The following is a 72,089-nucleotide window of genomic DNA, read 5'->3' on the forward strand; positions in this document are numbered from 1 at the left end:
GGAGGAGAAGCGGAAAGCCCAGGAGGCAGCCAACCTGGCCTCCAAGGAGCAAATTCGAAAGGCCCTTAAGGGGTCACAGGGCCCAATGAGACGGGGCACAGTAGTCGATTTCCGGCAGAAAGGAGGCTGGGGCTTCATCAGAGAGCCCGGACTGGGTAAAGACGTCTTTGTAGCCCGACGGGATATTGAAGAACACCTGCCTAAAGGCCACCCCGGGCGAGATGCCTAGCCGGGTGACGCTGTAGAATACACACGGCTGATGGGAGGCCGGGGCTGGTATGCTCTACATGTCCATATCCTGCAGGAGGAGGAAGAGATGGCCTCCGAAGAACCGGAGTGGCGCCGCACTATGTCAGCGTGCAGCGTCTCCCCTGCAGGCAGCAGCCGCAGCACCACCGCAAAGCAGGTCCAGGCCGCAGAACTGAGCAGCGGTCCTGCAACAGCCACGCAGGAGACACAGACGCGGATCTCCATGGCTTGTGTGATGCAGGGTGCAAGACCAAAACAATACACAAAGGACCACAGCAACAGCCCCCTGCAGACGAGCAGCCCTCTGCAGCAATGCCGTATTGTGCCTGCAAGCAGCCCCACTCCAATCCAGGTTGCAGAGCAGGGCAGAAGGTCAGGGACCAGCGCCCAGGGGACCCAGACGATAATCTCGTCGGCATACCTGCTGCCAGGAGCAATGCCGGAGTGGGACCCCCGCATCTACCCTCGTGAGTAAAGAAGAAGAGATGCTGAACTGTAAATAGCCCCTGTCTGCCCCTTATGCTTTGTGAAGATGTCCCTTTTGTGCTGCCCTTATGTTCTTTTTGAAGATGACACCCTTTCCTGCCTTACTGCCCCTTGTACTTTTTGAAGATGTCACCCCCCCCATGTTTATATGTACCGGGCCACGGAACTGGAATGTGGTCCCCGGTGAATGTTTTTGTGTCATGTCTTACCAGGCCACTGGACTTAGTGGCTGGTGTGTTGTTTATGTGCCTTGCGTTTAAAATGAAGCTGAACGAACTGCCAGGCTACTGGACTTGTTGTAGCCAAGAAATGTATATAGTTGCACCCGTTGTGCCCCCTACCAGAATTATGGGGGATGTGCCCGAACCGTGCAATGGACTGGAAGTGCACACTTAGAGTTTTCTTTATAAGAAGTTCGTAACGTTCGAATCATTGTGCCTCCCATAAAGGGAAGAGATGTTTACGATTTTACTGTTGTTCATAACAAAAATGTTTTGCAGTTCTTCCACATGTTTTTGTTGTTTTTCAGCCCGAGGACGTGCTGGGATTTGCTGTGGGGGAGTGTGGCGCCCCTGAGGCTTCCGTCGCCACAGGTCATTGCACCCCATCCAGCGGTGTGATGCCCCATTCTGGGAGAGGAAGAGAGTGAACTCCGGTCCCCTGGTAAATCCACACTACACCCATTGCTAGGAACACACTGGGACCAGGGAAAGTGGCAGACAACCCTCTCATGCTGCATGCTGGGAGGGGTCGTAAGACCCATCCCTGCTCCTATAGGGTAGAACAGGGCAATTGGGGAGGTGGGAGGAGCCATCTGAGAGCAGACACAGAGAGGAAGGTCAAGTTTAAGTAGTCTACCTCAGGGAGTGAGAGGGTGAGGAGCCAGCATGTAGTTGGAGAAGGAGAACGAGAGAAAGTGTGGAAGGAGGAGGAGGCCTGCTGGAGGCAGGCAAGGAGGAGAAGAAGTAACGGAAAGAAAGCTCCAAGTCAGTCAGGAGCTGAAAAGGAAGAAAGAGACGCTTCCTGGTGAAGATCCTGGGACTCTGAGGGTCCAGGTGACACCACGCAGAGAACAGAAAGGGTCCCAGGGCCACGGGTAGTCCTAGAGGTGCGACGGGTAGTTGTAGAGCTGCGGTGGCCTGCTCCACAAGAACATCGGTGGAGGGATCAAGCTGCAACAGGGCACGGTCCCTAGAGACTGGAGGAGTGCAAAGAACATCTCCAAACAGTAAAAACCGAGGCCCAGGGAATGTTGTAAACTCCCCGGGCCAGAACCCATAGCAGACCTTTCAGAAAAGGGGTAATCAGCCGACAGGTGACCCCCCAGCCTGGAGGCTGTAGTGGAGGCCAAGCCAGGTTTATCCTATCAAAGGCAAGGCTAAGGAAGACAGCAGAAGATAGAGACACTAAAGAGAAGGGTATTGGCTTTTACTCTCAGAATCACACAGAAACGGCGGAGGTCCCTGACAGTGGTCCCAGCAGTCCAAGGGCCCTGGGCCCCGACAAGAATTGTGAGTAAAGAACTTGAACTGCACCCTTGAAGTTGCCTCTGTTATTTCATCTGCATAGACACTCACAAGCACCAACAGTGCCCCGGGCATTGCTCCACCTGTGGGGAGCAGTACCACCATTGCTAGTATAACATCCCCCGGAGGCCTCACACAGCAGCGGCGGCTTCATAGCTGCAGACCACAGGTGGCGTCACGAACACAAACTTTAATTCAAGCCACATACTCTACTGACACCCACCAGGGCCACGGAGCCGGGCCCAGCCACCACTGACTACCACCGGACTAGTCCGGCCCGGCACCGAGTGTCCCATAGCCCTGGGGTGGGCGAGTCAACTTGTTATTGTCTGCACTCCGCCATTACATCTCAACACCATAAACTCTGTCACCAATCGACAGCCCTGGGGCCCAGCTTTACCTGTGGAACGCAATACCAACTTAGTTGTAACACCACCAACCCCAAGGGAACTGAATAGCAGTGGCGGCCCCTATTTTGCCGCATACCACAGGTGGCGTCACAAATCCATCTCCCCTTGTAAATAACTCTTCCCCATTTTAAAACGACACCGCCAGGGTCACAGAGCAGGGTCTTGCCGCCGTGATCTCCCAGAACAGAACTGGCCCGGTAACGGGTGCCCCACGGCCTTGGTGGGCGTGTAACTAGTATATCTCAATAAATTAGAATATCATCAAAAAGTTAATTTATTTCAGTAATTCTATACAAAAATTGAAACACATATATTATATAAAAGGTCATTACACACAGAGTGATCTATTTCAAGTGTTTATTTCTGTTAATGTTGATGATTATGGCTTACAGCTAGAGTTGAGCGGATTGCTAATAATCCGGGTCCGGCAGATCAGTGGCGGATTGACAAGGAAGTCCGAGATCCGATCCGGAATCCGGGCCAATATATGTCTATGAGGAGCAGAGTCCGGGACGAGAGAGAGAGAGAGAGATCCACAGTGCCCCCACAATGAAGCCAGCCACAGTGCCCCCAAAATGCAGCCAGCCACAGTGCCCCCACAATGAAGCCATCCACAGTGCCCCCACAATGAAGCCAGCCACAGTGCCCCCACAATGAAGCCATCCACAGTGCCCCCACAATGAAGCCATCCACAGTGCCCCCACATTGAAGCCATCCACAGTGCCCCCACAATGAAGCCATCCACAGTGCCCCCACAATGAAGCCAGCCACAGTGCCCACACAATGAAGGCAGCCACAGTGCCCCCATAATGAAACCAGCCACAGTGCCCCCACATTGAAGCCATCCAGAGTGCCCCCACAATGAAGCCAGCCACAGTGCCCCCACATTGAAGCCATCCACAGTGCCTGCATAATGAAGCCATCCACACTGCCCCCATAATAAGAGACAGAGAGATCCACCCGCGGCAACACAAACAGCTCTGCTATATCTCAGAGCGATAACACTGCCCGCTCTGAGTGTAGCATGTGGCGTTAACGATGCCGCCATGAGCGCGGCAGACTGTCACAGCCTCCTGGGCCAGTACACTGTCACAAGCTAGGGGGGCGTGCCAGCATGCACTGACGGCCGGTGGGTGGGGACAGATCACCACAGCACACTGTAACAGGCTAGGGGGCGTGTCAACCTGCACGGACGGACTGTGGGTGGGGAGCGGAGATGACGCGATCACCGCAGCAGACTGTCACAGGCTGGGGGGTGTGTCAGCCTGCACGGACGGACGCTGGATGGAGAAAACTAGAAGAGAAGTGTGAAGTCAAAGCGCGACCCGGAAGAAGTATGCTGCCATGACACAGAGTGTCGGTAAGTATGACGCTCATTTATTTATTGTTTTTTTCATGTTTTAGGAGTTGCCGAATCCGGATCGCGCATCCAGAATCCCGCGTCTGGATCGTCCCCGGAGATAGCACTGAAACCGGGCGGATCCTGTTGTTTACAGTCCGGGTCCGATCAACACTACTTACAGCCAATGAAAACCTAAAAGTCATTATGTCAGAAAATGAGCATACTATATAAGACCAACTGAAAAAATGATATTAAACTCAGAAAGGTTGACCTACTGAAAAATATGTACAGTAAATGCACTCAATACTTAGTTGGGGCTCCTTTTGCATGAATTACTGCATCAATGCGGCGTAGCATGGAGGTGATCAGCCTGTGGCACTGCTGAGGTGTTATGAAAGCCCAGATTGCTTTGATAGTAGCCTTCAGCCCGTCTATATTGTTGGGTCTGATGTCTCTCATCTTCCTCTTGACAATACCTCATAGATTCTCTATGGGGTTTAGGTCAGGCGAGTTTGCTGGCCAATCAAGCACGGTGATATTGTGGTTATTAAACCATGTATTAGTACTTTTGGCAGTGTGGAAAGGTGCCAAGTACTGCTGGAAAATAAAACTTCCATCTCCAAAAAGCAGAGGTAAGCCTGAAGTGCTCTAAAATTTCCTGGTAGATGGCTGCGCTGACTTTGGTCTTGATAAAACATAGTGGACCTACACCAGCAGATGACATGGCTTCTCAAAGCATCACTGATTATGGAATCTTCACAGTAAACCTCAAGCAGCTTGGATTGTGGCCTCTCCACTCTTCCTCCAGACTCTGGGAGCTGATTTCCAAATTAATTCAAAATTTACTTTCATCTGAAAACAACACCTTGGACCACTGAGCAACAGTCCAGATCATTTTCTCCTTGGCCAAGGTAAGACGCATCTGTCCTTGTTTATTGGTCAAGAGTGGCTTGACACAAGGAATACGACAGTTGTAGCCCATGTCCTGGATATGTCTGTGTGTGGTGGCTGTTGAAGCACTGACTCCAGCAGCAGTCCACTCCTTGTGATTCTCCCCTAAAGTTTTGAATGGCCTTTTCTTAACAATCACATCAAGGCTGCAGTTATCTCGGTTGCTTGTGCACCTTTTTCCACCACTTTTTCCTTCCACTCAACTTTCCATTAATATGTTTGGATACAGCACTCTGTGAACAGTCAGCTTCTCTAGCAATGACCTTTTGTGGCTTACCCTCCTTGTGGAGTGTGTCAATGACTGCCTTCTGGACATCTGTCAAGTCAGTAGTCTTCCCATGATTGTGTAGTCTACTGACATAGACTAAGGAACCATTTTAAATGTTTAGGAAGCCTTTGCAGGTGTTTTGTGGTAATTATTCTAATTTTCTGAGATAATGACTTTTGGGTTTTCATTGGCTGTCAGCCATAATCATCAACATTAGCAGATATAAACACTTGAAATAGATCACTCTGTGTGTAATGGCTTTATATAATATATGCGTTTCCCCTTTTGTATTGAATTACTGAAATAAATTAACTTTTTGCTGGAAATCTAATTTGTTGAGATGCATTTGTATGTATGTGTCACATACTGTGTGTTGGTCACAGGGGTCGTGATTGCGACTGGGCCTGGGGGTTCAGGGAACCTGAGGATCTGAGCCAGTGGCATACCACCAGTAGTGGCAAGCCATGCAACTACTATGAGGCCCATTGCCAGAGCTGGCACCAAACCCCTTCGGGGGTCCCCCCAGGGTCCCAGATGCTGATAGAATTGTAAGCAATGATAAGAGAGGGATCGGAGCACTCCCTCTCTCATCATTCTCCCACTGTGTCTGTGGTGCTTTGATGTGTCAGCACAGCTGAGCATCATAGTAAAGGTATATATGGTGTGAACACTGTCACTATTAAGGGTGGTATTGAGGTGCTAGTAAGAGGACCAAGGTCCGCACTATAGAATTCAAATTCAAGACACTGCACTCTCATCAGCATGAGGTAGTAGTAAAAGAAAATCAACAGATTCGTTTTTATCGTGCAAAATAAGTGTATTTATTTATGAACAAAGTAACTTACTTACTTTGTTCATAAATAAATACACTTATTTTGCCCGATAAAAACGAATCTGTTGATTTTCTTTTACTACTACCTCATGCTGATGAGAGTGCAGTGTCTTGAATTTGAATTCAGCTGAGCATCATGACATCAATACTATGCGCCGCTGTGCTGAGATGTGCAGAGCAGCAGAACAGTGGATACGCTGAGGATACCAGAGCACCAGGGGAATGAGGAGAAATTAGAACTATGGGGGTGCATTAAACTATTTGGGGCTGCATACTACTATATGGAGGAATATGGGGCTGCATAATCCTATATGGGGGCTGCATAATACTATATGGAGGAATATGGCGGCTGCTTACTACTATATGGGACTGCATAATACTATATGGGAGCTGCATAATACTATATGGAGGACTATGGGAGCTGCATAATACTATATGGGGCTGCATGCTACTATATGGGGCTGCATAATACTATATGGTGGAATATAAGGGCTGCATACTACTATATGGGAATGATATACTTCCTTATGGTGGAATATAAGGGCTGCATACTACTATATGGGGGCTGCATAATATGGAATATGGAAGAATATGGGGGCTGCATAATACTATATGGAGGAATATAAGGGCTGCATAATACTATATGGGGGAACATGTGGGCTGCATACTACTATATGGTGGAATATAAGGGTTGCATACTACTATATGGGGGCTGCATAATACTACATGGAAGAATATGGGTGCTGCATAATACGATATGGTGGAATATAAGGGCTGCACAGTACTATATGGGAGTTGTATACTATTATATGTTGGCTGCCTAATACTATATGGTGAAATATGGGGGCTGCATACTACTGTATGGAGAAATATAAGGGTTGCATTTTTCTATATGGAAGCTGCATAATACTAATCTGGAGTCACAAGGAGGCTGAATAATACTATATGGGAGCTGCATAATACTATATGGGGATGCATAATACTATATGGGGCTGCATAATATATATGGAATATGGGGGCTGCATACTACTATTTGGGGGAATATAAGGGGTGCATACTATTATATGGGAGCTGCATAATACTGTATGGTGGAATATGGGGGCTACATAATACTATTTGGAGGACTATGCCGTCTGCACAATACCATATAGAGGAATATAGGGTCTGCATAATACTATATAGAGGAATGTGTGCGCCTTATAATACTATATGGAGGACTATGGAGCTGCATTATATTATATGAAGGAATATAGAATATGGGGTGCATTATAATACATGGAGTATTATGAGGAGTGCATTAATTTATATGCAGAACTATGGGGTGCATTATACTTTATGGAGGACTATGGGGAGTGTATTATAATATATTGAGGACTATGGGGAATGTATTATAATATATGGAGGACTATGATATGCATTTTATGACATGAAGGACTATGGGGGATGCAATATATCTTCTGGATAACTATGGGGGGTGCAATATAAATGTGAGGTAAATCCGGAGATATGACGATAAATCATGACATTCAAGTCATGTCAGGAAGCCCTCTCCTGGTGTCACTACCCCCTTCCCTTCACACAACTGGTTTAGCAACAAATCCATGGCCATGTCCTGTGATATGGAAATTAGGTGGCTTTAGGACAATGGATACAGGATGACTCCCTGCCGTCACCCTGTAGTAGGAGCTGCTAGCTAGTTAGAAAGGCTATGGAAATAGCCAGACAGAACGACTCCAGTAAAAAATGGTTCATATCTCGCAAGCCATATCTCCGATAAATATGGCAACCATAACAATGGTGTCTCCGCATGTGGACGATGCTGGCACACCCTTTTTATGGAAGTAGGACATTGGGAAACACACCAAACGTGATATCAGCCATATGGGAACTCGTAGACAGGTCATGAGTCCCCTCGTTATGCAGCTAAATTCATAACTGTCACAATGAGAGCATTGGCGTCCGTCTACGACGCTCCCAGGCACAGTTATGGCCAAAATCCCCTTTTCTGGATAATTCTGATCCATGCAGGGGGAGTGGCAGTGCTTCCCCGTGAGGTCACTAAGGTAGGAGGAGACCTGGATTTGCCCAGGTTGATAACCCTGCTTCGGCCATTTTCCAAGGTTCTTCTCGCTGGGGGCACGTGTAGGAAACATCTGTGGGAGTTCCTGGAAACCTGGTCTACAGCGCCCCCCTGTGGCCAGACGCAACAAGGTAACTGATTGAACTGTGTATGCCTGTTTGTAACCCATGCTTTATCTGTAACTGTACTCTGACATATGTATATTCTGTAGATTCCCTATTGTATATATCGTAGTTCTAGTGTGCTTTAAGCTGATTAAATTATATAATTAATCTTGGGCTGTTCTGTTATCTCGATCTCGAATCCCACGTCCGTGTGTTCGGCTAATAGTTACCGTAAATCGGTTGGTGGCAGCGAATTGTGCCAAGGATTATTGTGGGGAGGCCAGTGAGATTCGGGAAGATATTATATATTCCGCCCGCGGAGGTCGGGGGAATATATACCCTACTCTCACCGGGGACCCTTCAATAATCGGCATAAGTAGTATAGCGGCCTCCTTGCTTATGGTCGGGCAATTCCATAATTGGCCTGACTATAAGAGGGGCGCTAGAGAGCGCGTCACGTGCTCTGTCTGTCGGTCGGGAGGTATAAAGGAGGGGTGACCCCCACTTGTTACCCCCCGATTGTGACGTACTGGTAGCCAGCGCGGGGGATTTCTGAGTGACCCCCCCGGTGGTTTGTGACATATTGGTGGCAGCGGTGGGATCGAGATAATAGTGTGTGTGAGTGTGAGACCCATACTCCCAGACACTAAAGACTGCCTGCAGCAGCTGTGGCTGCTGGGGTCTTCAGACCAGCTCAACACTAGAGTGTCAGAGTGCAGATACTGTAAGGTGTGTGGAGGCATCAGGTGTCAGTTCTGTGTCAGTGACCAAAGTCTGCAACAATGGCTGATAGCACCAGGAGCAAAGCCAAAGGAATGGCCGATGCTCAGGCCAGAGACGATGAGGAGGTTGTCCACGAGCCCTCCAGGAGCCCGACGCCAGAGAACAGCTCTGCAGAGGACATCGCACAACCTGGGACTGCTGGACAAGATGAGGAGGAGCTCGCCCAAGGTTCCTCAACGAGCCAGATGCCAGCCCTCCGCTCTGCAATGGACAGTGAAGCACCAGGCTCCGCAGCGGGCCGCAGATCACCACGTGCCATTCCACCGAGCCTGGGAGGCTCGGATAGCCTTCTTCAAATGGCTATGGCCCTTCTCCAGGCTGGAGACCGGGATACCTACGAGATACTCATGGCAGAGCGCAGGGCAGAGCGGCAGGCAGCGCGTGAAGAGCGCCAGGCAGAGCGTGACTACCAGCTGCAGCTAGCTCAGCTCCGGCCCTCATCAGCCACACGTGACCTTCAAGACACCAAACTTCCAAAGGTCCGTGTTGAGGACTTCCCAGTGCTGGAGAAGGATGGAGACTTGGACTCTTTCTTGACTGCTTTTGAGCGGACTTGCTTGCAGCACCATCTGAACAAGGACCAGTGGGCCAAATACCTGACCCCCCGTTTAAGGGGTAAGGCCCTGGATATCCTTGGGGACTTGCCTGCTGAGGCAGATCAGGGCTACGACACCATCAAGCGGGCCCTGATCCAACAGTACAACCTCACCCCGGAGTCCTACCGCAAGAAGTTCCGGAGCCTACAGAAGGGACCAAAGGACTCCTGGGCTGACCACCGGCGGGCACTTGCCCGAGCTGCCGACCACTGGACCCAAGGCCTGCAGCTTTCCACCGGACCGGAGATCCTGGACTTGTTCATCACGGAGCAACTCTTGTGGAACTGCCCTGAGGATCTCCGCCAGTTCATCCGAGACCAGAAGCCAAAGGGATCCACGGCTACAGCTGCCCTTGCCGATGACTACACCAACAACCGGGCCCCTGAGGCCAGGAGAGCGGCCACCAGCAGCACCTGGAGAGGGGGTAAGATGAATTCTGCGACTGCCCCACCTGCCCCTAGACTGCAGGGGGTGTCCCCCTCAACTCCCCTCTCCAGGCCCGTGGCGGAACCAAGACGGTGCCACCAGTGCAACCTACCTGGACACTTCAAGGCCATGTGCCCTCAGCGTCCCAAGGCCCCGGCTCCGTCCCCGTCCCAAGGGCCGCCCAAGGTGTATTGTGTGGGTGGGGGTGGTGGTAGGTCCCTGGACAGCTTCCAACCTGTCACCGTCGGCCAGTCTGTGACCATAGGACTGCGAGACAGCGCCTCGGAAGTGACTCTGGTGCGGCCTGAGATGGTGTCCCCCCAAGACTTGATCCCTGGAAAAACCCTCGCTGTCTCCGGGATTGGAGGCATTGACCCGGCGCTGCCTGTTGCTGACATTTATGTGGACTGGGGCGCAGGGCGAGGGGTGAGGGAGGTGGGGGTAACTGATCGGATCCCTGCAAACGTGCTACTTGGGACAGATTTGGGGCAAATAACCTCCCAGTTTGGCCCCGCCCCAAAGGCTGAACCTTCAGCCAGTGCTGACATGACTCCTGACAATGTTAATGTGTTATCTATGAATGATGTAAGGGAGGAGGGAGTGAACTCCGATATTTCTGCTTGCACAGACACCATAGACACACACGCAGCTGCAGCTGTGACAGGAGGGGAGGGGGTCAGAGACAGGTGTGACAATGCCTCTACAAGTAACCAGCCTGTGAGCTGGGATCTGTTGCCCTCTGCAGGGATAAGCAGAGAGCAGGGTGCTGCAGGGGGAGGACCAGTGTGTGGGGTGGGGGCTACCACAGCAAATGTGGGGTCCCCAGAGATTTCACACCGGGGTTCTGTTGCTGCAGGAGGGGAACAGGCAGGTGAGATTGGGGCCGGTCCAGGAGCGGAAGTGCTCCCAGGTAAGATCTCGGTGCAGGGTTCCCCCACAACCGGGGTGTCAGGAAGCCAGGTAGGTCTGCCTGAACCGGCGACTTGGTCAAGAACGGAGGAGGAGCAGGCACGACCCACGGTCGCAGCGGCTGTGGCCGCTGTCACCCGCAGTGGGAGTGCTGGAAGCCAAGGGGCCTCCCGGAGGTCCGATAGCTCTTCCCCTTCTGACCAAGTGGCAGCCGAGTCAGGTGGAGGCCAGGACACAGGTCCCGGGGTACTGACCGAAGATGTGACAGTCTCGTCGATTCTGGCCACATCTGGTCAGGGGTTTCAGGCAGCGTTAGAAGCTGACGACAGCCTGAAAGCTCTAAAGGAGCAGGCGGCACAGCCTCCCTCGGACTCGGACCCGGAGCGAGTGGTCTGGGACCAAGGACGGCTGTACCGGGCCACGGTCCAGCAGGGTTCACCGGAGGCGTGGCCCAGGGACCGACAGTTGGTGGTACCCTATCCGTTCCGGACGGAGTTGTTGCGGATCGCACATGAGATTCCGATGGCCGGACACCTAGGGATCGCTAAGACCAAGGCCAGGTTAAACCAGCATTTCTACTGGCCAAAAATGGGGGCCGATGTGGCTGCCTACTGCCGTTCGTGTGAAACCTGTCAGAGAGTGGGGAAGGCGGGGCCACACCCCAAAGCCCCACTAGTATCTCTGCCAATCATCGATGAGCCTTTCAGGAGGGTGGCTGTGGATCTGGTCGGCCCGCTGGCCATCCCCAGCAGCTCCGGGAAACGCTTCATACTGACGGTAGTGGACTATGCCACCCGGTACCCAGAAGCAGTGGCCTTGTCGTCCATTCGGGCTGACAAGGTGGCCACCGCATTGCTGGAGATTTTCTCCCGAGTGGGTTTTCCCCAGGAAATGCTCACCGACCGGGGGACCCAATTCATGTCCCAGCTGATGGAGACCCTCTGTAAGCAAGTCCAGGTGCGACATCTGGTGGCCAGCCCGTACCATCCACAGACTAATGGCCTGTGCGAGCGGTTCAATGGCACCTTAAAGCAGATGCTTAAGATGTTGGTCGACTCCCATGGGCGTGACTGGGAGCGGTATCTCCCACACCTGTTATTTGCTTACCGGGAGGTTCCGCAGGCCTCAACCGGATTCTCACCGTTTGAGCTCCTGTACGGGCGACGTGTGCGGGGCCCCCTGGCTCTGGTGAAAGAGGCTTGGGAAGGGGATTTGGCCACCCCTGGAGTGTCGGTTATCGAGTATGTCATGCGCTTCCGGGACAAAATGCAGGCCTTGACGCAACTGGTACACGACAATATGGCTCAAGCCCAGGCCGATCAGAAGCGTTGGTACGACCAGAACGCTTGTGAGAGGACCTACCAAGTGGGTCAAGAGGTGTGGGTACTGGTCCCCGTACCACAGGACAAGCTTCAGGCAGCCTGGGAAGGCCCATACCTCGTGTACCAGCAGCTCAACCCTGTGACGTACCTGGTCACCCTGGACCCTGCCCGTGGAAGGCGGAAGCCCTTCCATGTGAACATGATGAAGGCACATCATGAGCGGGAGGCATGTGCGCTCCCCGTGTGCAACCTGCCCGAGGAGGGAGAAGCGGAAACCCTCTTGGATATGCTAGCCCAGGTTAGGGCAGGCGGATCCCTTGAGGATGTGGAGGTTGGCCACCAGCTCTTGGAGGACCAACGGTCCCAGCTGTGGGCCACCCTACACCCCTTCCGGGGGTTGTTTACCAACCAGCCCGGAAGGACTGACTTGGCTGTCCATCACGTGGACACTGGGGATCATCCCCCGATCCGGCGTTCAGCATATCGGGTCTCCCTGGAAGTGCAGCAACACATGCGCCAGGAGATTGACGAGATGCTGAAGCTGGGGGTGATCCAGGCATCCAACAGCGCTTGGGCCTCGCCTGTAGTCCTCGTCCCTAAGAAGGACCGAACCACTCGGTTCTGCGTGGACTACAGGGGGCTCAATGCTGTCACGGTCGCCGATGCGTACCCAATGCCACGCATCGATGACCTGCTCGATCAGTTGGCCGGGGCTCAGTACCTGACCATCATGGATCTGAGCCGGGGATATTGGCAGATCCCCCTGACTCCCAAGGCCAGGGAACGCTCTGCCTTTATTACCCCATTTGGACTGTACGAGTCCACGGTGATGCCATTCGGGATGAGGAATGCCCCTGCCACTTTCCAGCGGATGGTCAACACCCTGCTCAAGGGACTTGAAGGGTACGCGGCCGCGTACCTGGATGACATTGCCGTCTTCAGTCCCACCTGGGAGGACCACCTAGAGCATCTAGCACAGGTGCTCAGGCGGATCCACCGGGCAGGTTTGACCATCAAGCCGGGAAAGTGTCAGCTGGCCATGAGCGAGGTCCAGTACCTCGGTCACCGGGTAGGTGGGGGAACGCTGAAGCCCGAGCCTGAGAAAGTGGAGGCCATCGCATCCTGGCCCACCCCCAGGACCAAGAAGCAGGTGATGTCCTTCTTGGGGACCGCTGGGTACTATAGGAGGTTTGTTCCATGCTATAGTAGCCTGGCAAAGCCCTTGACGGACCTCACCAAGAAGAAGCTGCCCTCTGCAGTCGATTGGACAGTGGACTGCGAGACAGCCTTCCGGGCCCTAAAGGACGCCCTGTCCAGCCCGCCCGTGCTACAGGCAGCCGACTTCACGCGGCCGTTTGTAGTACAGACCGACGCCAGTGACTTCGGCCTCGGTGCGGTGCTCAGCCAGGTGGACTCTGCGAGCCAAGAGCACCCAGTCTTGTACCTGAGCAGGAAGCTGTTACCAAGGGAAGTGGCCTATTCTACAATGGAGAAGGAGTGCCTGGCCATAGTGTGGGCCTTGCAGCGTCTGCAACCCTATCTATACGGGCGCCACTTCATCGTGGAGACGGACCACAATCCCCTCAGCTGGTTGCACACCGTCTCTGGGACGAATGGGCGATTGTTGCGATGGAGCCTTGCGCTCCAGCAATACAACTTCACCATTCGCCACAAAAGGGGCCGTGACCACGGTAACGCAGACGGGCTGTCCCGACAAGGGGAGGTCGCGGACGGGCGCACGGGGGAACACCGGAGTGTGCTGCCCCCTAGCGCCCTCAAAAGGGGGGAGGTGTGAGGTAAATCCGGAGATATGACGATAAATCATGACATTCAAGTCATGTCAGGAAGCCCTCTCCTGGTGTCACTACCCCCTTCCCTTCACACAACTGGTTTAGCAACAAATCCATGGCCATGTCCTGTGATATGGAAATTAGGTGGCTTTAGGACAATGGATACAGGATGACTCCCTGCCGTCACCCTGTAGTAGGAGCTGCTAGCTAGTTAGCAAGGCTATGGAAATAGCCAGACAGAACGACTCCAGTAAAAAATGGTTCATATCTCGCAAGCCATATCTCCGATAAATATGGCAACCATAACAATGGTGTCTCCGCATGTGGACGATGCTGGCACACCCTTTTTATGGAAGTAGGACATTGGGAAACACACCAAACGTGATATCAGCCATATGGGAACTCGTAGACAGGTCATGAGTCCCCTCGTTATGCAGCTAAATTCATAACTGTCACAATGAGAGCATTGGCGTCCGTCTACGACGCTCCCAGGCACAGTTATGGCCAAAATCCCCTTTTCTGGATAATTCTGATCCATGCAGGGGGAGTGGCAGTGCTTCCCCGTGAGGTCACTAAGGTAGGAGGAGACCTGGATTTGCCCAGGTTGATAACCCTGCTTCGGCCATTTTCCAAGGTTCTTCTCGCTGGGGGCACGTGTAGGAAACATCTGTGGGAGTTCCTGGAAACCTGGTCTACAGCGCCCCCCTGTGGCCAGACGCAACAAGGTAACTGATTGAACTGTGTATGCCTGTTTGTAACCCATGCTTTATCTGTAACTGTACTCTGACATATGTATATTCTGTAGATTCCCTATTGTATATATCGTAGTTCTAGTGTGCTTTAAGCTGATTAAATTATATAATTAATCTTGGGCTGTTCTGTTATCTCGATCTCGAATCCCACGTCCGTGTGTTCGGCTAATAGTTACCGTAAATCGGTTGGTGGCAGCGAATTGTGCCAAGGATTATTGTGGGGAGGCCAGTGAGATTCGGGAAGATATTATATATTCCGCCCGCGGAGGTCGGGGGAATATATACCCTACTCTCACCGGGGACCCTTCAATAATCGGCATAAGTAGTATAGCGGCCTCCTTGCTTATGGTCGGGCAATTCCATAATTGGCCTGACTATAAGAGGGGCGCTAGAGAGCGCGTCACGTGCTCTGTCTGTCGGTCGGGAGGTATAAAGGAGGGGTGACCCCCACTTGTTACCCCCCGATTGTGACGTACTGGTAGCCAGCGCGGGGGATTTCTGAGTGACCCCCCCGGTGGTTTGTGACAATAAAATAATATGATAGGCTCTGGGGGCTGCATTATACTATATGGAGTATGGGGATGTATTACTGTATAATATATGGAGGACTATGAGATGTATTATATAATTGGATATTATATTGGGATATCGGAGTAAGGGAAATCTGGGTGCTGAAGGAAAGAGCCAAGTGACAGCATAATTATCCTGTACCCCAATCATCAAATTTTGCACCGGGGGTCATCAAACTCTACTTACGCCACTGCTGATGACTTATGCTTGGGATAAGTTATGAAAATTTCTGTCCTGAAAAACCCATTTAAGCAACATCAGAAAATCAGATTGCATTCTAACTATAGTCAATGTCTCCACTCCGACACATACTTTTATAATTGGACACACAAGTTGAAATATGATTTAAACTAAATGACAGCAAACACAAAGAGATAAATAATGTCCAAAAGAAGTCAATAGAAATTTAAAAAAAAAAAAAAATGACGGATCTATGGTCAATGTAAACCAAACCATCAACCAATAAAGTCCTGGATTCTAAATTACCCCCAAATCACAGTAAAACATTAAAATTACAGGCAGGATTAATTTGTGTGAATTTCAACACGCAACTCACAATATGACCTAGAAGTGTGTATGGCCCCCCATGTCTGTATGCATTCATGACGGTCATGCTCCTGATCAAATGTTGATTTGTGTCCTAGGGGTTCTCTACCGATTCTGGATCAAGGCATCAGGAAACTGCCAGATAGACTGTTCCGTTATTCGAAGTCATTGGTTGCTCTGATATATAATGTCCCAGAAGATCTCAATTAGGTTAGGTTCTGGACAACATGTGGACTAGTTAATGCCAGTTAATGGCATTAATGCCTTCATCATTCAGGATCTGCATATATTCTAGAAAACATGAGGTCGGGCATTAGGAAGGAAAGGAAATATGGAACTAGCTCACCCAGTGTAGAGACCACCATCTATTCCAGGAAGGTGCACGGATTCACGGATAGCTTCAGCCAGACTGTGTATATAGAGATCCAAGTGAAAAAATGTATCCAGCAACCAATTTCCTTTAAAATAATTTCTTCTTTATTAGAAAGATTAAAAAAACTCCATTTCCAATGGTAAAAAACAATGCATTGTCACCAAGGGTACAGGTTACACATTGGCTATTACAAAGAGTCTTTTGCGACCTCCAAAAATATGTCTCCCCAGATTATCACCAATCCACCTCTAGATCAGTTATGGTGGACGTGTTGCAGCTAGGATAATGTTCATGGTGTCTCCTGACTTTTTGACTTCTGCAACGCATGCTCAGGGGGAAAAAAACACTGTACCAATGTTGGACTTGGTGTTCTCTTGTAAATATCATGGAGCACACTTCCCACTACTTGATGTCCAGCTCTCATGCCATATTCATGATGTCTGTTTTGACAGTTTTTTCAGGAACATGCACACTAGTTGCTCATTGGAGGTCGTTTTGTAAGACTCCTTTAGTGCTCCTTAGGTTGTTCCTCAAACAAATGAGCAAACACTTGCTGCTGGGTTAGTACCCTTCTATGGCCCTGTCCGTGTTTTCTCTTGTAATGGCTTGAGTCGTGGTATCTGCTCCTTGTCCTATAGACTGTGTTGGGAGACACAGCAAACTTTCTTGCGACTGCTCATATGAATGCAGTATCCTGAAATGTCTGGACTACCAGGAAGGAAGTAGTCAAGAAAGATAAACAGTATGGCCATGTGCACACACTGCGTTTTGTATGCATTTTTAGGTGCAGATTTGTCACAAATCTGCATGCCTATCTTTATACCAGCAAAGTCAATAAGAATCGTGACGTTTTGTGCACACGTTGCAATCTGCGGCATGTCAATTCTTGGTGCATTTCTCCCTGTGTTTTTCAGCCTTTCCACCCATTGACTTCATTATGAAAAATTCATGGACAAATTGCACCAAAAACGCACAGCAGTTTTGGCCATTTTTCTGCCAGAAGATCCAGATTTAGTGCACCAAATATTCAGCGTAATAGCCTAATTGTCTATAGACACAAACTTTAAAACTATTCTACACCGTTTTTCTCTTTCACTTGCATTAAAGCAGAATTATAGTCACTTATGCTTAACTGAACAGATATCTGTAAAATGTTATTGACTTGGGGTTATACGGTGATGTGAAAGTGTTCTCAACATTTTTTCTTGAGAAGTGCACTGAAAGAGGACAACAAAAAGGAGATAAAAGGCAGATATGGTATGGATATAGAGACCTTTTATAATAGATACAAAGTAACAAAATCCAGCGGATCACAGGCAGATGAATTAAAAACTTTCCTTTATTTTCATCGCTTTAAAAATGGATAGACAGCATCCACAAGGCACAGTTCATCCAACGCGTTTCGACATAACGCAGTGTCGTTAGTTCTTGAATAAGTGTTTCCTTTAACATCCTACATGGGGTAACTTTCCTCCCTTCTTGTTCTCTGGTTTGATATATAGCTGTATGAGGGGTTGATTATCCCTAATATATAATGTGGAATTGGTCTGCATGTGTCCTATCCTGTTCTATATTTGAATGACAGATGCAACAGGAAGGAAATATGTGGGGCTGGTCTTGCGATCTATTCCCGCCCCCGTCTTCCTGCCTGGTCTTCCTCCTTCCCCCCTGTAGCCATCATAGACATTCCAGGCCTTCCTCCACCTGGCTGCCTAGAGAAGGGGGTACTCGGTCCCGGGCGGTAACAGACGAGGATGTCCCTCAGGTGGCCGTTGCTCGGTCCCATGCCCTGGGCCCCTTTTGTTAATGAGGGGTATTTACAGGGGAGTTAAGAGTTTTTGTCATGTGACGCCACCTGCGGGTTGCGGTTAAGGATGGAGAACCGCCGCTGCTGAATGTGGGTACTCCCAGGGCTGATGGTAGTGGCAGCTGTGATGGTAGGCCCTCCACAGGTAGGGCTGTGCCTGGGAGATGTAACGGGGCAATAACGGAGACCACACCAGGTTATCTTTAACAGTCTCTACTTACTGTGGACCCAGGGGTTGCTGGTTCAGGTTCCTTGGAGGACCAGTGCCAATGTAGTGACCCAGATGTCTCTGTCCCCGGCACTCTTTGTTGATTGGGTCCTCGTAGCGTGGAGCGTTTGGGGCCGACTGTCCCTTTTGGGGTACAGTCTCCTTCTCCATACGGTGGGCAGTGTGGACCCTGTGGGGAGGTAAGTGTCCAAACCCTGATCCTAGTTTACTGCTGATTCCCCCAGATTACTTGGTTTGGTGACGTCCATGAAGGTGTCCTCACCAGGCGGGTATTTGCCAAACAGTCTAAAACTTGCGCTTGACCTAGGGCCCTGTGCCCTATGCATGCTCCGGTCCCAACGGTATCTCCGTTACCCATCCTAGAGACCTCTCTCCTGTGTCACCGGGGTCACTGTTACACGGACCCAGCTCAGGCACGTCCGCACACCTCTCCTGTGTGCTACTTGACTCTCTCCTCACTACCGACTGTCTGACCCCTCCCACCAGGCTGGCTATACCTAGGGACTCGTTCCCATGGCGACCATACCCTTACATGGTTAACCCTCTATGCCCAGTGTGGAGTGGTGAACTAGGATTTTGGTCATGTTTGGATGGAATCGGCACTGGTACTCCAGGTCCCAGGGAGTAGGTCCTGCATCCCCAAGAGGATGCAGTTCCTTGTAGTGCCCTGAGGGTCTCAGGGGAGCTACATCTCCATCATAGACGTTAATTCCTACACAGGCAGACAGACAGGGGCGGGAATAGATATCAATACCCAACTCACATATTTCCTTTCTGTTGCACCTGTCAATCAAATAGCAGTGCATTGCTGGAACTTTACTTGCACATATTTCTGAAATAAAACATCCAATCACTGAACAAAAGATACACTTAAGAGTACTTTACACGCTGCGACATCGTTAGCAATTGCTAGCGATGTCGAGCGTGATAGCACCCGCCCCCGTCGTCCGTGCGATATTTGGTGCTCGCTGCCGTAGCGAACATTATCGCTACGGCAGTGTCACACGCACATACCTTGTCAGCGACGTCGCTGTGACCGCCGAACAATCCCTCCTTCCAGGGGGAGGTGCGTTCGGCGTTATAGCGACGTCACTGCTGCGTCGCTAAGCGGCCGGCCATTAGAAGCGGAGGAGCGGAGATGAGCGGGACGTAACATCCCGCCCACCTCCTTTCTTCAACATTGCCGGTGGACGCAGGTAAGGAGATATTCGTCGCTCCTGCGGTGTCACACATAGCGATGTGTGCTGCTGCAGGAACGACGAACAACATCGTACCTGTGGCAGCAGTGATAATAAGGAAATGAGCGACGTGTCAACGATCACCGTTTTTGAACGATTTTGCGATCGTTGATCGTCGCTCATTGGTGTTACATGCTGCGATGTCGCTACCGGCGCCGGATGTGCGTCACTAACGACGTGACCCCGACGATATATTGGTAGCGATGTCACAGTGTGTAAAGCACCCTTTAGATTCAGCATCCTAGTGCCAGTATAGCAATGGCTTTATTTTACCTATGAAAAGCATGCTGGTTGGTTTCCTTTAAGGTGAATTTTACATTTAGTATAACTTGATAATAATACAGAGGGGGATTAGTTGGGAGTGCACAAGATGGGAGAGGGGTCTGCAACACAGACGAGAAGCTAGTGCAGCTGGGAAGTGAAGTTTAAGAATAGGACCGCTCATTCTGCTATGCGAAACTTGGTACACAGAACAGCAGATACAAAAGAGAAAAGACACAAAGGTACAAGAAAGAAACATTATGTTTGGCTTGTTCTATATATTAACAAAAAGTATGCATTATAAATGCTTTGTCAAAAAGAATGCAATTCTGGGGATAACCCACAAGATCTTAAACACAGATCTGGAACACAATGCATTGCTATGATCACTGACAATAAAGCATTATTTACTATATCACTTTTAATATTTGTATATATATGAAACATGATTTAAGTAAATAACATATGTATTCTTAGCCCTATACGGATGAAGGTTCTTTTTAACGGTCATGAGGATCTTCACCAGCTTCATTATCCCCTGTGTATGGCCGCTATGGTCACAATAGAGGCCTAGTAGGGTTGGGTAATTCTGGGTCTCGTTATGGTCAATGATTCTCAGTTGATGGATGGTCAAACATTTGGAGAATGATGATCACAGATGGGAAGAGTATGCTGGGGATAGTAAAAATGTCACTTCAAAGTTTTTGTCTGCTTAATTAAAACCAACTTTTACATTCGCTCCATTATTTATATCATCACAGGAACTTAAATCAAGGCTATTAAAGGGACACCAGAATAGTCTGAATGGCAATAGGCATGTTAGTAACTAATGATCACTTTCTATCTGTTTGTAACATACCAAACCAGTTTAGAGCCACAGTCCAGCTTTCCATAGTAGTATGGAAAGGATATTATACAATTTCCACAAGTGCTATATATCTCTGCATGAAAATGATGAGGAACCTGTTCTATTAAATGAAAACAGCTTTAGAAGTGACTGACATCACTGTCTGGGATCTGGGATGGTCCTGGAAACTAGGGTATGAAAACATTTGCAGCCTTGAGGCATTGGGACCTTTCACTTAAACCTGCAATACCTCTAGGTAGGAAGACCCCCCCACAACTATTCTTCCATCAACATTCCACAGATGTTCCACATTACGATCATAAGTTCCTGTTACACCCATATTTATTTTCCTCTCTGACATTAAAATTGTATTGTTAGTAAGAATGCTAGGAAGACCCTCCTATAGCCCTCCTATAACTAACATTTGTAACTTATGGCACAATACCCTGACAGACATCCATGCCACAGGTTGTACACAACAGTCATATGGTGTAGGTATGAGGTCTAAGCAGTGTTGACTCGGAAAGTTCTGTTTCTTCTGGTGCAGACTGCCAACTGGCATGGGAAGTCTTAGGCTATGTGCACACGGTGCGTTTTTATCGGCGTTTTTGCGCGTTTTTCGGGTGCGTTTTTGGCCTCAAAACTGCATGACTTTGCTTCCCCAGCAAAGTCTATGAGTTTTCATTTTTGCTGTCCCCACACAGCGTTTTTTTTCAGCTGCGTTTTTGTGGTGACCACAAAAACGCAGCATGTCAATTATTCCCGCGTTTTTCACTGCGCTTTTCATCCATTGAGTTCAATGGGATGTTGAAAGACGCAATGAGAAACGCAAATAGCTGCGTTTTGGTGCGTTTCTAAGACCAAAAACGCAGCTATAAGCGCAGGAGGTGGGTAGTAAAGTGACGTGTACAGGAAGAGGATTCCTTCTGTCAGTATAGACAGAAGCATGAATCCTCCCGGTACCGTCACCGCCGCGTCCATCTCCCGTCCTGTGCATGTATGCTGCCGTGCGGCGCCATGTACAGGCAGGAGGTGGAAGCGGCTGCGAAAACAAAAGTTAACAGTAGAATAAAAAAAAAAAAAGTTATACTCACCTGTCTGCAGCCTCGCGGTGCCATGCCCGCTCCCAGCTCCTGTCACGGTATCGCCGCTCCCGCTCCGGCTGTGCGCAGTCTCCCCGGGGCAGGACCTTGCTTGCAGGACCTGGCGATGGATCACCTGATGCAGTCACCTGACGCATCAGCTGATCGAGTCTCGGGCTGACGCGGGCGCCCGGCCGGTATCAGCGGATGCGTCAGGAGACTTCATCCCTGATTACCGGCAGCTGCTGCAGCGATCGGACGGGATCAGACTCCCGCCCCATCGCTCCGGGAGCTGCCGGTAATTCAGCACATAAGTGAGTATTATTTTTTTTTTTTTTGCACCGATGCATCTGCTGATTTTATAATCGGCTTTTATACAATCAGCTGATGTGTGATGGGATTCACATCCTTTAACCTGACACATCATCTGATCGCTTTGCCTTCCAGCAAACCGATCAGATGATATTGGATCCGGATTGGACGGCGCGGGACCCTGACCCAGGATTACTGCGGAGGGGGGTTCTTTATTTCAATAAAGATGGAGTCACTAATTGTGTTGTGTTTTATTTCTAATAAAAATATTTTTCTGTGTTGTGTTTTTTTTTTATCTTTACTAGAAATTCATGGTGGCCATGTCTAATATTGGCGTGACACTATGAATTTCGGGCTTAGGGCTAGCTGATAATATACAGCTAGCCCTAACTCCATTATTACCTGGCTAGCCACCCGGCATCAGGGCAGCCGGAAGAGTTGGATACAGCGCCAGAAGATGGCGCTTCTATGAAAGCGCCATTTTCTGGGGTGGCTGCGGGACTGCAATTCACAGCGGGGGTGCCCAGAAAGCATGGGCACCCTGCACTGTGGATTCCAATCCCCAGCTGCCTAGTTGTACCCGGCTGGACTCAAAAATGGGGCGAAGCTCACGTCATTTTTTTTTTTAAATTATTTCATGAAATTCATGAAATAATTTAAAAAAAAAGGGCTTCCCTATATTTTTGGTTCCCAGCCGGGTACAAATAGGCAGCTGGGGGTTGGGGGCAGCCCGTACCTGCCTGCTGTACCCGGCTAGCATACAAAAATATGGCGAAGCCCACGTCATTTTTTTTTTTTGGGGGGGCAAAGAAATCCTGCATACAGTCCTGGAAGGAGGATGCTGAGCCTTGTAGTTCGACAGCTGCTGTCTGCTCTCCTGCATACACTATTGGATGGAGGATGCTGAGCCTTGTAGTTCGACAGCTGCTGTCTGCTCTCCTGCATACACTATTGGATCGAGGATGCTGAGACTTGTAGTTCTGCAGCTGTCTGCTCTTCTGCATACACTAGTGGAGAATGAAGAACACATTGAAGAAGGAAATGACATCAGACCTTTTTTTTTTTGTTCACTGATAAAAAACGCAGTGAGCAAAAACGCAGCAAAACGCAGCAAAAAAACGCACCAAATCGCGGCAAAACGCGTGCGTTTTTTGCCGCGTTTTTTCGACGCAGGTGCGTTTTTGTGCGTTTTTAGCGGCCAAAAACGCACAAAAACGCAGCGTCAAAAAAACGCAGCGTGTGCACATAGCCTTAAGTGCTACCTGGGAAGAAAGACATGCAAATAATTTGTTTCTCCAGCGCTTCCTATTGAAGGTAGCTACACCATAAGTTCATTGTTTTACTCTTTACCGAGCGCTAAAAAATGACCAAAGACGTAAAACTAGAGTCTACTCCAAATGACAGATTCACCCATCTGCTGACAACTGTTTCAGAGTTCGTACCTCTCATCAGCACAGAGCATGGTGCTACTTTGCTGGATTAGGCTGATGGAGCCATTCATTACAATGAAACAAATGAGTACAATGCTCTTGTGTCTAACTGAAGCAATGGACATCGCAGCACTTGAGCTCAACTAAGTTCATTTGATTTACATATGTCTTCTTGTAATGAATGACTCCAACAAAGGCATGCCTGCATATAAGGGATTTAGGAGAAAGCTTCGGAAGGAAGCCATCAAACCAACATTGACCACAGTGTGAATTTAGCCAAAGGAGTATTTGATGAGAGTCTTTATCCTAAGTCACATTGACATTTTGGGGCACATTACTATATACAGTTGTGCTCAAAAGTTTACATACCCCGGCAGATTTTTTACTTTCTTGGCCTTTTTTCAGAGAATATGAATGATAACACAAAATCTTTTTTTTCCATTCATGATTAGTGGTTGGGTGAAGCCATTTATTGGTAATACTACTGTGTTTTCTCTTTTTAAATCATAATGACAACCAAAAATATCCAAATGACCCTGATCAAAAGTTCACATACCCTGGTGATTTTGTCCTGATAACATTCACAGAAGTTAACACAAATAGGTTTGAATGGCTAATAAAGGTAACATCCTCACCTGTGACCTGTTTGCTTGTAATCAGCCTGCATAAAAGATGAGTGAGTGTCTGGGATCCAGACAGACTCTTGCATCTTTAATCCAGCCACTGATGCTTCTGGATTGTGAGTCATAGGGAAAGCAAAAGAATTGTCAACAGATCTATGGGAAAAGATAGTTGAACTGTATAAAACAGGAAAGGGATACAAAAAGATATCCAAGGAATTGATAATGCCAGTCACCAGTGTTCAAACTGTGATTAACAAGTGGAAAATCAGGGGCTCTGTAAAAAACAAACCACGATCAGGTAGACCAACAAAAATTTCACCCACAACTGCCAGGAAAATTGTTCGGGATGCAAAGAAAAACCCATAAATAATATCAGCTAAAAAACAGGATCACTGAAAACTAGCAGTGTGGCTGTTTCAAGATGCACAACAAGGAGGAACTTGACGAAAAATGGGCTGCATGGTCGAGTTGCTAGAAGAAAGCCATTACTGTACAAATGCCACAAAGTATCTCACCTACAATACGCCAAACGGCACAGAGACAAGTCTCCAAACTTCTGGAACAAGGTAATTTGGATTGATGAGACCAAAATCAAATTTTTGACCACAACCATAAACGTTACATTTTGAGAGGTGTCAACAAGGCAAATGATGAAAGTAACACTATTACTACTGTAAAGCACGGAGGTGGATTGTTGATGATGTGGTGATGTGTGAGCTACAAAGGCACAGCAAACTTGATCAAAGTTGAAGGAAAGATGAATGCAGCACGTTAACAGCAAATACTGGAGGCAAATTTGCACTCATCAGACCAAAAGCTGTGTAAGGGATGTACTTGGACGTTCCAACATGTTAACAATCCATAACACAAGGCCAAGTCAACCTGTCATTGGCGGCAGCAGAACAAAGTGAAGGTTCTGGAGTGGTCATCTCAGTCTCCTGACCTCACTATCATTGAGCCACTCTGTGAGAACACAAGCGTGCAGTTCATGCAAGAAAGCCCAGGAATTTACAGGAACTGGAGGCTTTTTGCCAAGAAGAATGGGCAGCTTTACCATCTAAGAAAATAAAGAGCCTCATCCACAACTAACACTAAAGACTTCAAGATGTCATTGATGTTAAAGGGCAATATATGGTATTAAAAACTGGGGTATGTGAACTTTTAATCAGGGTCATTTGGATGTTTTTGGTTGTCATTATGATTTAAAAAGAGAAAACACAGTAGTTTGACAATAAATGGCTTCACCCAACCACTAACCTTGAATGAAGAAAAAGATTTTGTGTTATTATTCATATTCTCTGAAAAAAGGCCAAGAAATCAAAAAACCTCCCGGGTGATGTAAACTTTTGAGCACAACTGTAAGAGCCTGAGACCACCTGAAAACGGTGTTATATTTTTGTGGGCCAGATTGACCCTACACTTAGGTGAGAGACATTTCTCTAGTTTCCATTTATGTTTTTCTAAGATTTACTGAGGCCAGACAGACAAGCTGGGAAATAACACAACCAGATCCCGGCTGATGTTTATAAGGTTTGTTGTAAAAGACATAGACTGCATTTAATGTAATCTTCACCATAAAACCGCTTTTATAGACAAGATATACATCTTCAGAGAGTGTCTTTCTTCTCCATCTTTGGCTTTCTCCTGCTCTTCAGAAATACAGATCAGAAGTGATTACCTGACTTTATTCATATTGTTGTAGGAGGCACTGTACAGTCATGACCGAAAATGAAGGTACCCTTGAAAATGTTCCAGAAAATAAAGTATTTCTCCCAGAAAATTATTGCAATCACACATATTTTGATATACATGTTTATTTCCTTTGTGTGTATTGGAACAAAGCAAAAAAAAAAAATAAAAAAATAAAGGGAAAAAAAGGCAAATTGAACATAATTTCACACACAGCTCCAAAAATGGGCCAGACAAAATTGTTGGCATCTTTCAAAATTGTGGGTAAACAATTTTGTTTCAAGCATGTGATGTTGTTGTAGGTGAATAGGTGAGTAGGCAATATGAAAATCACATTTGCTAACATATAGTAGAATATATGAGGGAAATGTATAAAGTGCTAACTAGTAAACAAATGTTCCCTCCATTCTACATAAAAACATAGTTTTCATTAAGTATGCATTAAAATAAGAAACGAGGCAATGAATACACAAATAACGTGAAGCTGTATAAATTTATACAGTTGAAACCAAAAATTTACTTACAATGTCTTTAGTACATCCACAGGTGTGTCTCTAATTAACTCAGATGTTGCAAATAAACCTATCAGAAGCGTCCAAAGACATGACATCATCATATGGGCTGTCCATATTGTTTAAAGGCATAGTACTCTTAAGGTACCGATATCGCTAGCGAGCGTACCCGCCCCCGTCGGTTGTCCGTCACGGGCAAATCGCTGCCCATGGCGCACAACATCGCTTACACCCGTCACACGGACTTACCTGCCCTGCGATGTTGCTGTGGCCGGCGATTCGCCTCTTTTCTAAGGGGGCGGGTTGTGCGGCGTCACAGCAACGTCACATGGCAGCCGTCCAATAGAAGCGGAGGGGCGGAGATGAGCGGCCGGAACATGCCGCCCACCTCCTTCCTTCCTCATTGCCGGTGGACGTAGGTAAGGAGATGTTCGTCGCTCCTGCGGTGTCACACATAGCGATGTGTGATGTCGCAGGATCGAGGAACAACATTGTAACTCACCAGACAACGATATTTGGTGTTTGGACGATCTCTCCAAAACCAATGATTTTTAGCACTTTTGCGATCGTTGTAGGTCGCTCGTGCATGTTACATGCTGTGATGTTGCTAACGACGCTGGATGTGCGTGACAAACACCGTGACCCCGACGATAAATCGTTAGCGATGTCGCAGCGTGTAAAGCACCCTTTAGTGTATGCAAACTTTTGACTTTGCAGAACGTAATAAAAATGTCGGAAAACATTCTGTCTCTCATTATTCTGGCATTTGGCAAATATAAATAATTTTGGTAATCCTAATTGACTTAACACAGGAAAGGTTTATTGATGACCTATCCTTTAGTCATCAATGTTTGATCGGTGACAATCAGAACTATTCAGTTGCAGAGCTGCACAGAACAGTAGCCACGTCCAGGTACTGTACATCCACTGCCTATTGATTTAAATAGGGAGTGGATATGCAGTACCCAGATGTGACCATCGTAAAGTTGTGCAGCTCCCCAACTAAGAAGTTCCAGCCTTCAGCGGCAACGGGAACAGCTGATTGTCGAGGGTGCTGGGTGTTGCACCTACACCAATCAAATATTGATTACCTATTCAAAGATCATCAGTGATAAAGTCTAAAATTCTAAGTCTGAACTGGGTGCAAAAACCTAAAAAAAAACCTAAAAAAACATCACTATGGGGAGATAAGGTATGCACACCAGTGACTATGTAAGGGGAATACATGAAATAGCAGAAACTGCTGTGTGAATACTGACTTGAAAAATCCAATAGCTATATGTAAGAGTGAAAATGTGAAAAATAAGGAATAACGTTTGGAACACCATTCTAAGTCTGAACTGGGTGCAAAAACCTAAAAACCTTTTTAGGTTTTTTTTAGGTTTTTGCACCCAGTTCAGACTTAGAATGGTGTTCCAAACGTTATTCCTTATTTGTTAGTAGTTTTTCGTTTGTGAACCCTCCCCAACCACACCTATTGCCAATCCATATCATACGCATAAATAGCCTGGGTCTCAGCTTCCCATACACGGTAGGTTTTTTAACTGCATGAGAGGACACACATAAGCTAGGGACCCCAACGTAGAGAAATACTTTGGCGTAGTGTTGGGGCTCTATTGCATTGATCTATTCAGTAGCTAAATTTCTCTTGATTCATATGTTCATGGCAGTAATGCAGATTCCATTTTTCACATTTCATTCTTACACATAGCTATTGGATTTTTCAAGTCAGTATTCACACAGCAGTTTCTGCTATTTCATGTATTCCCCTTACATAGTCACTGGTGTGCATACCTTATCTCCCCATAGTGATGTTTTTTTAGTTTTTTTAGGTTTTTGCATCCAGTTCAGACTTAGAATGGTGTTCCAAACGTTATTCCTTATTTATTTGAACATGAGCCATATATCATGGTCCTGCGAGTCACATATGGCTCCTGAGCTACAGGTTGTGGATCACTGTTCTACACAATGCAAGCTAGAGACATTTATAGTGGAATGCAAATGTTTGGGCACCCCTGTTCAAAATTATTGTTATTGTTAACAGGTAAGCAAGTTGAAAATTAAATTATCTCTAAAGGCAGACACATTTTCTTTATATTTTAGGCCCCACAAAATATTATTTTCATCTTTTACATTTTTAAAGTAACAATAAAGGAAAATGGGCAGAGGCAAAAGTTTGGGTACCCTGCAGGGTTAGCACCTGGTAACTCCCCCTTTGGCAAGTACCACAGTTTGTAAACACTTTTTGTAGCCAGACAAGCGTCTTTCAATTCTTATTTGAGGGATTTTCATCCATTCTTCTTTGGAAAAGTCTTCCAGTTCTGTGAGATTCCTGGTCATTTTGCATGCACTGCTCTTTTGAGGTCTAGCCACAGATTTTCAATGATGTCGAGATCAGAGAACTGTGAGGGCCATTGTAAAACCTTCAGCTTGTGCCTTTTGAGTTCGTCTATCGTGGATTTTGGCGTGTGCTTAGCATCATTTTCCATTTATAGAAGCCATCCTCTTTTCAACATAATAAAATGATCACAAAGTATTAAAAACATCCCTGTAAAGCACACAGGAAAACGCCTGTCGTGTGCAGCTGGGGCACTGGGGCTAAATATGTATATGTATGACATCCACATGTATTTTATTACGTGATTAACATATCTGTTTAACACATGCAATATGCTCTAATTTGATCCCTGGGACCTGTGGAGTTTAGTATGCTGCTTCAAATTTAATACACTTTCTATTGTCACGCAATAATTATAACGTACAGTATATCTTCTATTTGCATGTGGGTTAATACACTATAATACCTATTATGGACTATCTATTTAATACAAAACCTATGGATTTACACACAGTGCCTGAGATGCAATTACAATTACCGTAGATTACTGCAGCTTTCTATAGCAAATTTTATTCCTTTTATTTGTTGCCAATATTACTAAAATGAAATACCTACATTGATACTTTTCCATTGTACCATTGCCAATTTTCTGTTTCTGCCATCCTTCTTTTTAAACGTTTTGATCATTTTGTTACAATAAATATATAATTTCAAATTAATTCATTAGTTTCAATAGTTTGTACAAATTTTTGTGTATAAGTTGTTTTGTTTCATAAAGGTACATTACTACAATATATCCACTTTATGTATTTAGGTATTTTGTTACTGATTTGTGTTGCATGTCTGCTAAGAACTACTACTCTCTCATTGCTGAGAACTGCTCTCCTGCTGAGAATGTTACATTAAAGGGAATCTGTCAGCAGGTTTTTGCTACCTCATCTGAGAGCAGCATAATATAGGAAAAGAGACCCTGAATCCAATGATGTGCCACTTAGTTTACTGGATGCAGAAGTTGTGAGATAATCATAGTTCTTAGCTGTAGGATGAAGCAGAGGTGGGAAAGCTACCCCCAGGCCATACTAGGCTCTCTATGCACATAGTTTATTGACAGTGAGTTGCTTACCACAGGAGGGGGCATGGCTGGACTAGCAGGCAAGTGAGCTACAGACTTGGCAGTGATAATTAACTATTATTTCTCACGATTTCTGATGCCATGACTGCTACAGATACCTGGTTTGAGCCACAACCGAGATCCTTCTTTTTGCTAGGCTTACAGAACTTGAAATACTGATGTAAGAAGTGTGTTGACATCAGTGGAGAGTATATGCAATAAATGTAAAGTTTCATCATCCTATCTCGTTTTTTTCTGGGTAAAGCCAAAGACTTATCAGCAGCCCCTTGTACAATGACGCATTTTTGAGCATGTAGTGTGCTCTTAATCATAGCATGAAGGGTTAAACTGAATCAATCACCAGGAGTTTTGTATATAACGTAAAGCCAGTGCTATACTGACACTATCAAGTTGGAGGTTCCTACAGTACCCCACCTTTGACTGCAAGTAAACTGACGTCAAGTGACCTCGAGTAAACTCAGTGATCTCACCTCAGGTGAACTGAAAGACTGTTTTTTTTAATTAGTTATTTAAATAATTTTAAAAAAGCCACATGGGGTCCCTCCTCTTTTGATACACAGTGAAGATAAGCATATGGCTGGGGGCGGCAGCATGTAGCTGTATGCTTTATTTGTGCTGGGTATCACAATATGTGGGGAACCTATGCGATTTTTAAAATTGATTTACTTTTACACCACTATAGGAACACAGATAGCATGTGTGATTCCAAGCAGTCACACAAAGTGGGGGTGCGGTGTGACTGCAACCATTCAAAGATGTTAGGACTGCTGGTGGGTTGGGGAAGCTTTGAATCTGTTTGAAGGTTAATGAGTGGCCCCAGAAGTAGTTTTACAACCGCGCTGGAGACTGGTAAATATAACGCTCCTGCTCTAATCTCCTTCTTTCTACCACCATTTTAAAGCACAATAATCTGGACCCCATAGACTTATATGGGGATCAGCATCCAGGTAGATAATCAGGATTAATTCTGGTCCTGAACTGAGTTTTTTTTTAAAAAAATCCAGTTGGACCCACTGATCCCGAATATCTAGATTTCCCCATCCCTACAGAAAACTGTAGGGATGCTACAGTTGAAGACTATGCAAAAGAAGATCCAGGACACACCAGTGGAGATAAGTGGTTTTTATTCAATGCATTTCAAAGCCATTAAAGCTTCTTCCTCAGGAAAGGAACCAGAGTATCTTCAATAGTTTAGAAATTCTTCTGTAACCAATGCCATAAGTATGTTTTGCAACAATAAGGTTGTGAAGGTCTGGACACAGCTCACTGGTTTTACCCATGATATGTTTCTTGTGTGGCTCCTTGGCCATGAGACATCTTTTTAGAAGCCATCAGGTAAATCAGCTGATATTATTTTTCACTAAGTGGCAGGATTGCTTTGTAATTATGGATAGAGTCGAGCTGGCGTCATAGCATTCCATGGCTTTTTGCACGTCTATGTTTTCATGTGTTCAATACTTTTTACCTGTGTCATTTCTCATTATTACAAATCACAACATTTTTGAACATGTATGGTTTGTTTACTTTGGCAAGGGGATTGGATGGTTTGTTACTGACATCTGGTGAGAAATTCATGCCAATAACAGCGTAGAAATATAGTAACCTAGAAAATTGCTGTGTGAATATATACTGTATATATATATATATATATTTGAATATGAATACATATATATATATATATATATATAAATATATATATATATATATATATATATATTGGGTTTTTTTGGTATGTAATTCAGATTGTGGGGCAGGTGTACACAAGCTTGTGTCTGCCTATGTCCGGCAGGCCTCTCCCGTCATTTGAATGTAAAGTATATTGTTCACAAGCTGTTTTACTTTATGGCAGTCATCTTGGCTGTTCCGCCTACCGCAGCATGTTCTGTATGTGCTCACCTTCCAGTAGTATTATCATGGCAAAGAAAAGTAATATTACTAAAAATGATTTGTGTGCTTGTTTTTTTGGGCAAGGCACAAGTCCTAACCACTCTTAATCCACTAATACTGGACTAATTGTGTACTGAGTGCTGCAGAGGCAGAGGATTTAATGTCGATGTTATTTCTGGACGGGGTCTCCGCACATGAGGGTGTTTGCTGCTGTATGCCACTGTGGACTGAAATTCTGCCCCCTTATATTTTTCCTATAAAAACATAAATATTCCAGGGATTGCCATCTCCATGTGAAGCCGGGGCACAGAGCAGGAGTCAAGCATAACGTACTCAAGTCTCGGAGCAGCGGACTCCAGATTTATTTTACAGCTTGTGGAGTTAGCACAAACAAGTCATTAACCAAAGCCGAACTATTTCCTACCCAGCCCCAAATACATGGAAGCCAGATTCACTTGTGTCACCTACGCTTTCCATGCTACACAGAGGACACTGTAAAAAGACAAGAACTGCTATGGTTTAGTATTGCTGCTGATTTTTAATACATCAATCATATTACTAATATATTCTATGGCAAAAATATGGAGGAAACCGGGATTTGGCCTATTTATGTGAATACTGCAAACCAGGCACCGGGTATGGACAAGATTGGCGCTGTGGATTTATTTTAATGTACACCTGAAACAAACTGCTTCTTTGTGTAGCATCATGGGAAAGTCAAAACAAAGCAGCCAAGATCTCAGGAAGAGAATTGTGGACTTGCCCATGTCTGGTTCATCCTTGGGTGCAATTTACACGTACCTGAAGATGCCTCGTTCATCTGGACAAACAATTATATACAAGTACAAACAAGATGGGAATGTCCAGCCATCATACCACTCGGGAAGGAGAAAGGTTCTGTGTAGATAAATGTGCTTTGGGCAGACATGCGCATATCAACCAAGAAAAAAGGCAAAAGAACTTATGAAGATGCTGGTGGAAACTGGTAAGATTTTGTTATCTACAGTGAAACGAGTACTGTATCAACATAGGCTGAAAGGCCATTCTGCCAGGAAGAAGCAATTACTCCAAAGAAACATATAAAGCCAGATTAATATTTGAAAATGCACACAGGAACAAAAAGCTTAATTTTTGGAGACATGATATGGTTGACACAGCAGGGACAAATAGGTATGGGAAGGCAGATACAGTTGATGGACACAGGGATAATGGGACAGGAGCTTTGGAACCTGACAACTAGCTAGCAGACTGGAGACTGACTGACTAAAGGCATTTTGCAGGCACCTCCCCTAATGGGAGGATGCTTAAATGCATGGTGACTCTCAGCCATAGGCTGAGAGACATTTCCTGGAAACAGTGTGCCAGTCCTTTAAGAGAAAGCTGGTGTAAATGTGCACTAGGCACATTACCGGGGTGCGGGATTCAGACGAGCACATGAGAGGCCGCAGAGCTGGGGGGAAGATGCAACCCAATGGTGGCAGTAAGAAAGCCGATATCCCTACACAGGCACTGGCACTACAGTACCCTCCCTTTACGCCCCCTCTTCTCCAGGCCTGAATGAGGCTTCTTCTCCAGCAATTGTCTTCAGAGATGGTGAAGACATGGCCAGTGGTCAGAGAGGACTGGATGGTAGCTGCTATAGGGACTCTTTCCTGAACCCTGAAAGGATGATGACACCAACTTCCAGGGTAGGTGTGGCGCCCCTGACCTGGTCAGGCACCACAGAGTATTGCACCCATGCTGGGGCAGTGCTTCCAGGTAATCTCCAAAGGCCAGGATGAGGTGCACACACAAACACATAGTGACCAGGTCTTCCACACCATTAGAAGGGACCCTTGGGTAGCCAGAAGGCGTTAACTTTCAATTCCCATCAAGGGGTGTGCGCAGAGGCTAGTTGCTAGGAAGCAGGGCAGACAGGAAGAGAAGGAGGAGCAAGCAGTCTGAAGCAGAGTGTTCAGGAGTGTGGAAGGGAGCAGAGGGGCTCTCATGCTAGCCAGGCCCTGCGGAGTGCAGTAGCTAAAAACAGGGGAGAAAGGGTACCTGTGGGTCAGCCTGAAAGACACCTAGAGAGATAGGTGGCTGAGTAAGGGGATCCCTGGTATTCCAGCACGCAAGGGGAGACAGGTCCCCTGAGCAGACCGCTAATCATCCAGAGCTGCTCAACCTTCAGGTGGGGGTACTTCAGGGCCTCACCACCACAACACAGAGTCAGAGCTAAGCAGCAATCAGAAGGCCCATAAGGGGACAGGGCCAGAAGCCATCCCACCAAGGTCACGCTGCCGGCAGACGGGCCAGAGAGGGGAGCGGGGTTGGAAACAGCTTCCCTGGAGGAATCCTACCATACTTCAAGTAAGGGATCCTCTCAAACAAAAGGAGTGCAAGGAGGGCGAGTGGACAGCTACCCTCAGAACGGCCTTCTGGGATTCCTGGTTCCACCTGGTTATCGCAGTGTCGCCCGGGCATCTCAGAGTGACCACCAAACAGTGAGTAAACACATTAAAAGACTTTTTGGACTGTGTTTGAGTCATTCTTCGACCTGTGGTTCCACACACTTACACAGGGCCCTGGGGCTTGCCTCACTCTCGGGAGGCCACTACAACTAACTGCACCCACCATCAGCCCTAGGCACCCCTTAATCTGCAGTGGCGGTCACCCTGACCGCAATACCGAGAGTGGCGTCACGAAAATCAAAAGAGAAGGTTCCGTACCTGTGACCAGACCGTCCTGTGGAGTCCCTGAAGGTAAAGTACCAGACCGCTGCAGCAGCCTTGGGCTCCACATCTTTTCTGGTGTCACGAATAGGATAAGGACTAACCTGTTCAGACAGGTGACCGGGCGCCTCAGAGGTCCGACCGCAAAAATTGAACCGCCGCCATATTGCCATCATCAAAAGCGCGCGCTGCAGTCCGCGCGAGGGAGAAGAGCACCGCCCACGAGGAGGTGTGGCCGCCCCAGAATCCCCAGAGCGTTCTGACCCCGGAAGTGGAGGGAGCGCGCAGATTTTAAAGAAGAAAAGCGGGACCTGGAAGGAAAATGGACGCGGCGGGAGGTAATGCCCCCGGTCAGGGCGATGCAGCCCAAGCGATGCCAGCCCCCGCCGCGGTGAACGCAGCAGTGCCTGGTGCCGCGGTCGCAGCTGCGCCGACCGAAGTCTCCCCGATAATGCCGATTTCCTTACCGTACGTCCCAGGGGCGCACTGGCTTCCCCAATATGCCGGTAAAATAGACACACTGCCCAGATTTAAGAAGATCAACACCCTGCTGGACATGTACGCAATGACCAGTAAGCAGAAAACCGCCGTGGTGCTGGGACAGTTGACTGGAGCAGCAGAATTGGAGGCTGAGTCCTGGACCAGTGATGACCGGAGCTCTATAGAAGCCATCTTTGCCAAACTAGCAGCTGCTTTTGAACACCGCATCGAGGGAGAGCTGAGGACGGACTTCTATAACTGCCGCCAGAAGCCACAAGATAGCATAAGAGACTATGCCCTGAGGCTGCAGGCTGTACTAAGGGCTCTCAAGCTGGTGGACCCTGTCAGTGATCAGGAAGGAAGCCGGATGATGAAAGAACAATTCTTCACTCTCCTGAGGATGGGAAGCAGATGAAGCTGTGGTCCCTGGAACACCCTGACATGGACTTTGCCATCCTGAAAGACAGGGCGGTGAGAGCACTCCAACCTCCTGTGGACACAGACCCAGTCTCACCAGCATGGCCTGCCAGTTCCCCGGCTGCATGAGCAGAATCCTCCTCGCAGGCCCTGATAACTGCAAAAGGACTCAACACGCCAGCAGAGACCAAAAATACACTATCCTCCTAGGTGCAACAGCTCAGCAAGGACGGCGCATGAATCATGAAAGCAATGCACTTGCCCTTAGAAACCAAAATCCCTCATCGGATCCTGCTAGCTGACAGCCCGGGGGATGTCCCTTGGATGCGGGAGAGAAGAGGTCCTACAACCCGAGGCAGGAGCAGTGATCGCTATGACTCATCTGGACAACCCATTTGTCGTCGTTGCCAGGAGGCAGGCCACTATGCAAGGGCTTGTCCTTTAAACGAGCCAAACCTGGGGCCGAGGGCCAGTCCTCAGGATTAAGAAGATTAGGCCCGTTCACTGCCGTGATCAGTACGTGGGTGGACGTCCGGTCCTGTCCATCGTCCTGGATGGGATCCCTACCCCTGCATTATTGGACACTGGTTCTCAGGTAACCACAATCCCGTATGTCCTTTATCGCAGGTTTTGGTCGGACGACGATCTCCGACCACCGAACACTGACCTTACCATCTATGCAGCCAATGGACAACCTATAGGCGAGATTGGGGTCAAAGAGGTATCCATAAAGGTGGGAAGAACAGAAATGAAAGGACAAGGATTGATTGTTGTAGATACTGATGCGAGGGAAAGGAATCCACAAATGATTATAGGCAGAAATGTCATAGAAAATTGCCTAGGAGAAGTGTTGTTGTTGCTTCACCAGATTGCTGAAGGTGCTGAGGGTGGATCGCGGAGAGCCTTGCAAAAAGAGATCCGGGTCATTCTGAGGAAGCAACAGGTAAAACAGACTGGCGGTGAGATTGGTAGTGTACGGGTAATGGATGCTAACGCCATTGTGATACCCCCACGGAGTGAAATGATGATGTGGTGTAGATCAGCGGTAGGTCTAAGAGGACAGGATTACCAGGCTGTACTAGAGCTCACTCATTCAGAACACTTGCCCACGATTCTGACAGCCAGGAGGGTAGTTGACGTACACAAGGGACGAGTGCCTGTACGAGTGTTGAACTGTGGGGAGGAGGAAGCCAGACTACCAAGGTACGCTACCATAGCCAAACTGTTTACTTGCCCAAATGACGCTATAACACCTGTAGGTCCCCTGACATAAGCCGACTCAAAAGATGACGAGACCTCCCAAAAGCAGTTAGAGGACTGGTGCCAGAAACTCCATGTGGGGACTGACTCTACACCCACCTACCAGAAACACGGGGTTCATAGGGTCGTGTAGGAATACGAGCAGGTCTTTAGTAAGAACCCACTAGACTTCGGTAGAATCAAAGGGGTGCAACATCACATACCCACAGGCAGTCATCCTCCCATTAAGGAAAGACATAGGCCTATACCATCAGCCCATTACGAGCGCACAATGGACATGCTGAAGGACATGAAGGAGGCAGGAGTCATAAGGGACAGTTGCAGCCCCTGGGCAGCTCCCCTGGTCCTGGTGAAAAAGAAGGATGGCACAATGAGGATGTGTGTAGACTACAGACGGATAAATCAGATAACACACAAGGATGTCTACCCTTTGCCACGGATAGAGGAATCCCTCGCTGCCTTAAAAGCTTCTTACTACTTTTCTACCCTAGATCTCACTAGTGGCTACTGGCAAGTATCGGTAGCAGAGGAAGATCGGGAGAAGACGGCCTTCACCACCCCCATGGGCCTCTGTGAGTTCAACAGCATGCCATTTGGACTCTGCAACGCCCCCGGGACCTTCCAGAGGTTGATGGAGTGTTGCCTGGGGCACCTCAACTTTGAAACTGTCTTGCTCTACCTGGATGACGTCATTGTGTACTCCAAGACCTACGAGGACCACCTGAAACACCTGGCTGAAGTCTTTGAAGCACTATCTCGATATGGGATGAAGCTGAAACCATCCAAGTGCCATCTACTGAAGCCAAAGGTCCAGTACCTAGGTCATGTGGTCAGCGCAGAAGGAGTAGCGCCGGACCCAGAGAAGGTTACAGTCATCCAGGAACGGCCCACACCCACTACCATCCGGGAGGTACGTCAGTTCCTTGGCTTGGTAGGCTACTACAGAAGGTTCATCAAGGGCTACACGAAGATAGCAGCGCCTTTGCAAGAGCTTCTGGTAAGCCAAACAAAGAAGAAAGGAAAGACCTCCGGCCCACCATTTCACTGGGGAGAAGTAGAAGAACACTCCTTCAGACAAATGAAAGGGGCTTTGACGGGTGAAGAGATCCTAGCCTACCCTGACTACAGTCTGCCATTTGTACTGTATACAGACGCCAGTAATGTGGGACTGGGAGCAGTGCTTTCACAGGTGCAGGAAGGCAAAGAACGTGTGATTGCTTACGCTAGCAGGAAACTCCGGCCTACTGAAAGGAACCCAGAAAATTATAGCTCATTCAAGTTGGAGTTCCTGGCCATGGTCTGGGCTATCACAGAGTGGTTCAAGCACTACCTGGCAGCTACCAAATTCACCGTCTTCATGGATAACAACCCCCTGACCCACTTGGATACTGCTAAATTGGGTGCCATGGAGCAACGTTGGGTAGCCCGGCTAGCAAACTATAATTTCACTGACAAGTATCGAGCTGGTCGCAAGAATAGCAACACAGATGCTCTGTCAAGGATGCCTCACCTAGCAGACGAGGGTGAAGATGTAAATTACCTTGAAGAGATTGAGCTGCCAGCGTTCCATCGTCATGGAGCCAAACAGTGTCGGCAGTCACGTGCCAACCGCCAAGAGGTGACCCTGAATCCACTACCTCACTACAACTGGAAGGAGACCCAGGAAAATGATCCAGCGGTAGGCTGGTGCCAGCCTTGACAAAGGAGCCCCACCTGAGGCACAGTACCTGTGGAAGAAGAGGGGTCGATTATTCATCTATCGAGACAAACTCTACAGGAGCATCATTGACCCGAGGACGCATGAGAAGGTGTGGCAAGTGATTGTACCACAGAAGGATACAAGGATGGTGCTAGAAGCCTATCACAATGACGCAGGCTACTTTGGTTGGAAGATACTGGGGGCACTACTTAAAGTAAGATTCTACTGGGTGGGCATGAGATCTGCCCTAGAGAAGTGGTGTCGAAACTGCGGGCCCTGCAATCTTAGAAGAAAAGACCATTATGGCCAGAATGCACCACTCCAGCTAATCCAAACTAAACGGCCTCTGGAGATCGTGGCCTTGGACCATGTGAAGTTGGCGCCCAGCAGACAAGGCTACAGCTACGCTCTCACAATGGTTGACCACTACTCCAGATTCCTGGTGGTAGTACCAGTCAAAGACTTGACAGGCCAGACTGCAGCCAGAGCTTTCCAGACCCACTTCTGTCGACCACATGATTATCCAGACCAAGTGCTCACTGACCAAGGACCAGCCTTTGAAGCTGAGGTGTTAATTTTGTAACCTTTACGGCTGCAAGAAGATCCGTACCACGCCTTACCATCCTCAGACTAATGACATGTGTGAGAAGATGAATCACATTATTCTCGACCTCCTGAAAACCCTCCCACTAGAAGAACGAAGTCAATGGCCAGAAAAGCTACCTGACCTAGTGGACATGTATAACAACATCCCTGTGAGTTCCACAAACTGCACACCGGCATACCTGATGAGGGCCAGACCTGGATGATTGCCAGTAGATCTGGAAATGGGAGTTGAGACCCCTGAAGACCCTCTACAAGGTGCTGATTGGGATTCCAACCGCCAAGCCCAATACAAGAAAGTACAAGAGTGTGTGGAGCGAAGCTTGACTCAGCAGCGTGAGAAACAAGAAAAAGCCTACAATCAAAAAGCACCTGCTGTTCCTTTGATGCCTGGAGACGTAGTCCTCAAGAGAAAGAGAAGACGTCATAAACTCGACAATCACTGGGAAACAGAACCCTATACTGTGTTACCATCGACGCTTAGCCATGAAAATACGTGCCTTATCAGCAAAGATGGAGGAAAGACAACAGCTGTCATTTCTAGAGACCGCCTAAAGAGATGTCCTGAACAGCTAAGAATCCCTGAAGAAGTTCCCAACCCTTCGCCAGTTGAAGAACCAAGAGAAAAGATGATCCATACTGTACTTGGAGATTTTCCAGCAAGTTGGCCTCAATACAATGGAGCAGTTGTTATTCCAGTCATTACATTCCCTCAACCCAGAGAAGAAGTAAGAGAACCAGAAGAACCTGTTCAGAACCTTGAAGAGGCAAATGTAGCTGAAGCAGAAGACCATGCACTGGTATCAGCACCCAGTACACCCATCATTCACATTGAGAGACATACACAGGGTGGGAGGACACAACCTCAGACAGATGACAGTATAGTACTGCGTAGATCGACCCGCAGCAACTTTGGTCAGCTCCCATTACGCTATAAAGTACAGTTTAATCCAAAATGTCAGTATAACATGTATAGTTTAACCTGTTTACAGTTAAGTAACGTTTAAGTGAAATGTGCCCACTAGGACTATTGTGAGAACTCTTTAAAATGTTTTCTTTGCATCTGGGCATCTGGTTACGTGCACTTTAAAAATGGACCACAGGTTATGAACTGGCTATAACCACGAACTCTCGCATTGTAAAAAGTTACCTCCTTGGTACCAACCTCAGAGTCTGCCTGTTGAGGGGCATGGCTCTGCACCAACAAGGGGGCACGCTTGTTTATGGGGCCTGCCCTCCAACACTCGGAAGTGGGTACGCCTATTTATGGAGCGTACCTTACACCACCCTCCTCAGGAAAGGAGGATTGGAGGAAAGGTCTGGGGAAATGGATGGCCCAGACCTGGTTACCAAAAGGACCGGTCACCTACCTCCTGGAGGTTTTTGGGTGGGTTTCAAACTTGTGAGTGGTTGGTGGTGGAAGGGTACCTGGTATGTTTAAATGTAAATAGTTGCCCCTGTGTGGGAAAAGTTTGAAATTACCCTTTCTTTTTCTTCTTGTCTTTGCAGCCCGAGGACGTGCTGATGATAACCAAGGGGGAATGTGGCGCCCCTGACCTGGTCAGGCACCACAGAGTATTGCACCCATGCTGGGGCAGTGCTTCCAGGTAATCTCCAAAGGCCAGGATGAGGTGCAAATGTGACACCCTGGGCAAGCCAGGGGTCACAGGTCACAACATCACATGCACCCCACATTCCCTGCAGGAACACCAAAGCTAACCCAAAATCCTTGTTGCCTTCCTCCAGGGGCTGATGTCCACACCAGGGGGTGGGCCAGGCGGTTGGCTCCACCCACCAAGGAGTTCAAAGCCCTGGAGGCGGGAAAAAAACAGGCAGTTGAGCTCAGGCAGAGCTTGAGAGAAGGAAGTGAAGTGGTAGAGGAGCTGGAGAGAAGGAGTAAAAAGTGACAGTTGTAAAGCCTGAAGTTGGTCCGGGTGTGTGCCCCGGACTGTGACAGCAAGGTCAACAGACGGCGGTGAAAGTCTGCAGGGGGACTGTTTGGAGGTTGCTGGAAGGACCGCGGACGGGTGGTGACCCGGCGGTACTGGAGCAGTATACGAAGAACAGTCAGCACCAGGGCAGGGGCCTTTCGGATCCCGGCAAGGCTAGGAGTCGCCATAATTTGCCAAATCCGTCAGTGAAGGGGACCTCTGTCTCCTAACAACCAAGTCCCGATTGAAGGCAACAGCCCGACCGTGAAGGGGAGACACCGCCACCGCACCAGTTTCCCAGGGCCAGCGCCTGCGGGCAAAGTAGGGCTCCTTCGGCCCAGATTGAAGCCGAGGAGTGGGTAACCGGTGGGGACCCATCGCTACCAAGAGACTTTACATAGGTGCAGGGAAGAGACCGTCACCGCTAACTGCAGGGAACCGCAGCACCGTAACCGTCCGAGGGACCCGTCCAACCAGCCGTTTGTTTACCGAGAACTGTGTCGTGTTTACTGGCTGAGTGAGTACCTCCGTGCCGTGTGGCACAGCACTGCCCCTGCGCCCCTGCACCTCCACAGGCCCCATACCCGCCTGTCCGCCATACCAACCCCATCACTGGGCCCCGGGAGCACCAAAACCCCTACCCTCGGAGGGGCAAATCAACAACTGGCTGCTCCATACCATCACTCCCGGGCTCCCCAGACAGAGCAGCGGTGGTGTCCACTTAATCACCACAACCGTGGGTGGTGTCACGGACAATAAACTATCCCAAATCCCAATCCCCTTTCACTCACGGGCGAGGAGCGCCGCTCGAGTCCCCGGGATCCGGCCCATCGCTCGAGCCACCGAGCAGGGGCAGCAGCAGGCCGCAGCAGCCGGACCCGAGCAGTGGGAGAGCGCGGCGTCCCCTCCTCCGCCCGCGACAACTTGGCGTCACGAACAGGATCTTATCGCTCTGCCGTTGGGTAGAGGTGCGCCTTGTGACCGCCGGAGGTATCCGGCCGAAAAATTTCAGAAGCCGCCATCTTTGGCGCGAAAAGTTCCCGCTCGAGCATCTTCTCAAGTAGTAGAGGCGTGAAGGCCAAAACCCCGCCCCGATAGAGGAGGGGCCGGAAAGAGGCTAAGGGGGACGGAAACGAGATGTCTGCGCCCGACGGAGCCGCTGGAGGAGCGGTGGTCGCAGCCGCAGTGGCACCCGTGGATGGGAATGGGCCTGCCCAGGTCCCGGCCGCGCTAGCGGGAGGTGCCGCGGCCCCCGCACTCGCTCAGGTGATGCCGTTCTCCTTGCCCTATGCGCCCGGAGCTACCTGGCTACCGCAGTATGACGGGAAACCTGATGCTTTACAGGTCTTCCGGAAAAAGCTTAACCCGTTGCTAGAACTGTACCCCCTGACCGATAAGCAACGTGCAGCGGTAGTGCTGGGCCAGTTAACCGGTGCGGCTGAGCAGGAGGCGGAGACCTGGGCCGAGGGGGACCGGCTCTCTGTAGCCACCATCTTTGAGAAGCTACAGACTGCCTTTGAGACCCGGACTGAAGCTGAGCTGAGGATGCAGTTTTACCAGTGCCGGCAACGGTCTGTGAATAGCATTCGGGACTATGCTTTACGTCTGCAAACCGCCCTCCGCACGCTAAAGCGGGTGAATCCTATCAATGAGGCGGACAGCAACAAGATGTTAGTAGAGCAATTTGTCCAGGGGATGAGATCCCCTGAGGATCGCAAACAACTCCGGCTGTGGGCCCTGGAACACCCTGATGTGGACTTTGCCGTGTTAAAGGAACGGGCCATTAAAGCACTACAGCCCCCAGCTTCAGAAATCTTGGAGCCAGCCCCGTGGCCCATTGAGACGGCCCCCGTTGTGGTGGCCCCTGCCCTACCAACCTCTCCAACACCTACAGCCCCAAGCAGCACGATGGAGGAACTGGCAGCCCAGGTCCGTCGCATGGACGGAGACCTCACCAAGATTCTTGCTGCACTCCAACCTTTGACCAGATCCCAGCCTCCAGCACAGATACAGCTTGCCGACAGCCCTGAGGATGTTCCCTGGATGCAGCGGAGAAGTGCTAACAACCCGCGGAGCAGACCTCCAACCTGCTACAAGTGCCGTAAGCCTGGGCATTACTTCCGACAGTGCCCGTTAAACGAGCAACCCCTGGGGCCCCGGGCCAATCCTCAGGAGTAGAACCCCGCGGCCCCCCAGACTGGCGGGACCGGTATATCGGGGCCCGGCCCATCATCCCCGTGGCTGTGGACGGCATACCGGTGATGGCTCTCTTGGACACTGGATCACAGGTAACCACCATACCATACACATTGTACCAGCGGTATTGGGGGATAGACGAGCTGGCACCCCCAGATACTAGTATAACGCTAATTGCTGCTAATAGACTCCCATTGACCCAAGTGGGGTATAAACAGGTGGCTATGACAGTGGGGCAAGCTGAACTGCAACACCAGGGTATGATTGTGATCATGAATGAACCCAGTGATCATAACCCGAAGATAGTGCTAGGAACCCATGTGATGGAGCACTGTATGGGTGATGTGTTGGCCCTCCTGCAACAGCTGGCCGCCACGGCAGCGGGGAGCCGACAGAGAGCTGTGCAGCGTGAGATCCGAGCCTTGATGTACCGCCAGCATGTAAACTCAACAGGAGGAGAGATTGGTGGAGTGAGAGTGATGGATGTTGCTCCGTTGATTCTGCCCCCTAGGAGTGAGATGATGATTTGATGTAGGGCAGCAGTAGGGCCTCAGGGGCGTGACTACCCTGCCATGATGGAGCCCATACCCTCCGAGCACTGGCCCACTGTAATGGCCGCCCGAGGGGTGGTAGACTTAAAGAAGGGGAGAGTGCCCGTGAGGGTGCTGAACTGTGGGGAGGAAGAAGTTAGGCTTCCCCGGTATGCCACCATTGCCAAGCTGCTCACCCTGGATCCCCACACCATCCACGAAGCCATTCCCTCAGTCTCCCCACCTACTACCAGCACTTCCCCGCCTCAAGGGGAGGTAAATGAGTGGCACCAACAGCTACACGTGGGCACTGATGATACCCCTACACATCACAAAGCAGGGGTATACAGGGTGGTGCGGGAGTATGAACAGGTTTTCAGCAAACATCCACTAGACTTTGGGCAGATCAAAGGGGTCCAACACCACATCCCCACCGGTGAACACCCCCCTATCAAAGAGAGGTACAGGCCTATTCCCCCTGCACATTACCAGTGTGCCAAAGATATGTTGAGGAATATGAAGGAGGCAGGGGTTATTCGGGACAGTTGTAGTCCCTGGGCCGCTCCGTTGGTACTGGTCAAGAAGAAGGATGGTACCATGCGGATGTGTGTGGACTACCGGAAGATTAATCAGATAACCCATAAAGATGCATACCCACTGCCCCGTATTGAAGAGTCTTTGGCTGCACTGAGAACCGTAAATTACTTCTCTACCCTTGACCTCACCAGTGGGTACTGGCAAGTGGCCGTGGCCCTGGAAGACCGGGAGAAAACCGCCTTCACCACCCCAATGGGGCTCTGTGAATTCAATAGTATGCCGTTTGGGCTGTGCAATGCCCCTGGAACCTTCCAACGGCTGATGGAGTGCTGTCTGGGACATCTAAACTTTGAGACCGTCCTGTTATACCTGGATGATGTGATTGTGTACTCTCAGACGTATGAAGCCCATCTGGAGCACCTAGCCGAGGTGTTCGCGTTCCTTGCCAAATACGGGATGAAGTTGAAGCCCTCCAAGTGCCACCTGCTGAAACCCAGAGTGCAGTACCTGGGGCATGTGGTGAGTGTGGAAGGTGTTGCCCCCGACCCTGAGAAGATCACTGCCATCCAGGACTGGCCAAGACCAACCACCGTGAGGGAAGTAAGGCAGTTTTTGGGTCTGGTGGGGTACTACCAGGGCGCTTCATCAAGGGGTACACGAAGATGGGTGCTCCCATGCAAGACCTCCTCGTGGGACAGACCAAAGGTGGTAGACCCATCGGAGCCCCACTGGTGTGGGAGGACAGGCATGAGGAATCCTTCCGTCAGCTGAAAGCGGCCTTGACTGGAGAAGAGGTCCTAGCGTACCCTGACTACGGCTGCCCATTCATCCTCTACACAGACGCAAGCAATGTGGGTTTGGGGGCAGTCCTGTCCCAGGTCCAGGAAGGAAAGGAGAAGGTGATTGCCTATGCTAGTTGAAAACTCCGGCCGACTGAAAGGAACCCTGAGAACTACAGCTCCTTCAAGCTCGAGCTCCTGGCACTGGTGTGGGCTATCACCGAGCGGTTCCGCCACTACTTGGCCGCAGCAAAATTCACCGCTTTCACGGGTAACAATCCGTTGACTCACCTGGACACGGCCAAGCTGGGCGCGTTGGAGCAGCGGTGGGTGGCCAGACTAGCCAACTATGACTTCACCATCAAATACAGGGCCGGTCGTGTCAACATTAATGCTGATGCCCTCTCTCGGATGCCCCACTTGTCAGAAGGTGGGTGCGAGGATGATGACCTCGAGGAGATCGAGTTGCCTGCATTCCACCGGTCACCAACTGAGAAGGTACATGTCCACCAACAACGGGTGAACCTGGATCCGCTGCCCAGTCAGAAGTGGCAGGAAGCTCAAAATCAGGCGCCCGCTGTCCGCCTAGTCAAGACCCTGGTGGAGCGAGGCGCTGCTGGGATGGACCCTGCCGCCCCAGCTGAAGCCCAACGCTTGTGGAAGGAACGGACCCGGCTGTGTCTACATCAGGGGAGGTTGTACCGTGAGCTGATCAAAACGAAGACCCATGAGAAAATCCGCCAGTTGGTTATTCCCCAAGATGATGTACCCACTGTTCTGCAGGCGTACCATGATGGTGCCGGCCACTTCGGGTGGAAGAAGCTGGAGATGCTGTTGAGGGAGCGGTTCTATTGGAGTGGGATGCGGGAGTCTGTGGAGGCCTGGTGTCGAGAGTGCGGTCCTTGTACGTTGAGGAGGAAGGATGAAGCCAGCCAGAAGGCTCCCCTACGCCCGATCGTTACACACCAACCGCTGGAGCTGGTCGCCTTGGACCATGTAAAGCTCACCCCCAGCCGAAGTGGGTACACTTACGCTCTGACCATAGTAGATCATTACTCCCGGTTCATGGTGATTGTCCCGGTCAAGGACTTAACCGGCCGTACCGCCGCTAGAGCGTTCCAAGCTTACTTCTGTCGACCCCATGGATACCCTGAGAGGGTGCTTACCGACCAAGGTCCAGCCTTTGAGGCGGAGGTGTTCCATGTGTTCTGTCACCTGTACGGCTGCAAGAAGATCCGGACCACACCTTTCCATGCCCAGACCAACGGTATGTGTGAGAAGATGAACCATCTGGTCCTTGGCCTCCTCAAAACGTTGCCGTTGGAGGAGCGGAACCTGTGGCCGGAGAAGCTGCCTGACTTGGTCGATATGTACAACAATATCCCGTCTAGCTCAACGAAGTGCACCCCAGCGTATCTGATGAGGGCTCGGCCTGACCGACTGCCGGTGGACCTGGAAATGGGACTGGAAGCCCCAGAGACACTCCCCTCAACGGCTGAATGGGACACCCGGCGGAGGGTGCAGTACCGACCGATTCAGGAGTATGTGGAGAAGAACCTAAGTCGGAGTCGAGAACAACAGGAGCAGCGCTTCAATCAGAAAGCGTCTGCGGGCCCTTTCCAGCCTGGAGATGTGGTGTTAAAGCGGAAGAGGAAAACCCACAAGCTGGATGATCAATGGGAACAAATCCCGTACGTCATCCAACCCACAGGATGGGAAGATGGAAAGGCCTACCAGATCAGTCGTGACCAAGGGGGCACCTTTGCCACGGTTTCCCGGGACCATCTGAAAAGGTGCCCACCAGCATTGAGGGCGATGGCTGAAGTACCAGGTCCTCCACCAGCAGAGAAGGCAAAAGAGGTGATCCACACTGTGATGGGTGACTTCCCAGCAGAAACAGAACGGCGCAGTGATTCTTCCAGTGATACTGTTCCCACAACCTGTGGATGAAGAAGTGGTGGAAGCGGTCAACCGTGAGCCAGAACCAGTGCCAGTGCCCAGGGATGAACCTGTGCCCAGCTCCCCTATGCCTCCGCCTGCCCCACACGATAGCCGGGAGGAGGAACCGATTGTTCCCTCTGCCCCACTGCCTAGCCCCACTGACACCGGACCCCGGAAGTCCACCCGTCCCAACCTAGGTAGGCCCCCACTTAGGTACCGGGAAACCGTTCTTTAAAAGGGGGAGGGGAAAGAAAACAGGTGTGTTTTAAGAGTGTTTGTTTGAAAGTTGTTGCAAAAATGATGATGATAAGTAAAATGAAACCGTGAAGTTCACCTGATTCCTTTGTGATTTGGAAACCGGCCGTTGCCGGCACCATTGTCCCCGTGGGGACCGTTTGAAAAATATGCATAGGAACTTCCATGGACAAGCCCGTGAACTTGCAGGGCAACCACAGACGTTAGTGGCTTGTAAATAAGTTGTGTTACCGTTTCCGCATTTACCGCCTCCAGAGAGGCAGGTTGGAGGGAGGGCCCACAGCAGAGCAGGCTGGGGCCCAGCCACCACAGGAACCGGTGGCTACCCTCTGGAGGGGAAGGACAGATCCCGCTCGGGTAACTTGTGCTGGACTGGGGTCAAGGGGTGCTGTCTGGGTTTTAGGGGCAGCATCAGGGCCAGGTTACTTGGGTGGGAGAGAGCGGAGACCGTAACCGTTAACCGTTTTAATGTTTGCAACGTTTAAGCACTGAACCTCCCGATGTGGGATGATGTCATAATTTGTATATATGTTACCGTTTTCCCTATTTTTCAGAAAAACAAAAGGAAAATAAAACCGGTGTTGGACAGGCAGCCCGAGGACGGTCTGCGTTTTGCTAAGGGGTAATGTGACGCCCTGGGCAAGCCAGGGGTCACAGGTCACAACATCACATGCACCCCACATTCCCTGCAGGAACACCAAAGCTAACCCAAAATCCTTGTTGCCTTCCTCCAGGGGCTGATGTCCACACCAGGGGGTGGGCCAGGCGGTTGGCTCCGCCCACCGAGGAGTTCACAGCCCTGGAGGCGGGAAAAAAACAGGCAGTTCAGCTCAGGCAGAGCTTGAGAGAAGGAAGTGAAGTGGTAGAGGAGCTGGAGAGAAAAAGTAAAAAGTGACAGTTGTAAAGCCTGAAGTTGGTCCGGGTGTGTGCCCCGGACTGTGACAGCAAGGTCAGCAGACGGCGGTGATAGTCTGCAGGGGGACTGTTTGGAAGTTGCTGGAAGGACCGCGGACGGGTGGTGACCCGGCGGTACTGGAGCAGTATACGAAGAACAGTCAGCACCAGGGCAGGGGCCTTTCGGATCCCGGCAAGGCTAGGAGTCGCCATAATTTGCCAAATGCGTCAGTGAAGGGGACCTCTGTCTCCTAACAACCAAGTCCCGGTTGAAGGCAACAGCCCGACCGTGAAGGGGAGACACCGCCACCGCCAGGGCACCAGTTTCCTAGGGCCAGCGCCTGCGGGCAAAGTAGGGCTCCTTCGGCCCAGATTGAAGCCGAGGAGTGGGTAACCGGTGGGGACCCATCGCTACCAAGAGACTTTACATAGGTGCAGGGAAGAGACCATCACTGCTAACTGCAGGGAACCGCAGCACCGTAACCGTCCGAGGGACCCGTCCAACCAGCCGTTTGTTTACCGAGAACTGTGTCGTGTTTACTGGCTGAGTGAGTACCTCCGTGCCGTGTGGCACAGCGCTGCCCCTGCGCCCCTGCACCTCCACAGGCCCCATACCCGCCTGTCCACCATACCAACCCCATCACTGGGCCCCGGGAGCACCAAAACCCCTACCCTCGGAGGGGCAAATCAACAACTGGCTGCTCCATACCATCACTCCCGGGCTCCCCAGACAGAGCAGCGGTGGTGTTAACAAATCACCACAACCGTGGGTGGCGTCACGGACAATAAACTATCCCCAAAACCCAATCCCTTTTCACTCACGGGCGAGGAGCGCCGCTCGAGCCCCCGGGATCCGGCCCATCGCTCGGGCCACCGAGCAGCTGCAGCAGCCGGACCCGAGCAGTGGGAGAGCGCGGCGTCCCCTCCTCCGCCCGCAACACAAAGAATTCATGTGGTTTTATGTATGCATTTATGTTCTGATGTCTTACAGGTTACCACATGGTAGGGGACAACCATGGTTATAAAGGGGAGGTAAGTAAGAGGGCGACATACAGTCATGTACCTCCTTTGAAGACATCAATCGTTTTAACATAGTAGTGCAATATGTTTCTTATGTAGTATTGTATAAGGTGTAACTCAGTGTGAGATATAGCAATAATGTTGAGAGGTATAGTATATCAAAGGGTTGCGTTTATGTAAGCTGCAGTACAAAAACTGTTCACAAGAGGTCAGTGGTTTCCCCTGGATAGGGTTAGATTTCCCTGTCAGAGATAGGGTTAAGCCTAGCCAGGCATAGTGTGAGGTTATATATGGAGATGTAGGTCCTGGTTCAAGAGTAGTGTAAGTGTGTAGTGAGAGAAGACAAAGCAGAGAGGGACAGGAGTAGAAGGAGAACATGAGACCAGGATAAGAATGCAGGATTACCTCTCCAGAAGAGACAGATAGGGAGTCAAGTAAAATAAGGGGACAGTATACAGTATAATGTTGGAGCCTGGTTGCCGCGGGTGTTGATGCACGTAAAGACATAGCTGGTGAATGTAACCTCGCGTGTGATCGCTGTGGCACATCGTGATGTACTGAGCAAGGAGTTACGTCCAGACTAGGAATCTACTGGAATGGATGGCAACCTACCTTCCATACATGCGGAAATATGATGAAAAACAAACTTGCTTGGAGTCCAATGGATCCAATGGGACTAATTAATGGTTAATAGCTCAAGATCAAAATCTCCTTCCTGGATAGTCCTCCTATAAACTCTTTGCATGCAGAACAACAAATCCCAGCAAGTAGCTACTTACTTTTTGATGTGGTAGGTCTGGGGTCACACCTGAGTTGCCAATCGTCCAGAAATTACAGGACAATCCAAAAAAAAGACAGCACTTCTTTGCATTGTCTTTAAGAAAAAATTAAGGTGTCCATGATTTTTTGAAGCATAGTAAATTTATCCAGATTATTTTGACTGTAATTATCACCATTTTACAGTTTACAGTAAATGTAGCTGATGTTTTCATATCAGAATTATGGACTGTAGACATGGATTTTTTAGAATCATAAAGATTTATTATGGTTTCCAATGTGTCCGTAAAAAATATTGTCTGTCTGTAATTTTTTTTATAATTACCTGAAAACTCATTGTGGGTGCACAGCCTTAGGAGAGTGTGACGCTGTAACGCGTGGTTCAGACAGAAGTGCAGTTGACACAGCTGGTTATTCAGTCTAGTCTGGAATAGACCGGTGTAGAGACATCAGGGAAGAACTCTGAGTGTGGTGTCCTGAGTTGGTGGTGGTAGTACCTCGACCAAGAAGGAATCACTCCACTTTCCCTGCAGCCTAGTCTCTGCACGTCCTCTAAGGAAAAAGAACAATAAGTTATTGTTGGTGTCCAGTTCTTCCCAAGGCTGGACACAAATCTTCAAGGAGTCGAAGATTCCCAATGACCATGGTCCTGTTATATTCCAGGGCCCAGTGCTCTAATGTTGTTGTACCACTTTGGCGAAGATTTCACAGTACTGTAAAGTTAACTCTGACCAAGAACTGTGTTGTCTGGTCTATTTTGCTACATTCACTCAAAAAAAGGCCTGCTCCAGGAGCAGAAGTGCCAAGCATCCTACTTTTATTACATACTGTTAGGGTATAAGAGCATGACACTCCTGGAGACATTGAGAAAAAGGGGACGATGGCTAGGAGATCCATGTTGTCTCTAACAATCATGGGGATGGAAAGTTTGAGACCCCTCTTCCCTATCCATGGCGACCTGCTTTCATCCATAGTGGACAAAGAGAACAAATTGTAGTCCAGGATATGTACAATTTTTGCATAATTTCATGTACAATTATACATTATCCCGCAACTTGGACTATCCAGTCATGAGTAATTGAAATAGAACGCGGAGTCCTCAATACTTCATCTCAGATTAGTAACTATCCTGCTGTCGGCATATGGTCATGGATAAAAAACAAATGTTTATTTGCAGGGTCCACACATGCTCACGGTTTACGTGTCAGAAGTTATTTTAGTCTCTCTCCACTGAACGTGATGATCTGGAGGACTGCGGATTCTGCTTTGCATAGGACATTGCTTTCACTGCAGGCACAGTTTGAGGTTTAACACAAGATGAATCCACAAGATTTTGCCTGTGGTGATAATCTGCATCCCAAATGTAGCTCTATAGGGAGCAGATTTATTTTATGGGTACAATATGTCTGCGTAGTTCTTGTAAAGAGGATGATTAGAACAAATGGTACAACCAGGGCCAGATTAAGGTTGGTGGGGGCCCCTGGGCAGAAAATCTGGTGGGGGCCCCATAACGTTAACATTTTTAGCCATAACAGTAGAGCACGAACTGAAGCATTTAGATATAAATCCACTGAGCATGGATCTTATCCTGTTCTGCCACATTCAGATTTACACTTATACACAGAAAATAAAGTTACTCACATTTTTTTATTGATCCCAATGTTAAGACAGCCAAGGAATAGTAAAAATACAGAAAGGGAAAGTTCTCACTGGCAGCAATGGTTGCTGAAAATCACAATGTGCTCTCTATTGTATTGTCTCCGGAGTAGTCCATAGCAGCTGATGTCTGTACACGGTATGCCATACACAGTATCAGAGGTGGATCTAGGTTTTCCTGTCCATGGAGTAGGAGTTCAGTTTGGCGCCCCCTTCTATACACGGCTTATGCGGTTTGAGTAGTTGTCATGTGACCACTCATACGCCATTTTCACACGTGCCGATGAGCTGCTCTTCCTAATTCTCTCGATGTTCAGTGAAATACTACAGCCCATAAAGAGAAGCAGGAAGAGAAGCTAATTGTGACTCAAAGTATTAAAATGACCTGCAAGTGGTCATGTGACCACTTCTAAAATTAGCAAGCAGAGCTGAATCCTTACATTGAGTATATTACAGATTGTTGGATTGGGCATGCTACGGGGCTTACTTTTATTATTAAAGGGGTTGTCCAGCTCAACAAGGAAAATTTGTAGTTATATGACTGCAGACTTCTGAATTCTCACAGCTTGCGGACTGCACACTGTCATGATTTTCCCGTGCCATGAGCAAGTAGTCATGGGACTGCAAGTATACGATTTGCTTACTTCCGGCCACATTCAAATTAGACGTCTGCAGCCTCACTCAATAGTTACATGCCCTCAAGCTCTCACTGCTGGCATCGGAGAGTCCTGACAGTGTGCAGTGTGCACACTGAGGATTCAAAAGTCTGCAGTCACATAGAAACTTTCATCACAAACCTGGACAACCCCTTTAATGCTACTAACATAATGTAGAAACCCTTGCGGTCATGTAATTTTACAAATCATGGCTTGCTACATGTGTACAGGATCAGAATCAGTAAAATGTACATAAATACACTGTGTGCAGAATTATTAGACAAATGAGTATTTTGCTCACATGATACTTTTATACATGTTGTCCTACTCCAAGCTGTATAGGCTGAGAGCCAACTACCAATTAAGTAAATCAGGTGATGTGCATCTCTGTAATGAGGAGGGGTGCGGTGTAATGACATCAACACCCTATATAAGGGGTGCTTAATTATTAGGCAACTTCTTTTTCCTTTGGCAGAATGGGTCAAAAGAGAGATGTGACGGGCTCTGAAAAGTCCAAAATTGTGCGATGTCTTGCAGAGGGATGCAGCAGTCTTGAAATTGCCAAACTTTTGAAGCATGATCACCGAACAATCAAGCGTTTCATGGCAAATAGCCAACAGGGTCGCAAGAAGTGTGTTGGGCAAAAAAGGCGCAAAATAACTGCCCATAAACTGAGAAAAATCAAGCATGAAGCTGCCAAGATGTCATTTGCCACCAGTTTGGCCATATTTCAGAGCTGCAACATTACTAGAGTATCAAAAAGCACAAGGTGTGCCATACTCAGGGACATGGCCAAGGTAAGGAAGGCGGAAAACCACCACCTCTGACCAAGAAACATAAGATAAAACCTCAAGACTGGGCCAAGAAATATCTGAAGACTGATTTTTCAAAGGTTTTATGGACTGATGAAATGAGAGTGACTCTTGATGGGCCAGATGGATGGGCCAGAGGTGGATCAGTAAAGGCCAGAGAGCTCCACTCAGACGCCAGCAAGGTGGAGGTGGGGTACTGGTATGGGATGGGATCAGCAAAGATCAACTTGTGGGACCTTTTCTTGTTGAGGATGGAGTGAAGCTCAACTCCCAGACCTACTGCCAGTTTCTGGAAGACAACTTCTTCAAGCAGTGGTACAGGAAGAAGTCGGTATCGTTCAAGAAAAACATGATTTTCATGCAGGACAATGCTCCATCACATTAATCCAACTACTCCACAGCGTGGCTGGCCAGTAAAGGTCTAAAAGATGAAAAAATAATGACATGGCCCCCTTGTTCACCTGATCTGAACCCCATAGAGAACCTGTGGTCCCGCATAAAATGTGAGATCTACAGGAAGGGAAAACAGTCCACCTCTGGGAGCAGTGTCTGGAGGCTGCGGTGGCTGCTGCACGCAATGTGGATCGTAAACAGATCAAGCACTGACAGAATCTATGGATGGTGGCTGCTGAGTGTCATCAGAAAGAAAGGGGGCGATATTGGGCACTCATTTTTTGGGGTTTTGTTTTTGCATGTCAGAAATGTTTATTTCTAAATTTTGTGCAGTTATATTGGTTTACCTGGTGAAAATAAACAAGTGAGATGGGAATATATTTGCTTTTTATTAAGTTGCCTAATAATTCTGCACAGTAATAGTTACCTGCACAGACAGATATCCTCCTAAGATAGCCAAATCTAAAAAAAACCCACTCCAACTTCCAAAAATATTAAGATTTGATATTTATGAGTCTTTTGGGCTAATTGAGAACATAGTTGTTGATCAATAATAAAAAAAATCCTCTAAAATACAAAATGCCTAATAATTCTGCACACGGTGTACAGCACCAGAACCAAAAGCAATACCAAAATACATCACTAGCACCCTCATCAGTAAACGAATATATCACCAGAACCACCAATACATGACTACAGTACCAAATTTACTACAACAATATATTGTAATGTCACATCCCCATATACATTTGTATCACATGAATTAACAACTCCCAGTATGTCCTTAACAATTGTGAGAAAATGCTGGGAGTTGTTATCAGTATTCATCAGACTTTGGACCATACAGGAACCACAGTTCTGATGAGGAGAAGCATTGAGTGTCACACACATACAGTCACATCCAGGTACCTTGTAGGTGACATCTTCCCTGATCGGAGTCATCTTATTCTTTCTTCTCCATCTTGTCCAGACGTCATGATGACTTTTCACTTCCACAGCTCCTCTCTGCAGACTTCCCGGGTTTTCCGCAGCACATCTCGACATTATGCCCTTAAAATAAATAGCAGAATGATTATAATGCTCCTAAATATAAATATATGACCTACGCTGTGCGCCTGAACAAATAATTGCCCCTCACTGTGCTCCCTGCACAAAATGACCCACACAATGTCATTCTTATGGTACATGGCCTCTTCTTTCAGTTCTGGGCCCCCTCTTCACACCGTCCTCTACATTGTGTACCCACTATACTTCCAAATGTCTATACTGTGCCCCCTCCTCACACTCCCCCTCCTGAGCTGTGCCCTCACAATGTCCCCCATGCAATCCCCTCTCTATACTGCCCTCACCCTCAGTACCAAAATCACTGAAAGTGCAACTCAATCTCACATTCCCCCTCTTCAGCATACTGTGCCCTCCATACTGTGCCTTCACACTGGCCACCATGCTGCCCCTTCTCTATACTGCCTACCTCCTTCACTATACAGTCACTATACCGCACCTCAGTCTCACATTCCCCCTCCTCAGCATACTGTGCCCTCCATACTGTGCCCTCACACTGGCCACCATGCTGCCCCTTCTCTATACTGCCTACCTCCTTCACTATACAGTCACTATACCGCACCTCAGTCTCACATTCCCCCTCCTCAGCATACTGTGCCCTCCATACTGTGCCCTCACACTGGCCACCATGCTGCCCCTTCTCTATACTGCCTACCTCCTTCACTATACAGTCACTATACCGCACCTCAGTCTCACATTCCCCCTCCTCAGCATACTGTGCCCTCCATACTGTGCCCTCACACTGCCCACCATGCTGACCCTTCTCTATACTGCCTACCTCCTTCACTATAGTCACTATACCGCACCTCAGTCTCACATTCCCCCTCCTCAGCATACTGTGCCCTCCATACTGTGCCCTCACACTGCCCACCATGCCGCCCCTTCTCTATACTGCCTACCTGCTTCACTATACAGTCACTATACCGCACCTCAGTCTCACATTCCCCCTCCTCAGCATACTGTGCCCTCCATACTGTGCCCTCACACTGCCCACCATGCCGCCCCTTCTCTATACTGCCTACCTGCTTCACTATACAGTCACTATACCGCACCTCAGTCTCACATTCCCCCTCCTCAGCATGCTGTGCCCTCCATACTGTGCCCTCACACTGCCCACCATGCCGCCCCTTCTCTATACTGCCTACCTCCTTCACTATACAGTCACTATACCGCACCTCAGTCTCACATTCCCCCTCCTCAGCATACTGTGCCCTCACACTGACCACCATGCTGCCCCTTCTCTATACTGCCTACCTCCTTCACTATACAGTCACTATACTGCACCTCAGTCTCACATTCCCCCTCCTCAGCATGCTGTGCCCTCCATACTGTGCCCTCACACTGCCCACCATGCCGCCCCTTCTCTATACTGCCTACCTCCTTCACTATACAGTCACTATACTGCACCTCAGTCTCACATTCCCCCTCCTCAGCATACTGTGCCCTCACACTGGCCACCATGCCGCCCCTTCTCTATACTGCCTACCTCCTTCACTATACAGTCACTATACCGCACCTCAGTCTCACATTCCCCCTCCTCAGCATGCTGTGCCCTCCATACTGTGCCCTCACACTGCCCACCATGCTGCCCCTTCTCTATACTGCTTATGTTCCCCACTAACCAGGCTTTATACTATGCCCCTCACACTTTTCTCCACCAATACTCTCCACTTACAATTTTCTCCCACCATACTGCTGCCTCACACTTTTTAATGGTGCCCCCCTGATTGCCGTGCAGGGGAACATATGCCGCATGCCCCCCAAAGGTACGCCCCTGTACAGTGTACAGGAGAATACATGACTGGTACACAATATACTGTGATACAGACATCAGAGGTTATACAATATACACATTATTATATACCATCTGATGTGTGTACACAGTGTATCACACTACTCTCTCTGTACGCTGGATGTGGTATACCATGTGCACAGATATACAATCCCCTGCACTGATCACACCTGGGCCTACAGGACAGGATGTAACATATTCTATATGTAATATGGGCCATATAGTGTAATGTGTGCTGCAGGCTCAGATGTGATCAGTGCAGGATTCTGTGTAGTGATGTCTCTGCTGGAGATCAGTGTGAGTTATTGCAGGGGAGGGATGAGGCCGATGACCCGGCACTGACAGCCCGACCTGATCTGCAGCAGTTCAGACTCCTGCAATAAGTCACACTGATAGCAGAGTGGCCGCTGTGCTGACACTATGGAACCGGTCTGGAGTTATCAGCGGCGTCCTGCTCCCTCCTCACTGCAGTCTCCTGCCCGGCCGGCACCATGATTAATGACCTCATACTTACCGGGATCCACTGAGACCTCCGGTCCTCCCACAAGCTCCTCTACGGCAGGAAGAAACAGCAGCGCGGTGACGTCATCCTGGCACACGCAGCCCACACAGCGTGCAGTGGGCGTGTCTGCAGCACAGTGATGGCCGGGATTGAAATACCTTAAAGGTACAGTGCGGTCTTGAACCACTGCGACATTAATAAAATGGCGGACACACAGATGGTGGTGGGGGCCCCCTTAGAGGCTTTTGTGGTGGGGGCCCCTGGGCTGAAGCCCCGTCTGCCCCGCCTATAATCCGGCCCTGGGTACAACCCTACTAACATACTGCAGATGAAAGTAGTTTTTAGTTGTAACTTTTTATAACTATAATTAATTAAATAATTAATCTTAGGTTGGCGCCATGTCCATGGTTCATGTCATGAAACCTTGGTCCCAGGCCATAAATCCATAATGCAAATGGCGTTACATGTGAGAGTAAAAGCCGCTTTACACGCAATGACATATCTAACGATATATCGTAGGGGTCATGGAATTCGTGACGCACATTCGGCGTCGTTAGCGACGTCGTTGCGTATAACACCTACGAGCCACCGCTAACAATCAAAAATACTCACCTAATCATTGATCGTTGACATGTTCATTTTCAAAATGTCGTTGCTCCTTGTGGACGCAGGTTCTTCATCGTTCCTAAGGCAGCACACATTGCTACATGTGACACCCCGGGAATGACGAACAACAGTGTTCCTGCGTCCTCCGGCAACAAGGTGGGCGTGACGTTAATGCGGCTGTTCTCCGCCCCTCCGATTCTATTGGTCGCCGGCTGTGTGACGTTGCTGTGACGCCGCACGAACCTCCCCCTTAACGAAGAGTTTGTTCACCGGCCACAGCGACGTCGTTAGGAAGGTAAGTGCTTGTGACTCCTACTAGCGATACTGTACGCCACGGGCAGCGATTTGCCCGTGACGCACAAACGACGGGGGTAGGTGCGATCGCTAGCAACATCGCTAGTGATGTCACTGCGTGTAAAGCAGCCTTTAGACCTAGCTATTGTTCTAGAGCCCTAAACAATGGTGAACCTTAGTTATCTAATAGGTTGATCGGCAATAAGACACATGAATATCTTAATGTCAGGATATTTTTGCTTCACCCCTTCAAACATGGTGTAGATTCATAAAATAACATGTCTATTCCATAGCCCAATACAAAAATGAAAGTTAGAAGAGATCTCCTGGTCTACCAAAGATCTCCATCAGGTCGGTTGTATGGCTCCATGAACTATATAGACAGTATATTATAATGGTAATCATTTCCACTCAATACTGAGTTCCACCAAAAGTAGACATCTTGTCCTGCCATTCACTGCCTATGGAACTGACGGATACAGCCAGGCACTGTTCTAGAAAGTTCCATTGTTAATCATCTGTCCCGGCTCTAGCACCAGATTTTGCACCCTTCTGCAATGGCTGGCTCCTGTGCTAGTCTGCGTTGAACTATAGTAACCCAACAAACACCTCCTATGTCGCCATCCAAGGATTTTAAGGCCTGCTCAGGCAGCTATACAATGCTTGAGTATTGAGGTAGTATAGCACTATGGTAATAATTGATTGTCTGGCGTTAAGTCACACTTTCCACTTTGTGCTACTGTGCCGCCCCTGTGCCAGCAGCCACCGCTGCTTGGGTCCGGACACGCTGTGTGTGTCTGTGGACCGAGGGATCCTCCGGACCCAGGGGTCTCGCAGAAACGCTAAATAAAAAGGGGGGGGGCGTTTATGTATGGGCTAGGCCGTATTAAGGTTGTGATGCCACCCACGGTGTGTGGTGAGGTGGGACACCACTGCTGCTGTTTTGGGGCACCCGAGGGAGATGTAGTGGCAGCTGGATGTTAACCCCTCCGTGGGTAGGGGTGGTTGCCCTGGGGCCCAGTGTCTGTGTGCGGGGTATAGTGACGGCAAGGGCCGGCACGCCCGAGCAAGCAGGGGGATGTTTGGTTACTCACAGTAAATTAATCACCCGAGTCTTTTGGTAAACTAAGGTGCTGGTGGCCGGCCGCCGCGGCCCTTTGCATTCAGGTCCCCTACCTGGGCTGGTGGTCTCTGTCCTTTTTCCTCTGCACTTGTTTTGTGTATGGTGGACTGCCTTGTCTGGAACTCAGGAGTCCTCGCCCGGCTGGCTGTGGCCTAAGGAGCCGTGCCCGCAGACGCTGGCCCGTGGGATCTATGGGCCCTGGCGGTGGCCTTATCCCTATCGGTGAGCTGTTGTCTTCTTTTAGGGACTGACTTCCGGTCGGGGGCTGTCTCCGCTGCAGCCGGGCAGACTGCCGGGGCCGTCCTCATCACGGGCGCTGCCTTCTCCGGGACCGGGGGCGATGTCATCAGGGTTGCGGCCAGGCTCGGGACCGGACGGGACATCTGCCGGGATGCGGCCTGGCTTGGAGCTGATGCGGGTGCTGGATCGGTGGCGTGCTCGCTGCCTGCGGATTCCGCTGGTGGGTACTCGCAGGCAGATGGGACGGGTACCGCTGCCGTTGTTTGTGGCAGTGGACCGAGCGGGGTGTCAGCTAAAGGTGCGGGCAGCGAGGGAGGCAGCATGGCGGACGGGGGCAGACCGGGCTCCTCAGCCTGGTGGGCCGGTCCCGGTGGGACATAGGGGCGTGGGTCGCTTACCCGTTCCTCCGAGGCTGCCTCCACTTCACGGGCCCAAACGGCTGCAGCCCACTCCGCCATCTCGGCCGTCCATCGCCTTAGCAGCACATTGGCCTGAACTTGTATCCGGTGGCACATCCGCGCTGTCTGGGCTTCCACCCAGTCGGCTGTTCCGGGCACAAATCGCTCCATAACGGGCTTGCCAGATTGTTCAGTTATCTTCCTCTGTCGGGATCTAGGAACAATAGGGTGGCAGAGTCCTGGTGTCTTTGCCCTTTATCTGCTTGAGTCACATGCTGCAGATTCTTCGCCCGCCCCCCTTGGTCTTTTGCTGGCACTCTCTCGAGCGGCTCGTTAGTTTCATTTTATGACCTCGGGGTTCACCATCCGGCCGTGTTCCCAGGGGGCGGGGCTTCAGCTTTGCGCCCTTTATCGGGGAAGAAGACGCTAGTCTGCAGTTTTCGCGCCTAAAAATGGCGGCAAAAATAGCGACTTCTGAAAATTTCTCAACGGATCACCGCTGACTGTCCAATTCAAGGCGCACTTCCACCAGGTAGGTGGATGGGTTTGAATCCTGTTTGTGACGCCAAGTTTCGGGGTGTGTCGCCCCCGTGCCAGCAGCCGCCGCTGCTCGGGTCCGGACCTGCTGTGTGTGTCTGTGGCTCGAGGGATCCTCCGAACCCGGGGGTCTCACGGACACGCCGAATAAAAAGGGGGGGACGTTTATGTACGGGCTAGGCCGTATTAAGTTCGTAACGCCACCCACGGTGTGTGGTGAGGTGGGACACCACCGCTGCTGTTATGGGGTACCCGAGGGAGATGTAGTGGCAGCTGGATGTTAACCCCTCCGTGGGTAGGGATGGTTGCCCCGGGGCCCAGTGTCTTTGTGCAGGGTATAGTGACGGCAAGGGCCGGCGCGCCCGAGCAAGCAGGGGGACGTCTGGTTACTCACAGTAAATGAATCACACGAGTCTTTTGGTAAACCAAGGTGCTGGTGAGCCTGTTGTATTCAGGTCCCCCACCCGGGTGGTAGTTGCTGTCCTTTTTCCTCTGCACTTGTTTTGTGCATGGTGGACTGCCTAGTCTGGAACTCAGGAGTCCGCTCCCGGCTGGCTGTGGCCTAAGGAGCCGTGCCCGCAGACGCTGGCCCATGGGATCTGTGGGCCCTGGCGGTGGCCTTATCCTTATCGGTGGGCTGTTGTCTTCTTTTAGGGACTTTGGGTGGGACAGGACCTATAATCCTGCCCTCAATCAGTTAATTAGCTAGGCCGCTGGTTTCGGTCCTGGCTTCAGGTTCCGAGTACCCCCTCTGGGCTACAGTTTCCGGGTCAGTTCTCCATGTCGGTACCGGCGGGCTACAACCCTGTCCCGGTCCACCTCGGATCTGCCGAGCCGTCTTCCCGTCTCCTGCTGACAGAGACCACCGTCTGCCACCTAGCCAAAGGCACCAGGGCTCCGACCCTGGCATCGTTCAACTTGAACTTCTTCTGCTGCAGATACACCTAGCTCCAGCCCACGCTCCTCTCAACTTGAACTACAAAACTATCTGCTTGTTTTCCCGCCCCGGGCTTTCTAGACCCCTAGGTGGGCATGTCCAACCGCCTGGTCCCGCCCACTGGTGCGCTTATCTTTTCCTAAGTGGGGGTGACTAGGCTTTCAGGTCGGCTGTGTGTTACCTAGGTGAGGGAACGTGTTATGCGGGGGCCTATCTGTGACTACCTGGTTTTGCCAGGGCGTCACACTACTCAGTAAGGTGTCTCATTATTCAACTGCTAAAGACAGCTATTCTGCAACCAGCTAATATTACCCAACTCAGACCTGCTACTTCTGATGTTCACACCTTCAACTCTTCTACAACAAGGTACCCATTAATGAACTCTTCTCATCCCTGCTACTTCAGGCATTGTTCACACCTTCAATTCATCTGCAACAATGCACCTGATAATGATTTTATCTCTGCTGTTTCTATTTCTATTCACATGTTCAAATCTGCTGTAATAAGGTACTGCATCTCTGCTTTTCTGGTGGTGCAGCAACTCATCTCAGCTATCCATGTGCTGGTGCATTTACTACTCTGCCGCTCCACTTCATTGCACATATTTGGCTCCACTGTATCTAGTGCTTTTTGTTTTGCTTATCCACCGACTGTCCTGCATATTTAGTTGTACTGGTCGTCGTGGTTCCACATACCATAAGTCCAACTCAGCTATATTTTTACCTATGCTCCGTGCTGCTCACCTGACCTACAGCTTAGAGATTCCACTTCACCAGGTAAACCCATAATATCCAATAGTCCCGTAGTCTTTGACTGTAGTGGCACCACACATATTTAACTAACCATTTGTGCATGACCACAGTTAGGAGAAAATTGCAGCTCAGAGCCTCTTTATAGTGAAAATTGGGGTCCATTATGATTAGACAATTACTGCCTATCCTGCGGACAGGTGATAAATGTCTGTTGTGGAAAAACTGTCTGCTGTGGGACTCCTGCATTCCTGTTAATGCATAAATTTCCAGTTTCTGGGACCTAGGCAGGTAAACACTGTTGCCTTCTTTATGTTATTTTAACTTGTGGGTAACTCCTTTAAATTAAATGATGAAACTCTGGAAGTTTACAGCCACCACTAAAGGAGGCTCACTTTACATGGATGACAGATGTAAAGATTTGTATGCAGAAGACTTCCCTGATGGCTGCATAGACTTTATATGACGCCCCCCCCCCCCACAGGAAGCCTTATGCGAAATGTGCGTCGGGGCCAGTGACCAGTACAGGGAGTACGATAGGTAAGCTAAAACTAAATTATATACTACTTTGATTTGGGTGCTTTGCCTTTATCCTGAGTATATGATATGTAATGTCAGTCTGTGGTTACATTGGATTACTATTAGTGGGCATTAGCAATCACTAATACAGTGAAATTGTTACTGATTGGCTCTGTGTGGCCTTAGCTCACCAGCCCCTTATTGCTGTACCTGTGTCGTGTGACTCATCTGCTGTGTATCACACCTATACCTCCATTTATATGTATATTGCATTTTTAGCTATATTTTTCATTAAATTATTTAATAACATGATTATCAATTTTTTACATAATATGGATTTGGAGCTCTATTTCTTTATCGGATTTATTAAATTGTGGGTGTTCTCCTAAATTAGCCATACCTTGTTGTGGTGGTTATTGATGGAGCAACTATTGAGATTTTTTCAGTTGATACTGGCTATATAGACTTTATAGAAGTCAGAAGTAGTCCATCTTTCTCTAGTTAGGCTGTTGCTTTTGTCCCTTCCCTCATGCTTTATACTGCAGCGTTCAGATTGGCAGCTGTTTATATGAAGAAATACATTGGAATGTCAGCATATTATAAACTGATCTTCATTTTATTTATCATGAATAAAATAATTCTGAACTGCAGACAACAATCAGTAAAGCCTGCTTTACACGTTACAATGTATCGTGTGATCGCATTTGCGATCGCACCCGCCCCCATCGTTTGTGCGGCACGGGCAATTTCTTGCCCGTATCGCACAATGCTGTAACCCCCCGTCACACGTACTTATCTTCCAAACGACCTCGCTGTGGGCGGCGAACATCCACTTCCTGAAGGGGCAGGGACGTTCGGCGTCACAGCGACGTGTGCTGCCCCGAGTACGATGAACAACAGGACGTTCGATTTTTAGAAAATGAGCGACGTGTCAGCGATGAACGAGAATGTGAGTATTTCTGCTCGTTCATAGCTGTCACACGCTACAATGTCACTAATGATGCCGGATGTGCGTCGCTTACGATATGACCCCGCCGACATCTCGTTGGATATATCGTAGCGTATAAAGCCCACTTTAGAAAAGGTGATTGACCCACATACTGTATACTGAGGCAAATGAGACAAAATAAGGAGGGAGGGAAGGAGTTCTGTTTAAGTCTTATTTCAAAGCATGTTGTAATCCCTAACTCTACTGTTTTATTACCAGGTCTAGGGACTGGACTGTTAAAGCAATACCAGTTGACACAGTAGACTAATATTTGCTTGGCCGTCATCCAAATAAAGTTGACGCACCATTATATAGTCACACAAGGTCAAACAGGCAGTAGGTATTAGCGAAGCAAGGCCAAAGTCTTCACTGTAAGCCATTTGTATCACCGCAATGTGCAGCCAGAGCAAAGAAAGCGTTTCTAATCCAGCCAACCTCGTAACTCACTTTGGCGGCCATGAACATTCCTGTAAATATTATGATCAATCACGTCTTGAAGGTGGAATCCCATAAAACAAAGAATCCAAATTGTCTGTTGTCAATCCAAGAGGTGAAACATCTGAAAGATTTTTGGAGTCGAAAGGGAAAATGGAAAGGTTTTTTTTTAATATGCCGAGCAGCCGGGAGGCTCCATCCAGTAGTATGGGAGGTCCGCACCCTGCCAGAGACAAGAGAACAGCCAGGAGCAACTCATTCACGCTCCAAACTCAAGGCAAACAGTTACTGTGGACATTTTAATAGACTTGTATCTATTTTGGAACAGGCAGTTATGTGTTTTATATGAAGCGAGAGCTATGTCCCCACACAGATATCGCTTCCAGTACTAATATTAAGATGTAACTATGTTTTTGAAGTTTTTTTTCCACTTAGAGAAGATGTGTTGGGTACTGTATATGTCATCTACAGGGTGTATGCTTTTATATATATATATATATATATATATATATATATATACACACACCAGGTCTATGGATGTTCCTTGGGTAAAACATAATGTGCAGGATCCTTATGTGGCGCCCCTGAGGCTTCAGTCGCCACAGGGTGCAGTATTCATCTCGGGTAAGGAGGGGGTTAACTACCGGTGTTTCCACATTTCACCTTACATAAAGCTTAGGTACCCTCCCATCGGGGACTGGACTAGGGTAGGCTGGGGTGTGGCTATCACGATGCATGGGACTTTCCCGGTCACTAGGACAACTACCTGGGGGGCGGGCACCACTTGGGGAAGAAGTAGGAGCAACTCTTACACAAACTTCAGTCAAGTCGGGACTTCAGTTCTGGCAGCATGACACCACTTTCTTCCTTCATTTTCTTCATGGACCCTGAGGCTTGGAGCAGGAAGCTCAGCCCGGATTCCTCACTTCTGGAGGGGCATCCTTTGGGTAAGGACACTTTCAAATACTGGTGGCTACCTCTAACTTACCCGGGATCGGTTGGAGCCCATCACGGCAGAGACCGGTGCCCCCAGGTAACCAAAAGACAGTGAGTAAAGACCTGGAAGCGCAACTGCTGTGTCCGTCCTTCATTGCCGACTCCGGCGCTCAGCACTTCGGCACCAACGGCCACTACTACCATCATCATCCTCCCTGGGGCCTAGCTTCGCCTGCGGGAAGCTGAACTATCTTAGCTGTTACACCATCTGCCCCAGAAGACTGTCACCGCAGCGCTGGCTAATCCCTGGCCGTATACGGCAGGTGGGGTCGCGAGACAACTCCCAAACATCCTCATCCCACCATCATCCCATCCTCCATCCTCCACTCCCTTTTATTGTACACCTCGGGGCCATGAAGCTGGGCAAGGGCCACCCGTGACATCCCCCTGACCCAACATCACCGGCCCGGCGACGAGTGCAGTTTAACCCCTGCCATGTAGGTGCTACACTTCTATTGTTATGGAAGGAAAGGACCAAAGCACCAGAAACACATCATGATGAAATTATAATGTAACTATAATATACTCTAAACATTACAAAAAGTAGTATACTCACAAGAACAAGACATTCAAACATGTCAACAATTACAAATAATATTGTCACACAGCGCACAAATTCTAAGCATTATAAGGTGGATTAGGAAAACTTCAGAAGATGAAGACCCCAAGGCCTAATCCTTTTTTAGACTCTGTATATTCCAGCTATACATTTGAGATTTTTTATTGTATTAAAGGGACACTGTCATCCGATTAATGCTGTCCGAACAACAGGCAGAATGAATCAGGCATTGGCTGCATGGCTGCACCATTTTACAGTAAACATACTTTTGTAAAAGTCGTATTCGCACCCTCTTTCTCTGTCAGCGTTCAGAAAGTGCTACTGGGAGGTCACTACCCTATAAGTCAATGTCTGACCTTTTTAAAGGGGTTGTCCAGGCTTAAGATATGATAATCATGATGGCCATCAATATCAGATTGGTAAGGATCAAACACCTGGGATTCCGATTGATCAGCAGTTGGCAGTTGTATGGGGCTTGAACAGCATAGCTCCATAAATGATCAGGTGCTGCAGCTCAGCTACCTTTCAAAGATAGGTCATTAATATCTTAAGCCTGGAAAACCCCTTTAATGAATCTTGCAATATATTTAAGGAAATTTAGCCAAACCAACATTTCCACCAAAGTTGAGACGTTGTATAAAATGTTAAAAAAGAAAACCTCAAAAAAACACAGGAATGCAATAATTTGGAATTCTCTTATGGCCAAATTTTATTCACAACAGAACATAGAACACAGACCTGAAAAGGATAGTTGGACATTTTTTATTTTTTATTTAAAGAAAATTAGTTAGACATTGATAGCAGCAACATATCTCAAAAGGTTTGGACAGGGCCATGACTTCCATTGTGGAACATCCCCTGTTATTTTTATGATGGTCTTTAACTATCTGAGAAGGGAGGAGACCAATTGTTAGTTTTGTGAGAGGAATTTTGTCCCATTCTTGTCCCATTCTAGCTGGTCTATAGTGCAGGGTCTTCTCCATATTTTACGTTTCACAATTTGCCAATGTTTTAAATTACCAAAAGGTCTAGGCCACAGGCAACCAGTTCATCCCCTGAGCTTTTCTTCTGCGGAGTCATGCTGTTGTAATGGATGAGGTATCTGGGTTAACATAGTCTTACGGAAATATGGAAGGCCCTCCCTGAAACAGACATTGGGCCCAATTCATCAAATCGTTTATGTGGCGCCCTGAACAAGCCAGGTCGTCACAGAACTACACCAACACACCCCACACCCCGGTTAGGCACACAGAACTCAAACACAAAAATCCTTGTTGCCTTCCTCCAGGGGCTGATGTCCACACCAGGGGGTGGGCCAGGCGGTTGGTCCCGCCCACTGAGAAGTTCACAGTCCTGGAGGCGGGAAAAGGAGTCAGTTTAGAGTTCAGTTTGGAGGGAGAGGAAGTGAAGTGGTAGAGAAGCAGCCTGACGGTGTCCGGGTGTGTGGCCCGGGCACATACAGCAAGGTTGGCAGACGGTGGTGACCGTCTGCAGGAGAGGCTGATTGGAGCGAACCGTACGGACCGTGGACGGGCGGTGGCCCGACGGTACCAGATCGGAGAGCAAAGAGAAGCCAGCACCATCCGGCAGGGCTTACGGCCCCCGACCAGGCTAGGAGTCGCCGTAAAACTGGTCAAATCCGTTAGCGAAGGGAACCTCTGGGGTTTCCCAGCAGTCAAGACCCGATTGAAGGCAACAGCTCACACCGTAGAGGGAAACACAGTCACCGCCAAGGCTACAGTTCCCAGGGTCAGAGCCTGCAGGCAAAAGGGGCTCCTTCAGCATCCATCCAAGCTGGGGGAGTGGGTTACCGGTGGGAAGCCATTGGAACCGTAACACAACACAGGTGCAGGGAAAGGGCAGTCACCATCAACCTACTGGGAGGAGAACAACCGCAGCCGCCTGTGGGACCCGTCCATCCAGCCGTTTGTTTGACCAGAGACTCCGTGTAAATTACTGGCTGAGTGAGTACCACCGTGCCGTGCGGCACAGCGCTGCCCCCGCGACCCTGCACCTCACCAGGCCCCGTAACCCGCCTGTCACCCCTACCCCTCACCGGGCCCCGGGACAACCAACCCCCCTACCCACAGAGGGGAGAAACAACATCCAAGCTGCTCCCTGTCATCGCTCCCGGGATCCCCGTCCAGAGCAGCGGTGGTGTCACAACCTCACCACAACCGTGGGTGGCGTCACGGACAATATCCCTAAACCACACACCAAACCATCCCCCTTTCACTCACGGGCGAGGAACGCCGCTCGAGTCCCCGGGATCCGGCCCACCGCTCGAGCCACCACCGAGCAGCAGCAGCAGCAGCCGGACCCGAGCAGTGGGTGAGCGCAGCGTCCCTTCCTCCACCCGCGACATTTACACTAGAATTCTGCTGTAAAACCTATGAAAAGTCGCAAAATTTATGTGCAACTCTGAGTTGCACCTAAATTTTGCAACTTTTAGCCTTTCCATTCCAGTTTCTCCCAGTTCAGACAAAATGGTCAGAGATGATGGGCAGGGGCACAGCTGGGGTGTGATGGCACAACTCATCTAATTCACGACAAGATGTAGCCTTCCGTACCCCAGAAATTTTACTCCAGTACCTGACTGAAGTGATAGTTCTGGCATAGTTCACGGACTTCATAACTTCTATGATGTTTTGAATAAATATAAATAGAATAAATAATATGGTGGCTGTAGCACCAGTGTCCTTACACTGGTGTCACTCTCCCCAGCAGGGACTCACTCACTGCCGCGGCCGGCCTGCACCTTCCTGCCTTGCTTCCACTTGGTCCTCTACACGTGAGCCTCCTTCCTTCTCCTCCCAGGGCCTCTGCACGCCACACAGGTCTCCAGGGAATGCGCCTATGACGCACCAGCCCTGCTCTTAAAGGGCTGGATCACCATTTCCCAGAAGAGCCTCTCAGCCTATTTCTGAGAGGCACTATGTACTTAAGGCAGTCTCCTACTAGGGGAGGTGCTTGAGTAACTTGGTTGGTTAGTTAGTGTTGTCCTTATACCTAGAATGTTGTCAGGTCCCTTTGTCCACTAACTGATACCTGTGACAGTGTCTATCGACCCATACCTGTCATCCCGTCTCAGGTGTGCCCTCGGTACCCGCTTGCCCTGGCTGTGCTGTCTGCCTTAGCTGTCCTGGCTGCATATGTCAGCACTAGACACTTTGCCTGCCTGTCCTGGTAGTACTGTCTGTCTCAGATGGCCCGGCTGCACTTGTCAGCAATAGAGACTCTGCCTGTCTGTCCTGGCAGTACAGTCTGCCTCAGCCATCCCTGCCTGCACCTGTCAGCTCTAGTGGCTCCTACCTCAGCCTTCCCAGTGGTCCCAGCTGTACTAAAGCTCTACCTGTCCGTACATGAGCCTGTTGCTGTCCAGGGGGTCAGCTTCCACAGTCCTGGTCACTGTCTCCGGAGTGGCACTTAGCGTCTGCTTCAGAGAGTAAATATAAATCAAGGTGTTTGAGATTTCTGCAAGGGTGTGTAAGTGTGTCGGGTGGGGATTGAGTGCTAAGTGAGGAAAGGGAAGAGAATGTACAGTTAGGTCCAGAAATATTTGGACAGTGACACAATTTTCGCGAGTTGGGCTCTGCATGCCACCACATTGGATTTGAAATGAAACCTCTACAACAGAATTCAAGTGCAGATTGTAACGTTTAATTTGAAGGTTTGAACAAAAATATCTGATAGAAATTGTAGGAATTGTACACATTTCTTTACAAACACTCCACATTTTAGGAGGTCAAAAGTAATTGGACAAATAAATCAAACCCAAAAAAAATATTTTTATTTTCAATATTTTGTTGCGAATCCTTTGGAGGCAATCACTGCCTTAAGTCTGGAACCCATGGACATCACCAAACGCTAGGTTTCCTCCTTCTTAATGCTTTGCCAGGCCTTTACAGCCGCAGCCTTCAGGTCTTGCTTGTTTGTGGGTCTTTCCGTCTTAAGTCTGGATTTGAGCAAGTGAAATGCATGCTCAATTGGGTTAAGATCTGGTGATTGACTTGGCCATTGCAGAATGTTCCACTTTTTTGCACTCATGAACTCCTGGGTAGCTTTGGCTGTATGCTTGGGGCCATTGTCCATCTGTACTATGAAGCGCCGTCCGATCAACTTTGCGGCATTTGGCTGAATCTGGGCTGAAAGTATATCCCGGTACACTTCAGAATTCATCCGGCTACTCTTGTCTGCTGTTATGTCATCAATAAACACAAGTGACCCAGTGCCATTGAAAGCCATGCATGCCCATGCCATCACGTTGCCTCCACCATGTTTTACAGAGGATGTGGTGTGCCTTGGATCATGTGCCGTTCCTTTCTTCTCCAAACTTTTTTCTTCCCATCATTCTGGTACAGGTTGATCTTTGTCTCATCTGTCCATAGAATACTTTTCCAGAACTGAGCTGGCTTCATGAGGTGTTTTTCAGCAAATGTAACTCTGGCCTGTCTATTTTTGGAATTGATGAATGGTTTGCATCTAGATGTGAACCCTTTGTATTTACTTTCATGGAGTCTTCTTTTTACTGTTGACTTAGAGACAGATACACCTACTTCACTGAGAGTGTTCTGGACTTCAGTTGATGTTGTGAACGGGTTCTTCTTCACCAAAGAAAGTATGCGGCGATCATCCACCACTGTTGTCATCCGTGGACGCCCAGGCCTTTTTGAGTTCCCAAGCTCACCAGTCAATTCCTTTTTTCTCAGAATGTACCCGACTGTTGATTTTGCTACTCCAAGCATGTCTGCTATCTCTCTGTTGGATTTTTTCTTTTTTTTCAGCCTCAGGATGTTCTGCTTCACCTCAATTGAGAGTTCCTTAGACCGCATGTTGTCTGGTCACAGCAACAGCTTCCAAATGCAAAACCACACACCTGTAATCAACCCCAGACCTTTTAACTACTTCATTGATTACAGGTTAACGAGGGAGACGCCTTCAGAGTTAATTGCAGCCCTTAGAGTCCCTTGTCCAATTACTTTTGGTCCCTTAAAAAAGAGGAGGCTATGCATTACAGAGCTATGATTCCTAAACCCTTTCTCCGATTTGGATGTGAAAACTCTCATATTGCAGCTGGGAGTGTGCACTTTCAGCCCATATTATATATATAATTGTATTTCTGAACATGTTTTTGTAAACAGCTAAAATAACAAAACTTGTGTCACTGTCCAAATATTTTTGGACCTAACTGTATGTAGGTTGTGGTCAAATAGGGGGAATGGTGAGTTTGAGAGGTTAGATAGGGAACAGAGGCAGGTGAAGATGAGGTCCAGTGTGACGCCCTGGCAAAACCAGGTAGTCACAGTTAGGCCCCTGCATAACACCTTCCCTCATTAGGAAACACACAGCCGACCTGAAACCCTAGTCACCCCCCTTAGGGAAAGATACACACCAGTGGGCGTGACCAGGTGGTTGGAACACGCCCACCCAGGGGTCCAGACAGCCCGGGGCAGGAAAGCAAGCAGATAAGTTTTAGAGTTCAAATTGGAGAGGAGTGTGGGCTGGAGCTAAGTGTAGTTCCAGCGAGAGAGGTCCAGATTGAACGGTACCAGGGTAGGAGCCCTGGTGCCACTGGCTAGGTGGCAGACGGTGGTCTCCATCAGCAGGAGACGGGAAGACAGCTCGGTGGAACTGAGGTGGACCAGGACAGGGTTGTAGCCCGCCGGTACCGAGATGGGGAACCGACCCGGAAACCGTAGCACAAGGGGGGTATTCGGACCCTGAAACTAGACACCGGAACCAAGCGGACTGGTTAATTAACCGATTGAGGCCAGTACTAGAGGTCCTGTCCCACCCAAAGTCCCTCATAGAAGACAACAGCCCACCGATTAGGGATAAGTGGTCACCGCCAGGGCCCATAGATCCCACAGGCCAGCGTCTGCAGGCACGGCTCCTTAGGCCACATCCAGCCGGGAGCGGACTCCTACGTTTCAAACCTGGAAGTCGTTTCTACTTAAAACAGTGCAGAGGACAGAGATAGAGACCACCAGCCGGGTGGGGGATCCTGAATGCAACCGGCCGCGGCACGGGCCACCATCACCTTGGTTTACCAGAGACTCGTGTGTTTTACTAACAGTGAGTACACCAGCACCCCCCCGGCGGTCGCTATCCCCCGCACCAAGCCACCGGGCCCCGGGGCCACCATCCCTGCCCACGGAGGGGTTAACAACTTGCTGCACAACATCTCCCCTGGGCGCCCCATAACTGCAGGGGTGGTGTCCCAATTCACCACGCACCGTGGGTGGCGTCACGAACTTAATACGGCCCAGCCAGTACATATACAACCCCCCATTTATTCGGCGTGTCCGCAAGACCCCCGGGTCCAGAGACCCTTGAGCCACCACCCCTGAAGGTCCGGACCCGAGCAGCGCCAGCTCCTGGCACGGGGGCGGCACACCAGCGTATGACCATCTTTGTGAGTAGCTGTGGAGGACCATTGAGTGAGGCTGAAGGAGGAAGTGAGTGTTAAAAGTTTAGAGATAGCTGAGTGGGATGTTAATGTACCGCCCCAGTGTTGGTCGGGCTGCTCGGATCCGGGATCGTGGTGGCTCGAGGGGCCCGGACCCAGCTTGGCGGACACTTTGATCCGTGAAGAGGGGGTATTTACAGGGGATTAGTTAATGATGGCACCTGCGGGTTGCGGTAATGGGAGCACCGCCGCTGCTGGATGGAGTACCGGGGCAGATGGTGTTGGGCAGCTAGGTGTCAGTCCCTGCGCAGGTAGGGAAGGCCCCAGACTCAGCGTGTTGGTGCTTTGGGAGGACAGGGTGCAGGGGACCTGGGTACTCACTATGGGTAGTCGTGGTGCTGGATGAGGTTTAGAAAGGAAACACACACACTGCAGGTAACCAAAGTCTCTGTGTACAGCTGCTGCTGCCGGGAGTCCGTCCAAGTACCCAGTCCCACCAATCTCACTTATTGATCCGGAGCCTGCCTCCGTGCACAATTTGTGGTCCGTTGGTGGTCCCGTGGCTTGAAGCTGTTGGGGGCCCTGCTCACTATTTTTAGTGTAGCTGTGCTCTTGAGGGCTGGCACATGTGATTTTAGTGGGTTACTGTGTCTGGATACACTCCTGTCCCCCTCGTTGTGCTGATGCCCTCAAC

At 49.0% G+C, this 72,089-nt stretch overlaps 1 long non-coding RNA gene across 2 annotated transcripts; it reads right to left on the reverse strand.

Moving 5' to 3' along the window:
• Nucleotides 1-20,439: 20,439 nt before the first annotated feature.
• Nucleotides 20,440-56,674, reverse strand: LOC142310261 (uncharacterized). 2 transcript variants are annotated; one of them, XR_012754112.1, is made up of 3 exons: nt 56,618-56,674; nt 54,159-54,299; nt 20,440-20,522 (listed from the first exon to the last, which is right to left on the reverse strand). It is a non-coding gene; the product is annotated as an uncharacterized LOC142310261 (long non-coding RNA). The 2 variants fall into 2 exon arrangements; XR_012754113.1 differs by lacking the exon at nt 20,440-20,522 and adding an exon at nt 50,071-50,284.
• Nucleotides 56,675-72,089: the final 15,415 nt, after the last annotated feature.

Source organism: Anomaloglossus baeobatrachus, chromosome 5 (assembly GCF_048569485.1).
Source record: "Anomaloglossus baeobatrachus isolate aAnoBae1 chromosome 5, aAnoBae1.hap1, whole genome shotgun sequence".
Lineage (NCBI taxonomy): Eukaryota > Metazoa > Chordata > Amphibia > Anura > Aromobatidae > Anomaloglossus > Anomaloglossus baeobatrachus.